The sequence below is a fragment of the Phaseolus vulgaris genome, chromosome 10 (genome assembly GCF_051622355.1).
Source record: "Phaseolus vulgaris cultivar YP4 chromosome 10, ASM5162235v1, whole genome shotgun sequence".
NCBI classification, from domain to species: Eukaryota; Viridiplantae; Streptophyta; class Magnoliopsida; order Fabales; family Fabaceae; genus Phaseolus; species Phaseolus vulgaris.
Window position 1 is genome coordinate 31,262,117 of NC_143507.1, and position 72,089 is coordinate 31,334,205.

The 72,089-nt window shown below is 32.4% G+C and overlaps 1 protein-coding gene and 1 long non-coding RNA gene across 2 annotated transcripts; one reads left to right on the forward strand and one right to left on the reverse strand.

Annotated features, from left to right (window-relative positions):
- Positions 1 to 24,700: 24,700 nt before the first annotated feature.
- GOS12 (golgi snare 12) lies at positions 24,701 to 39,923 on the reverse strand. Its single transcript, XM_068622180.2, has 6 exons — positions 39,403 to 39,923; positions 38,419 to 38,615; positions 26,207 to 26,296; positions 26,050 to 26,121; positions 25,114 to 25,243; positions 24,701 to 25,038 (listed from the first exon to the last, which is right to left on the reverse strand). The coding sequence occupies exons 1-6, from the start codon at positions 39,533 to 39,535 to the stop codon at positions 24,941 to 24,943; spliced, it is 720 nt and encodes a 239-aa protein (XP_068478281.1). The 5' UTR covers positions 39,536 to 39,923; the 3' UTR covers positions 24,701 to 24,940.
- Positions 39,924 to 55,377: 15,454 nt separating this feature from the next.
- Positions 55,378 to 58,032, forward strand: LOC137818751 (uncharacterized). Its single transcript, XR_011082136.2, has 4 exons — positions 55,378 to 56,057; positions 56,160 to 56,229; positions 56,477 to 56,715; positions 57,438 to 58,032. It is a non-coding gene; the product is annotated as an uncharacterized LOC137818751 (long non-coding RNA).
- The last annotated feature ends 14,057 nt before the right edge of the window (positions 58,033 to 72,089 follow it).

The window sequence follows — 72,089 nt, forward strand, 5'->3', positions numbered from 1 at the left end:
GGAGTTAGGATTTGAACCCAAAACCAGTTAGAAAGTATCACCTTAACCACTAGGACAAATGATCCTTTCTTGAAATATAGGGATTGTATCTTTATTTTATTTACTTACAAATGAGACAAGACCTACTATAACTAAATTTGTATTTATACACTTTTGGAATTCAGAATGAGAATGAATGTTTTGGAAATTTAATAGAGAGAATATATCTCTGCTAGGATTTTTTCATGCATCTTGTTATCTTATCAAGAATTCACCATTTCTTGTGAAGATGAACCTTAGGCTTATCAAACCTTGTTTGTGGCGCCTCCTTTTCTCCAGATTTTCATTGTTACTGTTTCTAATTATTCCATTTTGTAACCCTAAATTCCAAATTCTAATGTTCGTACTATTTGGAATCATATCATGAAATCACCTTCTGATCTCATTCATGCCATATGGAAAACCAATGGTCGTTCCTCACCGTTGATCATTAAGCAGGCTACCAGACCCAAAGAATTTGAATACAAAATAGAAATATGCATCTACAAACAATAAACTCGATAAATATCACAATGTCATCCAATCCCAACAAAAAAGATTTAGCTACTCATGATAAGATCTTACCATACAAAGCAGGATGAGAAGCTAAATTACAACAACCAAGGATCCTTTGATGTTGTGGCTAGCTTGGCTTATGGGCTCCCTCCTCCAGAGATTGATTTTCACTTTTTCTGAGACTTTGGCCTTCTTGACCTGATTGGATTTTTAATTTCATAATCTCTGAGCTTGAATAAACATAATCTCGCTATCTAAACCTCTCTAAGGATCTCACTTGATCCTTCTACCTAAACCTCACAATACCTCCCAAAATTTAGATTTTGATAGGTTGTAACCTTCACTTTATTTTTTCTTGGCATGGGTTTGATTTGGCCCCACATATTTTTGTTCTTTTTTCTCCTTTTTATGATATTGTACGTGACATGTAACATTCCTAAATTATAAAATAACTCTTTTATTTCAATGTTTAATGTTATTATTGGATGATTTTGATGATTTACTATATACACTTTGAATTTAAGCCAATAATATGTGAGATGAAAAGATTTCCTCTAAAATGTTGCATTTGATTTGCTAGCTAATGAACTGAAGGTGTCATTTGAAGCGTTTAGTCTAATAAATCATAAGTTTTAATACAAATCAAGTCAAAATATTCTTAAACCATTAATTATTGTTTATGACATGATGAATTTAATGTAAAGGATGAATTTGATTAGACTTTCTTCTACTCCATTAGAAACCTTTCAAATGTAAATTACTAAGTTACATATTAAGAATTACCTAGAGGATTTATCCTTTTAATATCTCTTACGAGTTTACCATTAAAATTTAATTCATTCAAAATTGTATTACAAAAATTAGAGTTCAAATTAAGAGGATTGCATTCATGAAAAATTGCAGTATAAATAAGGATGTTACAGAGTTTCACTCTTGAAAGACAATAAAAGCAAGCCCATAAAAAAAAAAGAAATGTTATAGTGACAAAAAACTCAAATCTTCAAATATTCATGGGAAGGAAACATCTATCATCTTACATATGCATATTATTCAAATTACAATTATCTTTGAAAGTAAGGTGTTCCTAACCTCATTATTTTGTTTTATTTCACGACCACTTGATGCAATTCTTCTTGAGTGTTGAGTGGAAATTGATACAAGGCAGCGAAAGACTTGTAAATTTGTGGAGGAAGCACCAAATGGTCATGGAGGTTCTTGCTTTAGGTATGAGTTTTACAAGGTGCAAGGGACAAGGAAGAGGTTAGGCCAACTTCCTTGAGTTTTCTAGAAATGCAATGGGCATCATAGAAAAGAGACTTGGATAAGTGTGTTGAGAATTTTAGAAACACAATTTCATAATCTAGTCTAGAAATTACAAGAGGAAAGTCTCTTATTTATAAGCTAGGGAAACTCTTAAGATGACTATTTAGTTCTAAAAAATACTCCCCATTCCGAACATGAAATCTAACAATCCTATGTATAAGAAACTCTTCATTCCTAGTATGCCACATGACAATCCTATGTACAAGGAACTCTTTCTCTCTCACACACATTTTCTTTCTTTTCTCTCCCTTTCCCTAATTTTTTTCCTCCCATATTGTTGATCAATAGTGATCAAGAGCTTTGAAGAATCCAAATCCAAGGTGTTTGATGGAAGGCTGGAGTTGCTGTTGTGTATTTGTGTAGGGTCTGGGGTAGAATCATCTGTAATCCACTCCTTGTTTGAATCCATAACTGATTTGATTTGAAAACCTTTTTAAAATGGAATGTTTTTCAACTAAGGGAAAAAGAACTTGTTGAATGATTTCCAACTGAATGCTCTCCTGTTTTAAATGTTTTTAAATATTCTTTGGAGTATAAAAAGTTTGTTACATGCTCCTGGAATAATAGAGAAATAATTTTGAGAAATCAGAGTGCAAATTGAATTTCAAGTTTTCAAGATTCACTTCAAACTTTGGATTTTCAAGTGTGTGGAATAGGATTGGGGTCTACTTCTGATCTTTAAGCTTTGTAATACCCAGGTGTATTCTATTCTCTTCTTTCTTTATTACTGTATTTTTGTAATTGAGTGTAAGTGCAGAATCAGAGGGTGTTCTGATTTATGTGGATTGTTGTGCCAAAAGGAGTGTGTTTCTTGAAGGGTTCAAGGTCACTCTTTTGGTGGTTTGTGTTGTAATCTAGTTTTGATATCTTAGTAGAAACCTAGATGTTTCTAGGGACTGGATGTAGCTCTTGGCTTAAGAGTGAACCAGTATAAACTGCTTGTGTGTTTTTCTCTTACTCTGGTCTCTTTTAAATTCTGTTTTTAAGTTGTTTTAAATTTTGCTGGTATAAACAACCGATTGAATCGAACAAACAATCGGTTGTTTTTCTGTGCTTCACTTTAAAACAGATTGTATTCTTGGCTAACTTGGTTCCTTTTCTGGATTTCTTCACTGAGTTTCATTAAACCTTCAAAAGTTTTCGAAAATCTCTTTAAACAATTCACCCCCCTTTCTTGTTTAAAGGCCATATATTCTAACAATATCTCATCTCTTTCAAAATATTATGCATCTTGCAGTAGTTAAGAAGTCAGAGATCATTTCTACCCAATCATATTTTCAAACAAATTGTTACTTTAAAGATTTCTTCTTCTCTCATTTTTCTTAAAATTTTGTCATCAATCTTGATGAGGTTGGTGAGAAAAATGTTCCTTTCAACTTGGTTAAGCTCATATTAAAATTTAGTAATGTTTGGATAACTTGATCTTGGTCCTTAGATTTGGAGTGACTCCCCTGCTTGAACTGAAATTTCCTTGGAATAAGAAATTACAGGTAAGGGAAACTATTTATATTTTTGATAAAATCTTTGGATAGTTGGTATAATAAAAAGTCAATCTAGTAACTGGATTATGCATGTTAAAGTATAAAGTTAGTTAAACTGAGCTTTGATTATGGTTTGATGGATATATGAGTTTGAATGATTTAGATTGTATTAAAATGATTAAAGGATAATGTTTGAACAAATCATAGTTTGGATTGATCATTTGGGAGTGTTAAGATATTGTCTTTTTAGAATATTTTTTAAAAGATCATTGAAATCGCATTTGATTTTGTTGTTGAGGTTGATTTTCTAATATTTTCGCTCAAGCAAGCCTAGTCTTACTCAAGCAAAAATAACCTTGTACTTAAACTTTTTTTTGCATTGTTTTCGCGCAAGTGAAGAAATTCTTGCTGAAGCAAAGAAATTCTCACTTAAGTGAAAACAACAGTAAAAAAATAACCCTTGCCCCAAATTCTTGCTCGGGCTAAAACATTTTCGCTCAAGCGAGCCCATTCTCGCTTAAGCTAAAACACTTCTTTTTTTTCTTTTCTTCTTGTTTTTACAATGAATTGGATTATGTATTAAAGCTTTTATAAATGTAAAGTGAATATTAGTTTGTATATTCATTTGGTTTGTGAAATTTTTGAATGATACATATTGTATGAGAATGATAAAGTTTGAATGAAATTGAGTTCATACATTTGGGATAATGTATGAACCATTATTTGATTTTTGTATTAAGCATTGAGTAACAAAGATCCTTTAGTTTCACTGATGATCTATGTCACATAGACTAAGATATCAGGTGGTGAGAAGTTGATGAGGGAGTTCGATACACAACGTCCCCACTTGTAGACACGGTATTGGATGTCTTAAACTTACCCAGGTCCTTTCTCTTATGTTTGCTTGTAAATCTAAGTCTTGGTTAATGGGTCAGATGCTAGTCTCTAGTATGGACTACTTAATACAAGTCTTTCAGAATCAGTTGATATTACGTGTGTTGAATATTATTGATGTTACATATTTATGTGTGATCTATATGATTGTTGAATTTTTTTTATGTATAAATCCATATGTGGTCCATATAATTGTTGTATATCAATATTGTAATTAAATTTGATTATTGTGGTTGGTACATGAATTTTGCATGTCTATATTTGATTAAAAAACCCTAAACCCTAAACCCTAAACCCTAAACCAAAAAAATATGTTTGATTAAAAAGAAATTGAATCATTTATGAATTATTAATCTAATAGTTTCTTTTTATTTATATTTTCTTTATTTATATTTTCGTATGTATGTTAGAAATTTATTTTAATAATTTATTCTTATATGTTTGTTTGTATATTGAACATTATATTATATTATGTATATGAATAAATATTTTTTTAAGTGTGAGAGTGACATCAAATAAGAAAAAAATATTTTTATTTTTATTATCCTCCTATTATAATATTCGTAATTATACTTATATGATATGTATTTTTAAGTTTATATTTTGAATTACTTAAAAACTGTGCGTATAAACTCTTTAACGAGTTTATAGTATAACGGGTAGTATTTTGGAGTAATAAATATGATTTATAATAATCAAACCACCTACTCTTTATACATTTATAATCAAACGACTCCCATAAACCATAAAGAATTTAATTATCCATGATCAACCGTGTTATTAGTCACTATTGTTGTTTCCTCGTTCAAAATTAACAATTTAATCATGAAAAATATTATAATATATATTAAAAATATAAAAACTAAATTAATTCAATTAAACATGAATTTAATGTATTATAGATGTTTAAAAAAATATAATTTAAAGATAGATTAAAAAGTAATGAAATATTTTATATTAATAAATACATTTTTTCGGTTAATTATAAATCATTATATACATTAATATTATTTACCTTTATAGTGATTATCTTAAAAGTTATACTAAGGATAATTTATGATTAAATAATAGCATAAAGTTGTACCTATCCATTCAATTTATATTTGTTTTTCATTTCACTTCATTTAAATTATTGTATATTTTTTCTTTAGTTCAATATAATTATGATATTCATATTGAGTAAAGTAATAGTTTTTTTATTTGAAGAAATACAAATACGGACCAATGACACTGAATCACTCTTGAATTCATATGCTACAAAATTTAAAACTTAATAATACATTATATTTTATTTAAAATGTATTCTAAATATGAATAATTATGTGCATTATCTTTATATAATATATATTATATATAAATATAATTATATTAAATAAATCGTTTACCTGTCAGGCTTAACGGACTTCTAAAAAAATCAAAACCTTAGCCTTTTAGTATCACTATAAAAAAAATTTAACGAAGATTTTTAAGTAAAAGTTAATATAATCTTAGAAATTGATTTAATTAACAGATGGTTGTTTTAACCTTCGTTAAGTTTCAAAGGTTGTTTTAAAACCTCAGCAAAATAATGAAGATTTTTTAACCTTTGTTAAATTTTAAAGTTTTATTTTAAAATCTCAGCAAAATAACATAGGTTTTTTTAATCTTTGTTAAATTTCAAAAGTTTATTCTAAAACCTTAGCAAAATAATGAAGATTTTTTTTTGGAGGAAGTTTCAAAGGTTTATTCTACAATCTCAATAAATTAACTGGAATCTTTTTAACTTTTGTTAAGTTTCAAGGATTTATTGTAAAATCTAAATAAAACACTCTAGATTTTTCAAACTTCAATAAATAAATATAATTAAATATATTTATAAATAAATAATTAAAAACTATATAGTTTTAATATATTTTATAACTAAATTCTCTAAAATTTTGAAAGTGTAACTTTATATTACAAATAAGTTTTCTAAAGTTTCAAAACTTTATTTTAAAAAACTCACCAAAATAACCTTGGATAATAAGAATTTCAACAACTAATCTTGGATAATAAGTATTTCAACATATTTCTTATGATTGATGGTAGTTGATTTATATAATTCCTAATTTTTTTGGCGCGAGTTCATACTTAAAAAAAACCTAACTTATTTTGTTTTAACATTTTATGTACGTATATCTTATGTGCAATTTTGGTTTTAGTTATAATTGTTAATATTTAAGTCCTTTATTTTAAAATACATCCAATAATTAATTCACTGTGAAAGTAGAAGTGATAAAGTTAATTTCTCCTTGCACTATGTTCTTGAAATCTTTGAAGCCATTGTAGCCAAAAACACACATGACTTTGAAGTCCATATCTGACAGATAATGCAATTATTTAGGATATATAAAGCAGTGATAACACTAATTGTTGTCGAACTAAGTAACGGTGGCTTGTGACCAAGTTGGGGCAGTAAGATGATGGAAGAAGCAATGAAAGTGCCTTATTTAGTGTTTCTTCTCCTTAGATATAATAGACATAAGTGTGGTTGAATTGTGATTCCTTGTTAGGACTGTCGGCGATGACCATTGAGCCTGTGCCAGAGAGCAGTGTGTTTAAGGTGGAAGAGAAAAGTCAGGAGGATCGTTAGAGATGGTGGAAAATAGGATTGAAGGTTATTTCAAACGACAAGTTGTTTTATGGAAATTTTGAAACTCGTGGTATTTTACGGAGGTTTTTAAATTCATGTTATTTAATTGAGGTTTTGAAATCCATGGTATTTTACGGAGGTTTTTAATCCCATGGTATTTAACAGGGGTTCTGAAAGACTTTTCTTGAGGTTTAAAAAAACCTCGGGAAACATGTTCTCCAAGAATGGTTTAGCGGGAGAAACTACAACTCTGGGTAAATGACTTAATAAAAGTTTTAACCCTGTATAATGTAAAAATAAACCTCCGTTAAAAATATTTTTTCTTGTAGTGTATCTTTTTATTCTTTATATTAACCTAAAAAATCAATTCCATCTTATTTTAAAAAGTTTAATGTGTTTCAATTTTCGTTTTAAAATTTAATTTGATTTTAGTTTTTAAAAAGTTTATTGTGATTCTAACTTTTTTAAATAATTAGATATCGTAATTCCAATTTTTTTATAATTAGTAACAACACATAATTTAATGTGCATTGATAAAATCCTTAGATAAACATGTTTTAAGAAAGAGAATTTAATTCCAATTTTTTTATAATTAGTAACAACACATAATTTAATGTGCATTGATAAAATTGTTAGATAAACCTGTTTTAAGAAAGAGAATTTAATGAACAAAAGAAATCACATTGAATATTTTAAAATTATTTAAAACTATATTGAATTTGTAAAAATTTTAAGACTAAATTTCTTTTCCCTCTTAATATAGGAATTAAAGGTAATTAAGTCTTGATATTTTTATAAAAAAACTAACAATAAGAAACAAAGCATAAGAAATATTGAACAAGGATTTGCACATTAAAACGGTAACACTAAAATCAAAACAATCACAAGGAAACAATGCTAGTTTCTATCTATATTTGTACCGACCAGTACTCGGACATCGACATTAGGAATCGACATCGGACCTCGCCAACAAAGAGAGAGATCGGACGTCCGTGGTTTGAACAACTATATTGGGCCACGTAAGGTGGGTCCCAGAATTATGGCAGTTACAACATCAGATATGAGAGAAAACCCTAAGACACGAGGGATCCATGCAGGTGGTGTGTATAGCGCATTCAGGCATAACACGAGTAAATAGTCCTTGGAGGCGCTAAGGCCCGTTAGGGTTAGGGTTTTAAAGGAAGTTGCATGCATGACACGTGAATACTTAGGGCACCCACAGAACATATGGCCCCAGAGATTCGGTGCATGAGTGTACCCAGGCGGCCATTTTGTTAGTCGTTGCACTTCAGTAAAGGGAAGTCCTATGTGCTAGATTACACTAAGATTGTGTGATAGCGACGCAGGGACATTCTCCCAGGAACTCTAGATATGGGTTCTTAACAGAAGTAACCCTAGTTTCAACCTATATAAGGGGCACTAAGAACCCTAGCAAGGTACATCGTTTCTAAGACTGGAACTACTTTATATACCTATTGTTTCTTTGCCCCAATACTGACTTGAGCGTCGGAGTGCAAACGACTGTCAAGGCCCCCTTTGTCTTTGCAGGTGAGAGATTTTTCAACTAAGGAAGTTCGATTCTCAGGCGGAGACAAACGGACCAAAAATTGTCGTTCGAGTCAACCGGCGAGCGAGTGAACCGGCGAGAACAATATTATTATTATACCTTCCTCTTTTGTTTCACATTGTATTTTATCTATAATCCTTTTCGGTAAAATATATTTTTTACGTTATCAAATTTTTATACAATAAGAAAAAACTGACAAGCAATAACTATAATTTCATTTTAGTTTTGGTTATATTTGTCAATTTTTTCGTTAAACGCAGATGCGAATATTACTACCTAAAAAAATATTAACGATATCTTAATTTATTATAATTTTTTCATATAATAAGTTTTCTACATTATTTCTAATTAATGTAATTTCTTTAAATAAAAAACTATTATTACATTTAACTAATTGTTTAATACCCCTTATTTTAGAATTTAATTGACCAAAATTTTGCTATCCAAAACCTCATGAACTTGACATTTCAGACCATTTGAGAAAGTAGATATTATTTAAAAAATTACAAATCCATTCACTTGTTCTCTTATTCAACGGCAATTGAAATATGGGTTAATAAAAGAAGCCTCAAATCGTTTTAAATTCTAAAAGAAATAGTTTTTAAAAAATATAATTGAATACTAATAATATTTTTTTTTATATTTAAAGGAGTTATTAGTAATAAAAAAATCATATAATTACATCAACTAATATGTCACTTACTTTCTTTTGCACGGGCATGTTTAGCTCAACATTTCACTCACATATGTGAATATAACTTTAAAAATAAGTATACCTTTTATACGAAGATCAAACAAGTTATTAATGTGAATATTGACTTAATAAAATCTTATTTAAAGATTTTTAAATTGTTTGGTGGATGATATGTAGTATTTTGTATATGTGGTAAATAGTCTAAATAGATAATCTAGTCCTTTAGTCTTTTTTTTTATCGACAATGAATAAATAAATTAAAAGGGATACTTTAGGGGTATCCCAACCCTTATACATGACCCGACACCACCAATGTAACCCTTCAAGATATACAGACAACACAAGGGATTACTTTGGCTCAAGCTAAAAGAAACTTTGGGTCTAACTTTGTTAAGCCAATAGGATCCATCTTTATCAGCTTCTTCCATCCCAGTATGGACAGCAGCAAACTTACCCACGATTCCTATCTTGTACCCCAATAATTCAAAGAGCACCACTGGGATGCATCGCACATTGCTCCACATATTCCTAAATCAAATAAAATGATGCTTACAAGAGACAGACGCTGTCACACAATTATAAACTTATCTAATAAGTACTGCAATAACTACCATCAAGCACCAGAACGAATCCAAACCGCACACCAATGATTTCTTAATCTTCCTTCTTATTCCAAGCATCAAGGCCTTCTGTGTAGCTCTTTAAAACACATTTAGCAATTGAGCATCATCACTCCCCTCAGCTCTAAAGGATTTTAACAGGGTCAAACTGTAACAACACTAGAACACTATCCTACCACCAATCCTTCCTTGAAAACCAAAGGGGAGTATAGGAGGTAGCTAAAAGAGAGAAAACAACCACAAGAGAGGCACCAAACTCACCGATCCTGCAGAGAAAAACCAGGACTATATATATATATATATATATATATATATATATATATATATATATATATTAGCTTAACCACACTGACCACCGAGACAAACCCACCATAGTCTTTATTAACACTTGAAAAATTGTCACGACAAATGTTGTTATATATCTTTCCTGTTAGTCTAGGCATGTTTCCCAAAAGTTAGTTATAATTGTTTTGTTGTATAAATAGGAACATTGATGAATTTTTTTATGTTAATTGAAAGTAGTAAAGATGTTAAGTTGAGAGAGATACCTTGAATTGTAATCTATGTGAACTACTGTCGTGAACATATGTTGAAGTTCATTATACTTCAATTGAAGCATGTTATTTACGTCTGTGCTTCTTTCTAATTTTTCCTCCTATAGTTATTGTTTGTTCAATTCTCTATTTTCGTTATTGCTTATGTGCTAGATGCTTCTGAGTGAATTTGTTCTTGTGTTATTCCACAACAAACTAGTGCGGTGGGAGTGGAATTCAATCATCATTACCTTCACAAAGTATGAGGTTGAAAAATTCACTAGTTTGAATGATTTCGAATTGTGGCATTTGAAAATTTGTTTTCTTATTCAATAAGGCCTCCTTGAAGCTTTGGAAGGTAAGTTCAAGCTTGATGTAGCCATGGAGGAGAAGGACAAGAAAATGATGTTGGAGAAGGCTCATAGCGTAATTGTTTTTAGCCCTGATGACAAGGTGTTGAGGTAATTTTTGAAGAAGAAGATTGCAACGAGACAATAAACTGAGCTTGAGAGATTGTACATGAAAAAGTCTAAAGTGAACGTGAATCGTCTATATCTAAAGCAAGCATTGTATTAATTTAAGATGAGTAGTGAGAAGGCAATTAACGAATAGTTGGATGAATTTAACGAGCTAACTCTTTATCTAGAGAATATTAACGTTTAAATTGGTTATGAGGATCAATTGTTGTTGTTATTGTGTTCTTTGCCTGAAATAAGTGATCATTTCAAGGAAATATTATTGTGTAAAAGAGAGACTCTCTTTCTTAGAGAGGTTCACGTTGTTTTGAGCTTGAAGGAACTAAACGAGAAGTTTAAAGTTAAAATGTATGATGTTGGAAGTCTTGTGGCAAAGTAAAGAACGTCTACCAATGATAATAGAAGAGGTGAAATGAAGTCAAAGTTGATGACGGGAAATAGTGTAATTGCAATGTCTATTAGATCTTACCACTAAAAGAAGGATGGTCACACCAAAGGATTTCGTTTAGAAAGGCATAAGAATGCTACTAAACTTGATGGATTGTCTAATTCTGAGACAATCTAATGTTGATAGACCATCTACATTTAGTTAATCAACTATGGTGAAAAACGATTATGAATAACCAGAGGTCCTCATGGTGTTGAGTAGTATTGATGATTATGAGTGAATAATGGACTCAGGATGTTCCTTTCATATGACACCTAACCATTTATGGTTTCAGAAGTTTACAAAACTTGAATGAGGCTCACATCTCCTTGGAGATAACAAGTCCTATAAGATAAATGAAGTTGGAACTATCAAGTTTCGTCTTCACTTTGGAATTGAATAAGTGCTTAAAGAAGTTAACTTTGTACCTAACTTGAAGTGCAACCTGATATCCCTTGATGAGCCATGGTAATGACGAAGGGTGTGAGTAAGAATGACCTGTATGACTTTGAAGGTGTTGTAGTGTCTGGCTCAATGTCTACTGTTGAGATGACCATCTTGTCTAAGATTGATATATGGTATAAAATATTGGCCCATGTAAGCAAGAAATGCTCAGTTGAGTTGAAGAAGCAATGCTTTTTTGGATTTTTTTGAAAATTGTTTCGGAGGAAAAGTTTGTATAATCTAGTTTAGTGTAGGACAATAGAGAACAAAAGGAATCCTTAGTGGGAATGACATTAGAAGGCATGGACATTAGTAGGAACTTCTCTACAGATTGACTTAGCAAAGAGATTCAATATGACCATTCAGGAAAGGGTGAGATGTATGTTATTGAGTGTTGAAGTTCAAACGTATTTTAGGTTGAAGTTGTCACTACTGCTTCCTACTTAATAAATATATGTCTCTAAAAACCGCTTGATATGAAGACTTCTAAAATCTGGTTAGGGCAATCTCCCAACCTTGAGAATTTGAGAATCTTTGATAGTGCTACCCATGCTTAAATGAGACAAGGAAAACTAAATGCATCTAATTTTAAATGAATGTGTTTGGGGTATCTATAATATATGAAAGGATATTGTCTATTGTGTCTTGAGTCAAGATTCAAGAATTGTATTATCAGTGAGGATGACATCTTTAATGAAATTAATTGGTTCATAAGCTTAGAGTTCTAGGATGTGAGCATGGAAGTAGTCATGATGGTCAAAAGGCTAACATAGAGGTGTTCTCTAACAGAGAAGAAGTGTTTGGTTTCCTACAGAATGATGTGTTAGACGATGTGGTAAATGTCATAAAATAAGCTTTTGATGATGATAGACGGGTTGATGATTATATGTTTGTCAAAGATAGTGCAAGGATAATTATAAGAGCTCTAAAAAGGTATGAATATGTGATAACTCTAATTTTTTTGTATTTCTTTAGACTAATTAAATTTCCTTGGGATTTCTTTTGATCTTATTTACTGTTTTTAGATTAGATTTGTACTTCCTGTGAAATAAAATAGTTTCTACAAAAATGACATAAAAATGACTTCTTATAACTTATTTTTTTCCTAATTCATCTAACGTAATGTTTTGAACTTTTTAAAAGCTGACTTGGAGCTAAAATTCACCCAGTAATCATTGGAAATTGAGAGCTAAAATGATGAGAAATTACATAGACGGGCTTTAGAAGGTTAACCTTTGTTGGAAACAAGCAATAGGTCAACGGTAGTATTGACGGGCTCTAGACGGTAAGAAAAAGTTTGAGAAGTTAGTTAAGAATGTAATTGGAAATCAAGGATTGTTAATTGATAAAACTGAATCCCATTCCAAAGTAGAAACTCAATAAATAGAACAAATTAGAGATAGATAAGGAGTTAGAGATACTAAGTAGATTAGTTTAGCTTTTCTGTTGTTCGTTAATTTCTTCGTTTTATTTTACATTTTATCTCCATTGTTTCTTCTTCTCTTTACGTTCTAAGTTTTGTTATGCTTGTTCGAAGTTGAATTTGGTTTTGGAAATGGGTAACAGTGAAACAAAAATTATGTTAGAAGATACATTTTGTTAGTGTTTTCTTCTTCCAAATATTTTCAAGAACTCTATTTTTTATCGATAGTAGTTTTTCTAAGAATATACAAATCGATTGGTTGTGTTTTCAGTAACAAGGATTTCAGATTTCAGTCTCTTGTGAATTGAAGATGAAAATTACTAACCATAGGTTTTGTTACATGTTTTTCATTCCAATTCTGAATTTCGCTTTTCTCATTTTTAATTTGTTTTAACTCTTGTTTGTTTACATTTTTGCACTTCACAATTCTAGTTTATAAGTTTTTTTTTTCCATTTCAATCATATTTTAATTCAATATCATTTACATTTTCCATGATGCCCTGTTTATGTTTTCAACAATTTACTTTTTCTGCACTTTATATTTTAAGCCATTTACGTTTCCTGCAATTTAATTTTCCACAATTTACTTTCTGAGTCATTTATTTTTTGCAATTTACATTTCTTGCGTTCATAATTTCTGTGATTTACTTTTCCCACAATTTAAGATTTTACCATTTACATTCTTCGCATTTACATTTTCGTTTCTTTTTCCCTTTTCTGCTATTTTTGCATATACCCATTAGACAATCTAGTAAGTGATTGCTTACTAGAAGGTTTAATTGTTGTGTGAAGAATTATTTTCATCTTCTGCAAACAAACCATCAAACAGACTAGCAAGTGATTTCAAGCTACATGATATGATAATTGTGTTTGACTAATTTTGTTCATTTCTTTGGTTTTTCATTTACATTGCATTTTTATTTTCATGTCGATTATGTTTATGTCTTTACATTTGTTAGTAATACTAGACAGTCCATTAGACGATTGTCTATAATTTAGTATTGAGTTTGCTTATAGTTTTGCTTAAATCTCATTTTCCCCCTTGCTAATTTGTAACTGAAAGATTATAGTCAATGAGTTTTATACATGTTATGTTGTACTTTTATTCGACCTAGGCATTCCATACAATACATTAAAGGGAACTTAGTTTTATTTTGAGATTGGATGCGACTAAGAATTATATCAATATTGCAGAGTTCATTGCATATTCCTTAGTAGCTATTATTGAGGTGTTAGAAGAAGAATCTTCTAGTGTGTCCTATGCACTAGAAAGTAAAGAGAAAACTCAATGGTTACATGCCATGAATGAGGATAGGAGGTCACTTCATCTGAATAATACCTAGACTTGTATTTGTAGACTTATGGGTTCTAGGTTAGTTAATTGTAGATAGATTTTCAAAAGAAAAGATAATAATTCAGGAACTAATAAACAAATATTCAAGGCAAGATTTGTGGCTAGCGACTCTAGTCAAACATAAGGAGCTTATTATATATGTATTCTCCCTGTAACAAAGCATAGATCCATTTGGATATTGTTAGCCATGGTTGTTAAGCTTAACCTTGAACAAATGGAGGTTAAGACTGTGTTCCTATATGGAAACTTAAAAAAGACATATACATGAAGCAACCAAAAGGATTATGCTTGTAAATTAAACAATCCTTACATTGTCTAAAGAATTCTCTAAGGCAATGGAATAAGCATTTTGGTGAGTTGAGTTCATTGCAAGGATTGACTTTGAACATAACAAGTATGATACTTGTGTTTACTTCAAGTTTATAATAGAAGGTCATTTCATCATATTATTGTTGTATGTAGATGATATTCTAATAGCTAGCAATAGTATGTTTGAGGTTGAAAATGTTAAGGTTAAGCTAAAAAAAGATTTTGATATGAAGGATCTTCAAGTTACTAGGAAGATTTTAGGAATTGAGATCTGGACACATGATTTGATCCGACATAACGTGTCTCGAGAGACTTATATCAGAAAAATCCTCGATAAGCTTAGTGATGAACAATCATCCAAGGTAGTGGAGGAATATAACTATATAAATGTTATTTCATATGCTAATATAGTTGGTTATATGATGTATGTGATGTTTTGCACATGCGTTGACATAGCCTATGTTGTGAGTGCTTTTAGTAGGTTTATGTCTAATCTTGGACAAGCTCATTGGCAATCTTTTAAGTGGATTCTTCGTTATTTGAAAGGATCTTGGAAGAATTTTAGTTTATGGTGGAGTTAGAAAGTTTATCAGAGATGTTGTAGAAGGTTTTGTTGACTCAAACTTTGTTGGGTGTTTGGACACTAGAAAATCCCTCATGGGTTTTGTGTTCACAACATGTGGTATGGCTTCAAGTTGGAAAACCAATCTATAGAAAGTAGTGATTTTGTTAACCACTAATGTAGTCAAGACAGAAGCCGTGAAGGAAGCCTTTTGGTTGAGAGGTCAAGCTAGAGAGCTGAAGGCGTAATACCATATTGTCATAGTCTACTCTGACAATAGCATCATACAAGTGCCCAAGAACTAAGTTTATCATGAAAGAACAAACCAAATTAATATTGAGTTGCATTTCATAAGAGGGGAGATTTCTCAAGGATTTGTGAAGGCGATGAAGGTCTCAACAGATCATAATTCCTTTGATATGATTACGAAGTTTCTGTCAAACAACAAGTTCTTCCACTTCTTAGATTTGATCTAGTTGATTGGTGATTAAGCCTGTAATAAGCAAAGTGGCAGGTAGTGACTCTCGCTCAAAATATTTATGTAGAACCAAGGTGGAGATTTGTGAAGATTAGTTCAGTAAAATCTTGTCTAATGGTTCATAGAACGTCTAACGTTACCAGACTGTCCATTGGATGATATGCAACATCTTGCATATGTGGTAATGAGAAGCATTGTTCACATGTCTTTCCCATTAGTCTAGAGATGTTGATGGAGGACCATCTAACCATATCTAGTCACCACAACTTAGGCTAAGAGCAGAGATGAAGATAAAGCAAAATTAAAGAATATTATGTATCTTAGCCTTGTAAAATTGCTTTTGGTCTAAGTAGAATAGGACTTTGGGCCTCGGGTCTTGAGCCTTGAGCCTTGTACAAAAGCTGCATTGGATGTCCACTTGAGAAGCTTGCAAAACTCCAAGAAGATGCCAGATAAGGCATCACATAGCTCCAAGTAAGCGCCCTTTCTCCTTGACTCTCCAAGTCCCTGGGTGCCACTTGTCCTTTTCTCATTGGAGAGTATCTTGAAGGTTGGATTACCACATGTCATTGTGTGAATGAAGAGGTACATCATGATCATGTGAATCATACATATAATAGAATTATTATGACTCAAATAAGAAGGTTTCGTATACAGTAAATTAAGAAGAAACAAGTATAAACCGGTAAATTAATCCAACAAAAGCCAATCAAAACCATTAATTTTACAAAAATAATAATAATATAATTTGAGAAAAAAAAAACAAGAAAAATCTGCAGAGAAAACTCAATAAATTAATTCAGTTCAAACCAATGAATTAATTTGACAAAACAGTGTTTTGATTCAACAAAATAAGTAAAAATTTACCATATAAAGCATTAAAATCTATAATGGAAACAATAGGAAAAATCAACCAAGATTTAAAATAAAAATAGTAAAATTAATAAAATATTTAAAAAGGGGGTGAGGCTTAGAGGTACCTCACTGAAAAAAATTTACGAATTGGACTTTAAGCCTAACTCAACCCCATAAAATCGGCTCATAGGGTTGAGGTTTGCACCCACTTATATACAATGAAATGTACTCATTTCTAGTCGATGTGGGATCTCCAACACACATCCCTCATGCCGAGAGTGACAGCTCGTGCGTGGGATAACATATTATGGGTGGTCTGATAACGACCCGATAACGGGTGGCACAATAGGCCCAACAAACACTCTCTAGGATAGGCTTTAAATGACTCTAATACCATATTACGAAGTCGAATTTAAGTCTAACTCAACCCCATAAAACCGGCTCATAGGGTTAAGGTTTGCACCCACTTACATACAATGAAATGCACTCATCTCTAGTCGATGTAGGATCTCCAAAATATTTATATATATATATATATATGTATATGTATATATATGTATATGTATATATATGTATATGTATATATATGTATATGTATATATATGTATATATATATATATATATCATTTCCCTTACCTTTGAAGATGATCGATAATTAATTGCTTCTTCTCTCTCTTTTTAACTATTTTCAACTTTATTTCCCCTTTCTTTCATTGTTTTACTTATGTTGAGATCGTGACCCTACCCTTTATTTATTTATAGTGTAATTTATAATTATTTTCTCTAGTTTCATTTCAATTTTTTAGTTGGATTCTAAATATGTTATAATTTTTAAAAGATGAGGTGGAATGGTAACAGATAAAAAGATTTGGTAAAAGATGAGAAGTACTTATTGTGTAGACTTAAGTCTTTTAATAAATACAAAAATAAAAACAATAACATTGCAACAGGTCTTTCATGTTACCAAAGACTATTTGATGGAACTAAGAAATGAAGAGTATTGACTTGCATACATTGGTCAAATATTATGTCCAAGTCCCGACATGAAAAAAACCTCAAAGGGAAGGCCTAAGTCAAGTCGAATAAGGATTGATATGGACATAAGAGAACAACATGATCGAACAAAAAAATATTCATATTGTCAAACACCAGGGAACACAAAAAGAACATGTCCCAACATTACTGGATTGTGCACTTCTCATCATTAATTATGTTTCATTTCACACAAACTATTTAATGTACCATTGAAGAAAATATTAAATGAATGATCGTCTTTCATTTATTTTCCTTTTTATGATCAACATATACTTATTTAGTATCACCTTATATCTCTTATTTTATCTTGTTTGGATTTTTTTTTATATCTTTTATCTTTATCTTATTTTGTTTTGTCTTTATTTTATATCTTTTATATTTTTTGTTATTACTTTTTTCCTGTCATTCTTTATTTATTTCTGTTTTTTGTTTTTATTTTATTGTTGTTATTTTTATTTTCTATACTTATTTTTTTTTATTTTCTTCTCATTTTTAAGCATTAAGTGTAGCATTTGCATTAATATTTTTAGGATTTTGCATTTAGGGTAGACACTTCAATATTATTTGTGTGTCCACTATTAATTAATACTAATTGACTTTGATTTTTTTATAATTATGTCCTTTATTTTTTACTTGAAATTAACATGATTACATCATCAATAATAATAAAAATATATACTAATTAATGTTTATAGATTCAACTTTTATGTTTTTGTAGGGTTTAATTTTTTATTTTTTTCATTTAAACAAATAATTTTAATTTAGTAGTTTTTTATTTTTATTTTGTAAAAACTCATTTCTTTATTCATTAATAATATTTATAATTATTTTAAACACTAAAAATATTTATTTTTTAATGCATTCAAAATTAAAATTATAAAAAAAAAAAATATTATTTATTTATTTTTGAAATGGTGATAGATAGGAAAATAAAAAATAAAAGGGTGCTAGATAGGAAAATAAAAACAAAAGGGTGTTAGATAGAGAAATAAAAACAAAAAAATGCTAGATGGAGAAATAAAAGTGTAAATGGTACTAGATAGAGAATTCAATCATTTCTTAGTCCATTTTTTTCTTATCTGCAACATTTATAGTAAGTAAATTTTTAGGAGATAAACCCTCACTAGAACTATTATTATATATGTATATGTGTATATATTTTATTATTTCGTTGAGATTCTAGAAATTCTAAGACCTACTAGACAGTCAAAGGTTTAATATGTTCTTCCCGTAATTTGAATCTATATCAGGTTTCACATAAGTGATTAAACAGGAAAATATTATCCGTGAATGCTTTCTAGAAGGAAAAGATTTTGAGTATATTTTTCATTAAAAAATTGTTTTAAATCAATTTTAATTTACTGAGACATATTATAAATATTTTTGAAATAATCAAATTAACAAAAAACTATAGTTCGAACACTCTACTTGCCCCCCCTGTTTTTTTTATGTAATTATGAAATCTGTTTTTCTTTAGCAAATTTGTTCAAATTAGGTTTTGTAAATGCCTTTCTAAAATGTTGTGAATATATATGATAGTTTTTAAACATATAAATTTGAAGAATTTGAATGTCTATACGCTGTTTTAAATCACATTTAGCAGGCAGAAGATGTAACATCTTTATAATTTTCTCACATCTAAAAAAAAATACATAATCTATATAAATTATTAAAATAATATATAAACACAATACAAATACAAATATGTTCAGAACTCTTTCTTAAAATGTTTCAAAACATATTTCTCTTCATAAGACTTTAAATATTTACAAAAAAACATTAAAACAAATGTTCAAAAAGAAATAAAATATTTTCATCATCCCGCTTCTCACTAATGAGCTCTATCATTTGTAACATTATTTGCTCTCGTGTAAATACACGATCATCTCAGATAAAGAAACAACACAAACAAATAACAGGGTAAACTAGCTATATAAAACAAAATTTTATAAAATTTCAATTTGAAATTAATAAACATAAATCATCAAAACTCATACAAATTCTCAAATCATCAAGTGTTTGTTAAAATTCAATATTCATCTTTCACATGCCAGACTTCCACGGACTCATATAACATAGACACTTGACTCTACTTCCGGAAGACTCGTGCATTGACTTAAACTCATAAATCGGCACCTGTCATACTAAATCACTGAGAAATTCACACAGCTATGCGCATAAATAATCTCAATATCATCACTGTCAGGACTCTAATGGTGGACTCTAATCGTCGAACTGATGAGCGAGGAAGTCAAAATCTCAGAGAGAAGGGAGAGGAAAGGAAAAAGAACTTTCTAGAGAGATGGTGGTTCTTTTTAAAATGAAACCTGAATAACAGAATTTCTATTTATATGCTCTTTTAAATTTAATAATAAAATATTCAAGTGTCATTTTAATTTTACCACTTCTACTCTAAGACTATTTTTCTTAGTCCTTACAGAAGAGACTATAGGCATCTAGTACTAAGAAGATGATGTTTAAAAAAATATTATAGAAAACAAAAATTAGTAGTTTCGAGAAGTATAGAATAGATTCAACACTTATTTAAAGAATTTGATGGAGTAGAACAGCGTAAAAGAAGTCAAACAAATACGAAATCATTTTATATATATATATATACATATATATATATATATATATATATTCAATAAGAATTTAATCATTATACCAAGTGAGTTTTCTCAATATGCTCTCTATGATAATGTTATTTCTTTGTTTTTTAAGAGTTTTCGGTATCAAGGGATTTCATTTGACGATCTCTTGATCTAAAAACTATATGAGATTATGTTTTAAAGACAAAAAAATCAAATAAAATATTTGTATATTCTAATAGTGGTTTGTACAATTGTAAAATCTATTAAATGATTTAAGCATCTAAGAGACTATTAGACAATTTAAACATCTAATAGATTTTTCCTCCTTAAACGATCTTATAAAGACCTTATTGTTAGACAGTTCATTATTGTACATGAAAATATTACAAATTTTTAAATGTTTTAAATTTGAGTTCCTATTAAATTTTGTTAGTCTATTGAGTACTCAAAAATTCTATACTTTCAATGAATTCCCTATAATGTTCCTGTTAATTGGATGATGTGGTTGTTATTCCTTGCCACCTTACTTAGTTGTTTCCAAATGTTATTTTGTGTTAATATTAAATGTTTTGCGATTAACATAACAAATTTATTTTATTGTTGGGTGAGGGTAAACAAAAATGAAAATGAAAGCAAAACGAAAACCTAAATATGATTTTGGGAAAATGTAGAATAAGTATGGGGTTGAATAGTAAAACAAGCGTGAAGTTGAAGTTACGCAAGAGGGTAGTGAAGGACATCCAATAAAAAGGTCTATTTGTGGGCCATCTAATAATAGGTGACTTTTATTGTTTTTACCTTCAAAACGACAAGAAATAACTTGCGTGGATGAGATTGAAAAGAAAGTGAAAACAAAAACGTGTTGGATAAGGGTAAACGAAAATAAAGAGAAAAGCTAAATATGGGTTTGGAGACTACGAACCAAGGATGGGGTTTGAGTTGTGAATGAAGGTCGAGGAAGATAAAAAAACTTACAACTCGATTGCTTGAATGTGACTTTATTTTGTTATTATTGTTTTGTTGTTCAACCCCACACTAGCTATGTAGTTCCCCAACACCTAATTTAGATTTTCATTTTTCTTTTCTTTACATTTTTATTTATCCTCATCCAACAATAAAAGACACATATTATTTTAACAAAAAAATTACGTGAATTAATATTAACACAAAATAACGTGTGATGACAACTAAGATAATAGTGTCATTTATGTCACTTAGTTAACAAACAAATTAAATGATAGAAACTTAGTTAAATAAAAATTTTGAGTAAAAAAAAATTTTTTAGTAAAGACTCAATTGAAAATATCCAAATTTATTATAGGAATTTGAAATTTTAATTAAGTTAATTTAAAAATATGTTTTTGAAAGTAATTTATTTTAATTTCCCAATTTAAAAAAAAATTAAAGTAACCATAACCTATCTATTTAATAAATGGAATTATTTTTATGTTTTATTTAAAACTATTAACTTTATATAGCATATGTAATTTTTTATATTCAATTATTCTACTTTGTAAATACAAGACGAAAAATGTATTTCTATTGTTATTCTCTCAATCATCTAATCACTCAATCATCACAAACTTTTTTTATATATTTTCAGGCAAACTGTCATCACTTAGCAAAGGTAGTTTCTTGTCGTAAAAAGGGATTTGAGGATTTTTATTTTTTCATTAAACATAAAATATTTCATACATAAAACTATTTTCATTCTCTTTCACTTTTGTAAAAAATTATTATTCAAATTTGTGTACATAAAAATAATTTAATATAATTACAAAAACAATATTATATATAAATATACAAAACATTTATTTGATGTTTTTTATTTAAATAACAAAAAAATTGTATGATTTACTTAATAATATATATATATATAACATTTATTTGTCCTTTTAATATTTTCTCCAATTTTGGTTTTAATATACAAAAATATCTTAATTCGTGTCTTTGTCATGGTTATATATACAACTAGCAGTGATAGAAAAACACATATAATATTTCCTAATGTACAGGGAATAAAATAAAATAATAATAATAACATGAGAGACCTATGTTAAATTTTTTATAATTTTATAGAAACTAAAAGTGTAATACTAAAACTAAAATAAAATAAAATACTTATGGATGGTAAAAAAGATAAAAATTAAGAAAATTGAATTAAAAAGAATCACAAAAAATCATTTTCTCCCTCTAATGTCTGTCTATCTTTTATCATTAAGTTAAATTGTAAATAAAATAATAATTAATTCAATTCCTAAAATTGTATCGATTAGTTCTTATTTTTAAGTACAAAAATAAGCTAGAATTTTTTTAAAAAATCCAAAAATTAATTCAATTTTCATTAATAATAATATTCAAAAATATATTTAGTTTTTATTTTATTTTATTTTGAAATGACTAATATAATAATAAAGTGAACCTGGAGAAATAAAATTGTTAATTTAGTGTTGTAGAGAGGATTGTCTTAAAAGAGTGAAGAAGAAAAGAAAAAATATCCTAACACGTCTCTCGTGTAATACATGCATAGACAGAGAGCGAGACTCTCTTTCTTTGTTTCTGGCTTTCTCACACCTATGTGGGTAGAAATCCAATAAAGATAACATTTATGGAGCAATCACTGTTTTGACATTTATGTTCGCCTGGAGCTTTGTACAGCCCTACAGTAAAACAACAACGTACATGCGTAGTTGGTCCTCAGCTACCATTACCATACAAAACTACCTAAGAAACCCTACTGCTCTAACCTACAATACTACAACCATAGATTAGAGAAAGAGAGAGAGAGAGAGAGAGATACCTAACCTTCTTCCTCAAGCTTTGTGGCTTCCCTTGCTGCTTAGGCATGTCTTACTCGACATGAAATGAAACCTAGCGTCCTTCTCCTCTTTCCTGCTTCAAAATACTGCAGGACCACGTGTCCTGATTCTCTAAAAATAGCATCAAGTCAGCTTCTTCATGTGGATTTTAGTTCTATATTTTCCAGAAACACTGCAACTCATCAAAGCTCACTCCCAATGGAACACCCTTGCTGACTACACATTTCCTATTATGACTTCCAACATTAACATCAAATACTTCATATTTATTTACTTTTTTGGTTAATTTTATAAAATATAATAATAATCCAATAAAATAAGATTACCGACCGTAACAACTTTTTTTTCAATATTTAATAGATAGTATTAAGTTATAACAAATTTGCGTGAATTAATCTACTCGTTCAGGGTACACCTGTACATAAATTTGATTTTGGTTTTTAAAAGTAATATTTGTCAAGGATATACAATTAGTTGAGTATTGTAGACAAATAACAGCATGTGTGCAAAACACTTGAAATTAAATATTTGAGGCACATTATGATTTCAATGAATGCTCTGAGCAGTGATATATAATTCAAGTGATACGTCTTCAATCGAACATTAAAGTGCTCATAATCCAGGAGGCCGACATGATAATAGCGTACTGATTAAATATATGTTTCAGATTTTTTTAAGGAGACAAGATGAGATAGCACATGCTGGGGGAGATCTAAAAGCTATTAGAAGACACATTACTTTGTTAAGCTGATAGGAATGTTGAAGAAGGACCACAACAGCATCAAGACATGAAGGGACCACGCACCAGCAGGGAAAGAAAAATTGCCAGCAAGTGCATGCACGGCAAGCTGGTCTAATGGACAAATAGAGACAAGAAGCAAGTAGTAGTGGTGATTTCACATGTCCAATCAAATCATGAGCTGTATAAAATCCAAAAGAAAAACGCTTGCTACTACAAATTGTGAAGAAATTTTTTTGGAGGGTGCAGTTCCTAGACCCACTCTACAGTTATGTCAACTTTCATTCACTCATGCTTAAGTCAGCTTTCCTAACTTACTCCAACCTTACTTGTTTCATCGTTGTTGTGGACAAATGACTTTTTCCCATCACAGATCTCAACTTAGTTTCTTATTTTGCACTCGAACCCCCTTCCCCCTAGTAATTTGGTAAATATAACCCAATGGCCCAGCCCCATGCTATCATAGGAGAAAAACTATTATTACACAACTGGATATCCTGATATCTCAAACTCAAGTATTAATGAGATATATATAAAATTTACCAACTACTAATTTTGAGCTTAGTATGATATATTGAAAATCAACATGAACATCTTAAATTTTCGTATATTATATACTTTTAACATGTTATAAACTAGGTTATCAAACATAAAATTTTCGTAAATTGAAGAGTGCCCGCTTTTCAAACACAACTAACTTTATTGAGTAGGCAACGCTGAGAAAAGTAAGTTGAATGCGTATTGTTTGTTGAAGGTAAATCAGCCTAACGCAAAACAGGTTTTCTCAATTCCTAACTATGAACTTCAGTTTGTTATCAGGAACAAAATTTACTAAATACCACTGGCCACTCTGTATCTAAAGCTACTTGGTACCCGCGGGTTTCCTAAAAGAAAAGTATTCAGAAAACTAGAATCTGCACTTGACATAAGACCAGAAACAATGTAGAATTTACTATTTGATACTGATTTATATAAAAAAAAATCAAATAAATCTTTTTAATGTCAACAACTGACATACAAATATGAGGCTCCTAGACAGTGGATTGAAAAAAAAAATCCTACTCTCCCCCTCCCCTAAAAACAAAAAGATAAAAAAAAAACAGACAGAAGCGGAAAAATTCAATGGATAGAAGTACCATAATTCATAATGTGTTACAAAATATTTTGGTCACTTTGAAAGCCAATAAATGATGAGAAACAACGTACAAGCAGCAATTACTGCTGACAGAATAAGAGTATCCCTTGAACGCCGCCTTCTTATCGAACCTGCAAAAGCACATATTGATCAACAAAAATAAGTGAATCTGAATGGAAAATTAGAAGATTAAGACTGCAACATACCAAGAAGGCTTCGAATCATGGGGAACTTGTCACCAAGACCTTTCACTTTTCCTTGAACATCAGTAAACAAGGTTCTCTGAGAACCCAACACAGCTCTTGTTGCTTGAGCTTGACTAATCACATCATCTATCTGAAAAAATGCAGATAAAGTGAATAATTAACACTTCCTTAAAATCCAGATAACAGAGTCACGTTTAAAAGAGCAGAAAAGAAAAGAGTTTCTACAAGACCCATTATTATGACAATGTGTCAGCACTAAGTGGAGAAATCTCAAAAAGAACACTGCCATTCACATTTAAAGCAAATGGGTTTCCAAGATTTTTTTTGTTATAGAGAAGAAAAATTATTATAAGATATTCCTCCTGAATGGATAAATTAAGTACTGCAAATTTTGAGAATTTATAATTGTAAGTCAACAATATGCTTTAAGATTTAACAATATCAGACTACATCAATGTCACACCATGTAGGAACCAAGGACTGCACAGATGCAATAGTTTGTGCTACAGTTTGGCCAGCCATTATTGATGGAACCTTAAGAATAATTTGATATACGGAGAAGAATATGATTATTGAAAAGGAAAAAATTCTATTTGAGAACATCACTGGGATATTGATTACTGAATGTTATATAAATCTCCAGTTAAATTTAAACATTGGATATGATTTAAAAGACACCATATGATATGCAGATATGATATGCAGCTAAAAAATTGTGCAATAAAAAAAAGAAGACACCGTATGACAAATCTGAGCAACAGCTGACTGTATGACATTATTCAAATTTTGGGAGCAAGCCTGGTTTGTCCCGAATAGTGTAACTTTCAAGGGATCAATACATATTTAGCTGTCACCACAGGCCAATAAAGAAATCTTCACCAAATGAGAATTTAATTAGAATACAAATTTATTATAGTTCATAGAAGAAATACTTACATGAGATATATTTCCATGGATGGCAGCCCTCTCCCGTAGCAACTGCATTCTTGGAGACATACTGCCGGATGTCTGCCAGAAGAAGGTAAGTATAGTACAGCTATTATGAGGAAATTTCTGTCTTATTTATTTAATTCAAATCATACTCATGATTCACCTTAAAGTCAGTAATATCATCCCTGACAGAACTCAAAAGCTCTGCATGTTCCCTCATTGAGTTAATGTTCCCCTTGATACGCCTAAATTCCTGAGAATTAACAAATAATAAGGTAAACAACTTTAGTCAACTTATTGGAGTAATAGAATTTTTTAAAGTATGAATGTCTAATTCATTACTGTATCATTCTAATTTATAAAATCTTTCTAGTTCCTATAAGTGCTTTATCAAGTCTTGACTGAAAATTAGCATTACAGTAGGTAAGTTGGCCACAATATATCATGTTAAAGTGACAAGATATAAATCATGGTAGTATGGTTGGTCAGCATGATGCGTGAATACACTTGGAAGGAATTTCTTAAAGCATATACAGTAAGATCACTATCCTAATCAAGTTCTTTAGGGCTATTATGTCACTGTTATCACACTCTTGTAGACCACCCACAAATATCTATTTTCCACGCTCGAGATGTTTATTCCTTGATATGAAGGGGGGTGTTGGAAATCCCACGTCAACTAAGAATTATGCCTAGTCAATATGCAATCTCCAATACACAGGGATGCATTAGTGAGAAGAACAGATCATACAGTTTTAACCCTATTAAGAGGAAGAATGGGAGACCAAAAAGCATATTGGAAGATGTTGTCAAAAGGAATTTCATGGTAAATAACATACTTAAAACTTTGGTCTTTAACCAAGCTGAATGGCATCATGTGATCCGTGTAATGGACCTCGTTTGGAATTAGGTTTGTCATTATTATGGGAGGATATATCTTGCGATTTAATCTCATACTTAATTCTTCAATTGGAGACATTCACAAGATAATATGCAGTTTACTTTATCCTTGTTCATCATTATTAAACTCAAAAACAGGAATAGATAAAAACATTCTTAATAGTACAAATATAATTTAGATATTCCAGATTATATAGGATTAACTCCTTATTCCTATAATTATGACACTCTCCCTTGAGCTAGAACTTTATCCTTGTTCACCATTATTAAACTCAAAAGCAGGAATAAATAAAAAATATTCTTAATAGTACAAATATAATTTAGATATTCCAGATTATATAGGATTAACTCCTTATTTCTATAATTATAACACTCTCCCTTGAGCTAGAGCATATAGGTCATATGTGCCTAGTTTGAGCAAATATAATCAATCTTCATCCTGTTAGAGACTTGGTAACTGTTTATTAGAATTGACCAATCTAGTTGTGATGTCTCTAAACTTAAGTCTTTTTCTTATGAATAGTAATCTACCTTAATACGTTTGGTCCTCGTGAAAGACAGTATTGGAAACAATGTGTAATGCAGCCTAGTTGTCATATACAAGGTGCATTTGGGAACTTTCTTCAAATTTAAGAGCTCACAAGTGACTAAGGTTGTCTTGTATTTTGTTTCTTCACTTGACCTTGCCACAACATTTTGTTTCTTACTTTTTCATAATATTAAATTATCTCCAACAAGGATACAGTATCCAGAAGTGGAGCATCTATCAATTGGTGACCCAACCCAATTAGCATCATAATACTCAACAATTTGAGCATTTCCTTTATCTTCATAAATGAGATTTCATATTAACTAGAGATACGGCCAACTATTAGTATATAAGTAAAGTGTAAACCTCACCTTACTAAGCAAGATTTATAAGAATGAATTAGGCTTAAAGTAGACTTTTTAAGATGGTATCAAAACAGTCTATCCTATAGAGGCTTGTTGAGCCACTCGCTATTGGGGGCCCCTCTATTCCCATGCTCAAGATATCCAGTCTTCGATATGAGTGAGTGTGTTGGAGGTCTCACATTAACTAGAGATATGGTCGAATTGTACTATAAAAGTGTGGTGTAAACCTCACTTTACCAAGCTAGTTTGTGAGATTGAATTAAACTTAAAGTTTACTTTCTAAGAATCGTCATTAGCTTAAAAATCCTACACTAAGGACGAGAGAATGATCACAGTCAAAGCACATTCTTATTCTTCATTATTGTTAGTCAGACCATTCTAAATAAATGAAATTGAAATAGTAAATTTAATCTAATCATTTCTATCTTCTCAAAAGACAAAGACTTCAAAAGTTCTTTCTATTTTCAAGTGTTTCATTTTGCTAAGAATAGCATAAAGTATATGTAGTGACAGGTTTTAAGAATCACCACCTGTGATTCACTAGTTTACCCAAAGTTACACCCTTGATACAACATAATATGTGATAACTAAGGTACTAAACACATGGTATTGTTGAAATTAAGACTCATGGCAACGTCATAACAAGAATCATTTTATTGAGAGAAAATATGGGTCACACCCCAACCGATCAAGTGTGAATAGGAAAATTGGCAATACAACATTAGTTACTTAACATCCTTTCTTTTTCATTTTGCATAATGGCCAAAATCCACAAATATTTTATTTAAAGGAAAAAAAACCTATAGTACGGTGATCCACTTCAATTTTTGTTAGGTAAGAAATAGGTTGTTGTTTTTAGTCCCTTCTTTTGCTTAGATCTTGTCCCTTGGTTTTCCCTTTGTTTTTTTTATCAAAATGTATCCTAGATCCACTAAAAATATTCTCCAACCATTTTATCCACGTATTGAGCTCAATTGTACTAAGCATAAAGAGGTGTATTGGGAAAAACTCAATTTGTATAGTTGTCGTCAAACGTCTCATCGTCCATCAGCTGACTCTCTTCTGATGCCAACACCTCATCCCCCTCTAGCTCCGACAATTGAACCTCCGACAGTTGAACCTGATCTTCCTATTGCTATCCGTAAAGGTATACGTTCTACCCGTAATCCCTCTCCACATTATACTACTGCTTTGAGTTACCATAGACTATCTCAACCCTTTTATACCTGCCTTCCGTCTATTTCTTCTTTATCCATTCCAAAATCTGTAGGTGATGCCTTAGCTCATCCTGGTTGGCGTCAGGCCATGCTTGATGAAATGAATGCGCTTCAGAATAATGGAACTTGGGAACTTGTTCCTTTACCATCTAGGAAATTGGTTGTTGGTTGCAGGTGGATTTTTGCTATCAAAGTTGGTCCTGATGGTACTATTGATCGTCTCAAAGCTCGTCTTGTGGCTAAGAGTTATACCCAAAAGATTTGGTTTAGACTACGGTGTTCAGTGGGAAAAGATGGCTTCTATTCGCTTATTCGTAGCTATGGCTGCTCTTCAAGAATGGTCTCTTTATCAACTGGATGTCAAAAATGCTTTTCTTAATGGGGATTTGCAGGAATAAATTTATATGGAGCAACCTCCCGGTTTTGTTGCTCAGGGGAGTCTTCTGGATTGGTATGTCGTCTTCGCAAATCCTTGTATGGCCTCAAGCAGTCTCTTAGGGCTTGGTTTGGAAAATTTAGCAATGTTGTTCAATAGTTTGGTATGACTTGCAGTGAAGCAGATCATTCAGTTTTTTATCGTCACTCAAGTGTTGGGTGTATCTATCTTGTAGTATATGTTGATGATGACATGACATTGCTCTTACAGGCAGTGATCACCATGGCATCTCACAAGTAAAACAACACCTTTGTCAACACTTTCAGACCAAAGCTCTTGGCAAACTCAGATATTTCTTGGGGATTGAGGTAGCACAATCCAATACTGGTATTGTTATCTCTCAAAGAAAATACGCATTGGATATTTTGGAGGAAATTGGGTTGATGAATTCGAAATTTGTTGATACTCCCATGGATCCCAATGTCAAGCTTCTACCCAATCAGGGGGAGCCTCTTTCAGATCCTGAGAAGTACAGGAGATTAGTTGGAAAATTCAACTATCTCACTGTTACTCCTCCTGATATTTCCTTTGCAGCCAGTATGGTGAGTCAATTTCTTTATTGTCCATGTGAAGATCATTGGAATGCAATCATTCGTATAGTGAAGTACATTAAAGGCTCTCCTGGAAAAGGTTTGTTATATGGTCATAATAACCATACTAAAGTTGTTTGTTATTCAGATGCTGATTGGGCTGATAGAAGATCAACTTTCGGTTATTATGTCTCCATTGGTGATAACTTGATCTCTTGGAAGAGCAAGAATCAAAGTGTTATGGCGAGATCTAGTGCAAAAGCAGAATATAAAGCTATGGCCTCGACTACTTGTGAGCTTTTTTTGGCTTAAACAGTTACATAAAGAATTGCAATTTGGAGAGGTCACTCAAATGACACTTATATGTGATAATCAGGTTGCTCTTCATATTAGCTCAAATCCCATTTTTCATGAAAGGACAAAACATATTGAGATTGATTGTCATTTCATTTGAGAAAAGATTATATAAAGAGATATCAAGACTGAGTTTGTTAATTCAAATAATCAATTAACAGATATTTTTACTAAACCCTTACGAGGGTCTAGGATTGATTACATTTGTAACAAGCTGGGTACATATGATCTATATGCACCAGCTTGAGGGGGAGTGTTAGATACTATTAGATATAATTAGATATTATTAGATATTATAGATATCATATTTATGTAATGGGCTTAGCCCATATGTTTCTTTTCCTATATAAACATAACCCTATGTGTTCAATATACACAAGGGATTTACCTTATTCTTTCTTTTCCTTTAATACTACAGAATGATCTCATGATCTCACATGCAAGTTGGGAATGACAAATATCCATTCACTAGGTTGAGGGAGAGTGTTGTTAGTAGGATATTAAGTGTACTACTAGAAGCTATTTGAAGATTCTAGAGATCTCTTTGTAATTATTGCTTCAGGGTTAGGGTTCTCTAAATATAGAGGTTGATGTACTATTTCAAATCAATCAATTGAATAAAAAATCTTCTTTCATTCAAATCTATATATAATATATATCATAAATACAGAAGAAGAAAAAAACAATTATCGTGATTACATAAGTATATATATCATCAACACAATTACCCTATTTACACTATTTCCAACACCCCACACCATTTCCATCAAGTTGGAGCATATTACCATATACACCTAACTTGTTACACATGCAACTAATCTATGAACCTCTCGGTCAGTGAAGACATTTACAAGTTGATCATTAGAAGTGACAAAGTGAGTAACAATGTGTTGTATATACGGAATTATTAGAATAAAAATATCCTAATATCCCTATAGTAATTAAAATAAAATTTCCTTGGAATCTTCATATTCATTCTAGTAGATTTTATTTCCTTTTCTAAGAGAATGTAATCGTTACAAAATAGAGTAGTTGAGAATGTAATTAGCATGATTGAAATTAATAATATATTTCTTTATTGCCTCTCATTATTATTCAAGTCAATGTCTCCCGCAATGATCTTCTCCCCCTAATGAAATGACAATCTATCTCAATTTAGTTGGTCCTCATAACATTGAATTTGAGGCAAATGCAAAGTAGCCTTATTTGGTCATCTACTAACCTCCAAAAACCTTAACTCTCTAACAAATTGCTTGAGCCAAATATATTCACTGGTGGTAGAAGCCATGGCTAATATTTCACCAACATAGCTACAAAGCTCAGTTTCTTGCTTTTACAAGAGATCAAATTATTACCATTTTTTACAAGGCCAAATTATTGTCAATTAAAAAGCAATGCTCAAAAGAAAATCTCCTATATGTTGAAAAGCCTACCTAATAAGCATTTAAATATCAATAACTCTTGTGTGACCTTTATGTTCTTACAAAAGATCATTTCAGCACAAAAGCTGGCTCCGCATACAATCTAATCCAATCTACAATTAAAGAATTAAATTGTTTTAGAAGTTAATACCCTTGAAGGTATAAAATTCAAGCTTGATGATTAATACATGGTGTTGGTTTTGACAGGAATACATCCATATTTTGATAGTATCCATGACCAAGTCTTAAAAGGTCAAGTGGTTCCTTCAATTAATAACATAGTTATTTGACTATTTTGAGCCCATCCACCAAAATCTGACAGCAATTCTAATGATCCAAAGGAGACTTATGCCATGATATCCATTCATGGAGGATGAGGCAGGAGGAGACCTGGTTGTCCTCAATGCAGATATTGCAAATAATGGACACACCCAAGAAAATTGTTATTCTCTTTATGGAATCCCTGGAAAATAATCCCTACAAAACTAAAATGCAACTCTCCAAATTAACCAATAAAAAGCATAAGCAGTCAATAGTCTCAGGGATCAACTTATACTGCTGCTTATGACTCCACAACTTGCATCTCTCAATCTGGTAATAATTAAATTCCGTTGGCAACTGATTTAGGTGTCTCTTACCACATTATTGAAAATGGTTCCTTATTCTCTTCTATTGTTGTACTGAAATTTCTTCATTTCATCAGTCTAGATTCTAGTTAATGATTCTAAGGTTGCAGCCAAGGGATTTGGCTACAGATGCTACATCAGATGTCTCAGCAATCCCCCATCCCAGCTATCTCAAAGGACAACTTCACAGAATCTCTAAGAGCTTTGAGAATTCAATATATTTTCTCCAAGCTTAGAGCATTTTACTTATATGCGCTCGTGGAGAAAAACTATTGGAATTAGTAATTAAATGCAGAAATGAATTTTCTAGCAATTAATTTTCAGATTCATCTGCATAGCTATTCTTGTACCTAGAACATACCATACATGTAATTACAAACTAGAGTCATCATTAATCTAGTAAACACAATTGTAATCACCTAGAAAGTGTTTATAAATAGTAGATCAGCTGAGCAACACAACCTATTCAGAAAATCCAGTCTCATAAGCCCTATATCTCAGATGATCTTTGAAGATATAATTTTGATTTGTTTGCTTATTTAATTTGAATACTTAAAGTACAAATTGCAAGGTAAATAAAATGAATTTTTCTCTCTCTAAACCAGACTTAAAAGAAACTTGTATGAGTGGTTTTAAACCAATGAACACCTCTATTGACGCTAATCAAAAGCTTGGAATGACAATGGGGATTTGGACACTTCTAAATGTCTAAGATTAGTAGGAAGTGATTTACTTGTCAAATATTGTATTTACAACAAGTTTAGCAAGTTAGTTCATGCATTCACCCTATCAAGAACACCTGAAGTGGTATATCAGATCCATACATACTTGAAGAGGGCATTAGGTTAATGGCTTTTCTTCAATACAGACACAAACAACAATCAAGGCCTACACAAATGTTGACTGGGTAGGGTCTACCACTGATAGAAGGTCTATAGCAGGCTATTACACATTTGGGGTAGCTTGGTTACCAAAGCAAAAAACAGAGATTGTGGTAGCAAGAGCAGAGCCAAAACTAAACAAAGAGCCAGAAAAGCAACCCACTAACGGTTGGAAGTTGAGAGACACTTCAAAAAAGAAAAGGTAGATATGGGCCTGTTTGTATGGCATTTGTATCAAACTATGCAACAAGTTGAAAATATCCTCACCAAAGAATTCTTCTAGCCTAAATTTGAACTTCTTGTAAGCATGTTGGCCACAATAGATATCCATGCATCAATTTGAAGGGGCAGTTGAAGTTCGTTAGGAATAAATTCTTAGGATGTTTAGTAAAAATTGTAGGAGAAAAACTAATATCAATTCAATTGTTGTTAGGTATGCTATCTTTTAACCCTTGCTTTCTTTGTTCGTTCTTTATACCTAATTCTCCTAAGCAGGAGTAAATAAAGTATATGCAATGCATTTTCAGTAAGAGACAAGAGGAATATGACTTGGAAGTAAAAATGGGAGAAGATGTCACATTACAAGTTTCTGTGTTTAAATATCTGAGATCAATACTTCAAAATGAAAAGGAAATTATCAAGGATGTCAAATAAAGGATAGAGAAGAGAATGTCACATGAAAAGCTGACATAAATTGGCATACCTTGTTAATAGAGTAACTTAGCCTAGGTCTAGTGATAATAGATCTATAAAATGTAGGATCTTAAAGAATATCTCAACCAGATTTGTCAGCTTGCACCCAGAAATCATAGGAGGAGTAGATATAAGTTTTGAATCAATCATATTTGTCTTAGCAAGTAAATCTTTGATATATTTGGTTTGAGTGAGCAAAAGAGAACCATTAGATTGTTGTCAGACCTCTAATCCTAGAAAGTAATCAAGTGAACCAAGCCGTTAAGGGAGAAAAATGCATTCCATTGAGTGACTAATTTGTGAGTAGAAGTAGAACTTTCTGTGACAATATGACATAATCAACATATACACAGTTTCTCTGTTATTACAGTAGATGAATAAAGAAGGATCACATTTACTGTCAGTGAATCCAAACTGCAGTAGAGTAATTTTGAGCCTCTCAAACAATGATCGTGGTGCTTGCTTAAGCCCAAGATAAATTTATTTAAGTTGCAGACTAAAAGACTTGTCAGTTGATTCAAAACCTTGAGGTGAGTCATGTAGAATTCCTCTTGTACCAAAGAATTTAGGAAAGCATTAATAACATATAACTGTTACAGAGACGATTTGTGTATTAAAGCTTTAGTCAGAATGATATGAAATGGTAAATGGCTTTATAACAGGAGAAAATGTCTCAGAAAACCAAATTCAAGTTGTTGAGTGAAGCCTTTAACAACAAGCCATGTCTTGTACTTCTAAACAGATCTATCAGAATTTTCTTTCACTCTGAACATCTATATACAACCAAAAAGAACCCTGTAGGAGGAAGAGGGCCAGTGACCAAGTATTATTTCTCTAGAGAGCTGAAAATTCTTCATTCATAGAAGTAACCCATTTTGGAAAAAATTTCATTCATAGAAGTAAGTAACTCATTTTGGATCTTGAATAGTAGTTTTGGCACTCTTAGGTCCCACAAGTGTTAGGAGATGGATCAGGTGTACTTTAGGTTTAAAAGCACCTGGTTTAGAATGAGTTTGCATATGGTGAGTATTTAAGGGTTGTGAACTAACATGGACAGTAATGGAATTCATAGGCTGAGACACAGAGGTCAAGATAATGTGTCAGTAGGTGTAGATAACAGAATAGGATTATCAATAAGACTAGAGATTGTTGAAGATTTCATATCGACTAAAGATATGCTCAAATTATAGTATAGAAGTGGATACAAACATTACCTTATAAGTCAATTTTATGAGGTTGAATTAAGCTTAAAGTTCATTCTCTAAGATTCAGAGTCTATCAAGAAAGGTTATTGGGTCTATCATGTCACCTGCAATCAAGTACTTTAATCCCACACTCAAGATATCCAGTCCTCGGTGTGAGGGGGTGTATTAGAAATATCATATCGAATAGAAATATGGTTAAATTATAGTATAAAAGTGAATGCAAATATTACCTTACATGACGGTTTTGTGAAGTTAAGCTATGCTTAAAAGTACACTTTCTAATAGAGATATTATTGGTGTGACTGGCTAATTGTGAGGGAATAGATTTGTGTTAAGTAATATGAAGGGATTCATTTTTGTGCAAGGGATTCACTTTGAGCAGAGACACTAGGGTAAGAGGACAATTGTTTGACACTATTAGATGAGGATGAAAAAGGCTTTGAAAAAAAAAATCAGTATAAGGAAATTTTTTTTCATTGAAAATAACATCCTAGGATATGTAAAGAGGACTAGAAGGGGAGAGACATTTATAGCCTTTATGAGAAGTAGAATACCAAAGAAATAAGCATTCTTGAGATATGAATTGAATTTTCTGATTATGATAAGGTCTATGAAGAGGAAAACAAAAACAACCAAAAGTTTTTAAGAAAGTGTTGTCATGAGGAGAGGCTTTGTTTATTAGACAAACAGCTGTGGAGAAAGCATGATCCTAGAAGGAGAGAGGTAAGAAAGCTTGGTAAGAACAGTAACCTAAATCAACAACGTGATGATGCTTTTTCTAAATGACACCCTTTTGGTAATGCATATGAGGACATATGAATAATGCCAAACTGATTTAGGTAATTAGTAAAGGACCTAAATTCACCACCATTGCAGTTGGTTTGGATAGATATGATAAAGGTGTTAAACTAAAGTTCTGCCATGGTTTTAAATTGCTTGAAATAGAGACAACTTCAAAACTTGCTTTTCAATAAGTATAACCAAGTAAACCAAGAATAAGCATTAGCAAAATAATAATAATAAAAACTATAATTTGAAGAAACCGAAGTTCCCCACAAATCATTGAGCACCAATTCTAAAAGAGAAATATGTTAAGTTGTAGACAAATGTGAAGGTAATTTGCGTGCTATTCCCATACAACAATCTAATCTGAACAAAAGGGAATAGCAGCTTTAGTAGGAATGGAAATATTGCACTTTTGAAGAACAAGTTTCATTACATAAAAATTTGGTGTCCTAGTCTACAATACCAATCAAGAACGTTATTTGAGATATTGGAATCACACAAAATAGTATGGTTTACAAAAGGGAATTTTTTTTTTATGAATCTGTTGAGTCTTGAGAGATGAACTGCAGTTTTGGAAACTGATAGAGGCTGTCAGCTCCAACAAAGCCATGAAGTAAGATCTTATTAGCTTTCCTGAGATTTAACTAGACAAAACACATTATTATCATGTGCAAACCTACTAACACTAATGAGACTTATGGTGATAGAAGGAACGTGTAATAAGTTATAAAGAACACCATTAGTGTTGGGATCAAGGGGAAAAGAAAAATACATGGCACCACGAGTTAATGCCAAGACCTTGACCATTTCCTTTGAAGATTCTATCAGGACCACAAAAAAGAGTGATTTCTTGAATGATCTGAAAGTTTTTAGTAAGATCAAATGATGCTCATGAATCTAGAAACCAGTTTGATGGAGATGGAACGTCAATGTTGACAACTAAAGCTTGTGGTGGACAAGGTCTTGTACCTTGTAGAGGATTAATCCAGTCATTTGACTGAGGTTCCTGAATCTAATTGGTTTGGTACCACTAAGAGTTTGAATAGGGATTCTAATATGAATTCTCAGGTTGTGACCACGAAAGTGGATATTAGTCATTGACTATTGAAGCTGGAAATTCTGATTAAACCACTGATAAAAAAAGAAAGCTGAATCTTTGAACCTCAAGCAAATCTGAAATTGAAAGTCACTTCTACCACTGCAACCTTCACCTTGGTTGACGTGTCTACCACAACATCTAACAGATTGATTCACAAAAGTTAGAGTAATTAGGGCTTGTAGAAATAGGATTTCAATCATAATTATTGGAGGAATTCGGATAAATATCAGGTTTCTAAGTTTGTGAAGAGGTATGTGAGAGATTGAACAAAGGCAAGAATGTAGTATCAATTGAATGATTCTTTCGGTATTTCTTGAAACACAGTTCTTGAGCAAGAATCAAACTTTCCGCTACTTCAATAATAATTTCTCCAACACAACTTTCTACTAAGGAGATGACCAAATCCAATTCTTGCGGAAGACCTTCAAGAATAGCATCCATATTTTCTCTCAATGTTATTGATTCTCCATCTACGTGAAGACAATCAACAAGCGCTTTGATTCTAGTAACATACTCATTTACAGGATAATTATCGAGAGTAGTATTGCAAAGTTCAAATCCGAAACTGCCTCGTGTTGGTTCGTGTCTGATGATGAAAGTATGAACAAATTTATCCCACACTTCATATGCATGTACGCAAATGCAATCGTGTGAGACATACAAAAGTAAAATATAGTACAGCTATATAACTAACTAAGTGATGGCTGTCAACAACTATAGTACAGCTTATGACACATAACAGCATCAAAAGTAAAATACAATGAGAGAAAATAAAACCCTAAACGAATTATACATCACAAAATGGATGTGGGGCCACACAAGAAAAGACAAAATACAAAATGATTGTACACTAGGAAATGTTTCTTTAGCACCAATCACGAAAAAGATGACAAATAATTGTTTAAGGTGGTTTAGACACATACAAAGAATGCCAAGAGTAGATTGCAAAGGGATTTTAGTCTTGTGAAGAGGACCGTTTGGAGGAAATTCCCATGAGAGATCTCAGGGTAAATAACTTCTTTAACAATTTCTAACCATAAATTCAACTATGTATGGGCAAATAATTAAAAAGAAAATATACTTTTTTTCTCTCTCTAAACCTGCATCAAGCATTGAAATTTGCACCAATTCTTAGAACCTACAAGTTTAGCATGTCAATTCGAATGCAATGTCCATCCATCTACCAAACAAAGAATATGACACATTAGCCATGTATATGAACTACACATACTTCTGTAACAATTTATATTGCTGGATATTCATTCTTTTTTAAATGATACAAAGTTGAAGCTTTAAACTAGATTATGCAAAATAGAAATGAATATCAACACACCTGGGTAAAGTCATGAAGAATGTCTCTGTGCCTAGCCAACTTTTGAGTTACAGATGTAGCTGGTCCGGCAGATGCAGCACATCTACTCATTGAATCATTTATGTCCAACAGTTTCTCAAGCAAAGATTGGATTTCCATTTCCATGGACTTCCAAGACCTACTGGACCCAAGAGGTGGTGAACCACTATCCACATGACCTAATAACAAGAGGTATATTCTCATAACTCACAAACATAGAGAACTTACACTGCCAGAAAATGCATTCAATTTAATTCAATTCAATTATAAAGTGCATCAAGACTATTAGTCAGCAAACCACGATAACTTCTCCATCATCTCCAATTTAGAAACTCTGGCTTTCTGTCAATCATAAGCATTTTATGGCAATAAATGACTCCAGCACAAGAAGAAAAACAAATATCATAATCAAGCCTTTAAATTGTTTTTATTTTATTTTAGGCATACACGAAGTGCGGTTGCAGAGACCTTCAAAACCGTCATACAGAGACACAAATGCAGCTGACCGCAATTCGCATCCATGAAATTCATGCTAGAAGAAAATTTTAACACCAGTTATTACTCTTGAATATCAACGAGTAAAATATCGGTAAAAACATTTATCATTCGGCTAATATTTTATTCTTAAAAACAGTTGATGATCAATTAACTGTACTTAAAAAAGGTTGATGTACGAGAACTTCACATGCACGAGAAACATTTCCAGTTCAACCGCGCAATGCCTACATAAAAAAACTAAACAAAGGCCAGAAACACACATACAATCACTTGCAATTACCAAATCAGAAGTCAAAAGGATTGACACCAGAATTTTTCGATCCAATTACATCATGTGTGAGACTATCCAGCTTTTGTATTTACGATAATTCAAATTCAGAAAACGCAGAAACAGCCAATGAGAATCTGGAATATGTGTTGATTCAGTTTAAGATAGCAATGAAAGATTGAAAGGTGAATGGAATGAACCTGTTTGCGTGAAGCGACCGCCCAGTTTGGCGTAGGAAGAGAGCTTGACGTCAAGATCGCCCTCGATCTTGCGCGCTTCCTTACGCAGTTCCTCCCAACCCAATTCCTGCAACTCCAGATTCGGATCCCTCATTCGGATCTTTCTCGGGGAGCGGATTTCGGTTATTTCAGTTCAGAGATTCGGTAATTGGAGTTCGCGAGCGTAAGAAAAGAAGAACAGAGAGAAAGTGGAGAGAAGAGAAGAACGAAGAAGAGAGAGCAGGAGGGGAGGATCCTCTGCAGGTAGTGCACCGTAGGAACAACTGCAACCTAATCTAACATCATTTTTAATTTGAAAGATATAATTAATTACTTAATTTTAGATTTGTGCTTTCCATGTTTGTTAATTCATTTTTATTTCCTTAATTTTAACTTATTTTAGGTTTTTCAATATTTTATTAAATATTTCATGTCAAATAACTATATAAACTAAAATTATACAATTAAAGTAATAAAACATTGAAATTCACGAAAATAAAAATGAGAGGAACGGAGCCACGAAAATATAGAGAAATTTTCACTGAAAAATTATTGTTTCCTTTTTTTTACAATATCATCCAAAATAAAATTTTGAAGTGATTTTTTTAATTTTAAAATAATATAAAGGGGAAAATATGAAAAAATTAATAAACTAATGAATTTGTACTAAACAGAGTGCTCAGTGCTTAGTAATGGAGCTCGGTGCACGGTGTGGACAAATCAGCTCTCTCATTTGTTGGACCTATAAAGTGGGTCATGTGTCTAGCCCAGCTATATTAGTAAGTCCGTTGGAATATAATTAAAATAATCTTATATAATAATATAAGGTTATTGGTAAAGAGTTTTTTTAGCCTAGGAGCACGTGTAGCGCATGTGGTGGTTAAATCACGTAAGTATATTGTAACCTAAGGGTGTTTAGGGTACGTAGTGGTTAAGTTGCATGCATAGTGAAAGATAACGTTGCCACATAAGCGGAATATTTTCTTGCAGTTAGCACTTGAAAATAAGTGGTGCCCCGTAAAAGGTGATTTTTCTGTTATTATTTATGTACTCATTAGAGATAAGATTCTTTCCTGTTGTAGCACCTTGAGTGAAGGGGTCCATAAACAGAATGTTTCTGTTACGTATGCTTTCGGTTGAGATTAGATTCTCATCAGAAAAAGTTGTTATAAGATGTAAGTTATAAAAGGGGCTTGAGACTCTAGGTAAAGGTACGTTGTTTCTGATATTGAAATGGAATACTTCTTAAATTTTAGTAAGCACTTACTAACTTGATCGTCAGAGTGTGATCAATAGGTAAGGTCCCCTCTGTTTCAACAAAGTCACGTTGATACAGAGCCACGTTCTAGTAGAACAGATACAGACCAGAGGTAGAACTTGTCACTAGAGTCAACCACGCGAGAAAGTCAACCGGCGAGAACATAATTGAAAAGAAATATTTGGAGGGAAAATGTAATTTATTTTTTAAAAATTAATATATATATATATATATATATATTTAGTAAGTGTATATGATTTAATTATTTATACAAATAAAAAAATTAGATAAATAAATATCTAAAAATAGATATATTTTAAAGAAGTATAAATAAGCAAAAAAATTTACACAACAATTTTTTTTTTTAAAAAAAAGATATGAAATAAAACATTGTAAGAAAGGAATGGAATGTATGTTATACAATTGAATTGATTGTATTGTAAAAATATATTATTTTTAAAAAGTATTTTATATAATATATTCTTTTAGAGGAAAAAATATTTAAAGAAATAACTGTTTTAAAATACAACTAGCTTAAGGAAAGAAAAAATTTAAAATACAACTAGCTTAAGGAAAGAAAAAATTTAAAAATAAAAATATGAAGGAGGTGAAAGAAAGAATTATAAAAAACATAGTAATGGTTTGAAATGAAATAATTTAAGGGAAAATTTTAAAAGTGTACAAATATAAAATATAGTTTTGAAAAATAGTTTTGAGAATTGTATCAAATTTTATGTAGTATTTTTTTATCAAAATAAACTTTAAGTTTTAATAAATTATTTAATGTAAAAAAAGTTGTGATATAAATTTTTTAAAGAATTAAGAACAATAGTTATTATGGTGGGCATGTTTAATTAAAAATAATAATAATTTTCCTTAACAACTTGAATAGTTTGTATTTAAGTAAGAAATTCAATTTGAGTATAAGTTACTAAATAATTTTGTAATTAGATTAATGAGACATACATAAACAAATTACTTATTTTTTCATTCATGGTAATGACATATTAGAAAATTACAACATAATTAATTAATTATTGGAAGTTGATCCTCTAAGGTTATTCAGACCAAGGTTTCTTCTGTGCTTAGAGTGTAACAATAGAAGTATGCTTTGGTCAACTTTGTTCGTGGATATACATTTTAGTCCTAATTCTTGATGACTTTGGATGATTTCTTTGAAACTTTTTGTTGTTGTTGGATTGGGGGAGAGTTGAGGGTCTTCGTGTGTTAGCCAATAATCTCGTGTCTAAACTCTCCAAACAAATTGTTTTATACTTTGTTCACTTCATCCAACTTGTAGACAAGATTGATGTACATATCAGAATCAATCTCGACATATTTGCACATTACAACAACATGAGAATACAGGAAATGAAGTTTCTGGAACTTCCCACAATCACATCATCATTCATCAAGTATAACGCAAATTTTTCTAGCTGGTCGAACTTCTCTTGGGTTGACCATCTCCTCTATCGAGAATCTTGTGTTACTTTTATCAAATTCAAACACCCTATGAGTGTTTGATTTTGAATGAGCATCTTCATATGCCTTTGATGCAACTTCTAAATAGACATGGCTAACATTAATCATTACAGTAATTTCTCTCCTTTTTTCAGTGAAAATTTTGTTGCACTTTGTATATGTGGCTATGATCATGGAGGAAATTAGGAGATTCTTGTTTTCTTGAGGGTTGAATTTATGGATTCAACTAAGTTAGTTACAAGTGCCCTCATGTTTTGCCTTCATCCTATATTTCTCGTGTGACTATGAATTTTGTTAATCTACTTTGTCGCTTTTGGATTGACTTCCCTTATTATGTTGTAGTGGTAATTTGTTTGAGGCTTAATCATTGTGTATGCTTTATATTAAAGTAAAGAAGTTAAGATAGAATGGACATGGAAAAAAAGTTGTTGTTTTCAAAGTGGAAATGCTTACATGTAAAGGCCATTTTTTATAGTGGTATTCTTGAACCGCCTCATGAAGTTTTATGCAATGTGTTGAATGCAGTACACATGCATACAATTACCTTCAGTCCATCCACTCCAAGGTTTTCCATTCGCAACATCAGTGGAGTTATGGCAATCTAAGATTAAGCACAATGGCATCTTGATGTGAGTTAATTTTAAATGTTTTCATTTATGGTGACACTTTTACTTAAGGTTGGGATTTTAACAATTAATGGTGAGGAACTAAGGAAGATTCCCATTGAACACGAACTTAACCAAGTGGTTAAGTAAGTGTGAAGGTTCACTTCACAAAGGCAAAAATGAAAAACAAGATATGGTGAGGATGAGATGCATTGTGGAATTGAAAATGGGCACAAGGTTAACATCAATGGAGGTCATGGCCTCCCAAATGATGCACCATACTCATGATTATGAGAGAAACCTAAGAGCAACAAAGAAGAGAAACAAAGAGACAAACACATAAAATGGAATGAGAAAACTTATGATGGTGGGTGAGAAATGTCACGCCACTTGGAGGGTGATGTGCTCCAAGATGAGTGTGTTGGCCGCCACTTGAGAGCTTCCCAATCACTCAAGATAAGACCTCAAACCTAAGAAGACATAAGCCTCACTAAGAGCTCACACAATTTGTGCAGAGTTTCTTTACTTAATTCAAATTCAACTTGTAAAATACAATGAGGGAGACCTCCTATTTATAGGTGAAAGAGCCTTGGAGAACAAGAAGCAAGGGTAGGATGGAAAACACTAAAAAAGGGGCAGCCTTAGGGTTTGATTAAGTCAAAACCGCACCCTAGGTTTGTCCTTCTAAAAACTAGGTCAAATTTCCTTCCTAAAGGGCTAGGAATAAGTTAAAATGATAACTACAACTCATATTATGCTAAAGGCACCTTATTTTAGCATATCTTTTTTATTTGGACTCCTAAAGAGAGCCCAAATTATTTACAACATATTTGTATCTTATAAGAAGACCAAAAGGAAGAATAGTTGGTGTGCTGGTTTATGCTCAGCTCCTTTGGTGAGGTCCATGTGATCCTTGGTGGGGTTATGAATTGGTCGCTGAGATGATTGTTCACCATGTGCTTTGTCTCTTGCTTCCTTGGTCATCTTCGTAGCTACTTGGGTTGTATCACATCCTGAGGTGTCACCATACTAAACGAGACCTGACAGGAATTCATGACCCCTTCTGGCTTTTGCAGAGTGACAAATACACATGCATTGATGACCCCTTATGCCTTTGGTAGAGTGACACAACATATTGATTAGTGTGCCCCGCATAATGGATGATCTAGATTATTTAAATTTATTTAACGTATAGAATTCAACTTATGACAAACGACCTCCTACTTCCAAATTATTTTATATATTGGCCCAATGTCATGTTACACCCTTCGTACCTAATAAATGACACTTTGAAGTGAATCTAAATTTTCCAATTTCAACTTCATTCTTTGCAACTTCCTTCAATCATCCTAAAATGTTGTTGTGGAAGCAACAAGAACACAAATCTACCTACATCGCTTCCATGGTAAGTTAATTTAAGTGTGATTGGGTTAGTTGTTTAAAACTTTGATATTTGAAGTTAGGCTAATTTTGTTTTGCACAATTAGGACCCAGAAGAAGCATTGTGTTGACATACTATCATTCAATTCCTGAGTCACACCATTTATTAGTTCCCACATTATAACAATAAAAGTTTGGTGAAATCGCAAAGCTCAAGCATTTCAAGGTTGATCATGGTTTGGTGAAAGCTTTGGTGGAGAGGTGGAGATCAGAGACACATATATTTCATCTCCCAACTGGAGAATGCACAATAACCCTACAAAATGAAGGACTTCAATAGAGGTTGAGAGTGGATGGAGCCCCAATGATTGGACCAACAATGTTTTACTAGGAAGATGTGCTACATTTTTTGGCATAACCCCAACAAATGGGGAGTCACTAGTTGGGTCCATGGTGAAGTTAAAGTGTTTAAGAGAGAACATGTTGTCACTCTAAGAACAACCATCTGAAGAAGAACTTTATGAGCATGCTAGGGCATATATATTAGGATTAATTGGTATGGTGTTAGTGCCTAACAAAATAGGTTACAAAGTACAGTTAGGGAACTGATTGGTTAGTTTTTTTATATAGGGTAATGCGAAAGGTCACTGATATGCATGCAAAGACCATGGGTGGTTATGCATCCTTGTTACAATCATGGGCATGGCATTGCATGCCTTTTATCGCACAATTTGAAGACGTCAACCAACTTACCCATTTATTTGCTGATGGAGCAGTGGTAGAGTGCTCAACTTTCAAAATGTGTCACACAATGATTTAGTGGGGTATAGAGCAAGGATAGATCATATCCAGATTGATAAAGTTAAATTAACAACACTATCAATATTATATATTATTGCTTGTGTTTTTAGAACATTTTTATTTCTTTATACAATTATGAACTTCAACTGATGTAGTTTATATGCGCTCCATATGATGGGTTGGAGGCATCAACAACAACTAAAGCCTTTAAGGATCAACAATTGTGGACATCATTCACGTGAGTTTATTGTGCAATTGTGCAACGACACTATTCTGACAAGGTGAAGTTACAATTCACCTGGCACAAGAAGTTCCAAAACCTCCCAACAACCTAACCAACCTTACAAGTCTCAAATGGATTCAAGTCTCAAATAATAGACATGAACTTACATTGATTGATATGGCCATCCTCAACCCCTTCTACCATACACGGGAGTACATGGGATGATACATAAAGCTAAGAATTCTCAATGTCACTACAAAAGCATGCTAACTTGGAATGTATTTGATGAGATGTTACCCTACCATGCATTGGGTGGTTGGAAGACTCAGGACAAGTGTCATCACATACACATGCACATTGCCATGTGTTATGCTTGTCAACATCATTAGAAACATGTGATAAGAAGAAGTGATCTTAGATGCCATGGTACATTCGCATGCATTAGGTGGTTGGGGTGGCATGCATATTATCATGCTTTATGGTTTGTCAACATCACTAGAAACTGTTGAACAAGATGCTTTGATGCCTCCAAATCTGTGTGGAAAGCTTGAAGATCTTGTTGCTATGTGTGTGTGTTGTTTAATAGTTTTTGACTTGTCAATTCACTCCTTGTATTGATCCAAGCTCGCTTAACTTTTTATCCCTTTTAAAAGAAATATTTTCTTAAAAGCAAAGAAATTTTAGTCAGTTGTTTTTCAAATCATCCAGTTGAAAAAGATGTTACTCAAAGGGACTGAGGCTAAAACAAGTTTTTCAACTTGTTGAATTGTCGAAACAACTGGTTGTTTGTCACTTAATGATTTTCAAAATGTTTTCGAAAAGCTTTGCTTTATTTTGTCTTTTCTGTCAAACTGAAACAACTGGTTATTTCAATAAAACAATTGGTTGTTTTTATGAATATCTTAATAGAAAATTTATTTCAATCTGTTGTTTTGGAAAACAATCTATTGTTTTTATGACAAAATTATGTTAAGTGTTTGAAACTGTTTTTAAATGATTCCAACTGTTTTTTATTTATGATCTAACATTTTTAACCACTTGCTTAAGTCTATATAAAGGTTGTTTGATGATGTTTTCAATAACCTAAGAAATAGAGCTTATCAAAAATGTTTTCAATAAAATCAAAAGCTTTGGATCATCACTTGTGTGTGGAATAGGACTCAGTCTTTGTACCCTTTTGTTCTTCTACTTTGAATAGCTCAGGTGTATTCTATTTCTTTCACTTTGAACACTGTAATTTTGTGTAAGGCAGTTTCAGAAAGGGTTTCTAAAAATTGTGGTGTTGCCAAGGAGTGGTGTGTATTCTTGAGGGGTTCAAGATCATCACTCTTGGTGTGTATTTGTAATCTAAGTTTGATTACATAGTGAATTCTCAATGGTTACTTGAGGACTGGATGTAGCTCTTGGTTAAGAGTGAACCAGTATAAACCTCTTTGGGTGAATCTCTCTATCTTTCTCTTTTACATTGTTTTAATCATTGTTCTTTCTCTGCTAGTATAAACAATTTGTTGTTTAAAGAAAACGATTGAATTTCTGTAAAGAACATTAAAATTGAACTTTTATCCAGTTGAACAGAAAATCAATTGGTTGATTTTTCAGAACTTTTCACTCTACTTCCAAACTTTGCGAAAATCTTGTGAAAACAATTTACCCCCTCTTGTCTAGGCCACCAATTCTAATATAAACACGTGCTAAGAAGAAATGACCATGGGTGCCATGGTACCCTGGCATGCATTATTTGGTTGGGGTGGCTTACAGTACATGTAATGACATACACATGCACAATGTCATGTGTTTATAACCTGTCAATGTTACTGGGAACGTGTGTTAACCTAGAGTGTATTAGATGAGATGTTACTCTAGTAGTCACTGGGTGGTTAGGGTGGCTTAGGACACATGTCATCATAAACACATGTACATTACCACACATTTATGACTTTGCAACATCAATGGAAACATGTGCTAAGAAGAAGTGACCTTTGATGAGGTTTCCATTATATAAATGAAATCACATATCAACTTAAAGCCATAAAGCCACCACAATTCCTCCCTAGTAAACCAAATCAAACCCATTCTCTCTCTATCATCATCTTTCTTATTCACTCATCTTCAAATGGAGAACTTTGTCATCATAAAAACTGAAAATTATTTCAATTTTTCTCGTCGCTCTATTTGCAAATGGCCAAATTATTGAATGCCACGAAGGTGTCAAGTTCCAATGTCATTTATCTATTACTACAATCATTGAATTGTATGTTAAGCTTACAATATTTGAAAAACAAATTATGACACTCTTAAACCAATTGAGTCTAACATCTTCCACAAACCTCAATCCCAACACTTTCAAGCAAGCAATACTTTACTTTGTTGGACTTACTCAAAGAGCCACCATAATGGAAAGTACAAATGGTTACGATCTTACTTACAAATGTAACAACCCAAGACCAATGACAATCCAACACAACTGGTCTTTTCATCAATTGTTATAAAACATAACTCAAGTACTACAATATTGAGACCACAAAGAAGTCAATACAAATCAAATCTTACACTGATGTTACACATATGATCAATCATTGAAAAAAAAACTCAATCACTACATCCAAGTCTGTAGTGTAACCAATCATGAAGCAACATTAAACTCTTTATCCAAACCAAACATTTACGCAAAGCAACCTCGAACGAATTAGTTTGTGACTTAGATTGTACATATTGTTGGGTTCAATAGTGTCAAAGTTCAAGAGGGAGGATGAATTGACCTTTTAAAAGTTTCGCGCAGAATCAGATTTTATCACAATACACAGAAAATAAATTGATTTATTTGGCAATGAATAGATTTATTTTGACATTGTTTATGTTTAAAAACGTTTATATCAACCAAGTAATTCTTGGGTTATGCATATTAATTTTCAAGCCACACACTGATTTTAGAGAGAAAACTGTGAACAGCTAAAACAGTGACCTTCAATTTTTAAGCAAGTGATAAAGGTTCAATTATTAGCTTGTCAATCAATTGAGTAACCTATCACAATCAAACTGTTTCAGTTGTATTTAACAGATCATATACCTTCTTCACATAACCAAACTGATTTTCCAGAAAACAAGAACTGTATGAACAAGCCTAGAAAGAACGGATTTATTTTTAATTGAACAGATTCAATTTCTGGAAGATTAACAGATAAGCAAGAATTCGAGAGCAGTGATGAAGAGAAATGAACACACAACAGTTATACTGGTTCACTCAAATGAGCTACATCCAGTCTCACCTAATCCAAGGTGAATTCCACTAAAAAAAAACGTACCAAACACACTTACACAACCACTGTTCTTGAACCCTACAAGAAAATTGGCACACTTGCTGAAAAACACTATTTTAGCACAGACACTCTTCAAGAAACCCTATCAAGAAGAGTTTACAAACACACTTTTACAAGAATTTGAAATATGAAACGAATACACCTAATAGAGGATGCAGAAATCTGCCTTATACCAGTAGAACAGATTGCTCACACAGTAGCAACACCTCTAACCAAGCCTTAGAGCCAACCAAGAACAAGCACACTTTTGATTTGTAAAAACTTTCAAGAACACATGCTAGTTCTCTATAAATCCTCAATTCTCTGTTGTAAAACTTGTTTTCTCAATTGTATGATTCACGTTTAAACGAGAAACAAGTTTTCTTTTTATAGAAAAACAACTTATAACAGATTTTCAAAAAACAGTTAAAGCTGTTATAAAAAGAACAGATTGAAAATAAAATGAACAAATTTATTTTCAAAAGCAGTTAGAGAATCTGTTATGTGAAGGAGACTCAGTCAACCACTCTGATGCAACGACAAAACGAAAAAACCTTTTAAAGATAAATATGGCCCCGGACTAAAAAAGAATCTATTCATTTACAGATGAGCAGATTTATTTTTCAAAACGATAACAGAAAAGACTTAACTATTGAAACACAGTCGTTTTGAAAGAGTGAAGACTTAGTCAAAATACTTGATGCACAAAACCTGATTTTCGAAAGACTTAGTCAATGCATCAATTTAAAAAAGAATCAATTCATTTAGAAAAGAACAGATTTATTTTTATGCAGTAAGGGTGTTTTTGCAAAACATGTGAAAAACAGTTTCAGAAAATTTGTGTTTGCTCTTATCACATGGTCAGGGGTTAAGAGGTGAGTTACCTAGCAAAAAACTTACTCTTAAACAACCTCTAAGCTATACCTAAGACATTCTTAAAGCAAAAGTATATACACATGAAATTTATACAAAAAGTTTCATCAAACACATGTCTTGAAGGTGTAGCAACCATCTTCAACACATATATTCACCACCACAACATCAAAAGATCTATATTTGACTAAATATTTATTTGTTTAATTTCATTTATATTTTTCATCCAATGACAACTATTTATGTTAAATTTAAATTCTTCCTTAACTAAACATTCAAATATTTTCTTATTCATTGTAATATTATATACTTTCTACTTTATTTCTTTCCAAATTCTCAACTTATATACAAAATTTCATATTTATTTCCATTCATAAACCTCACTCTTATAAGCATAAATTATATGAATAAAATAAAATAATATAATGTTACTTTAATAAAAGTTTTCTATACGTTTTTTATTTCCTTTCTATAATTATTTCTAAAACAATTTTTTATTTATCATATTTATTATACACAACTCAATAATTTCAATTATATCTATTATTGTTTTTACAACTCTTAATTATTCATTTCTTATTATTTACATAGTTTTTAATTTATATTTACTTAAAAAATGTGTATTTTTAAATAATTACTTCTTCAAATATTAACTTCTTAAAATTAATATATTACATACATTTATTTTTAAAATTCTTATATATTTTACAACTAAATAAATTCTTTATTTTCTTTTCTCTTCATACAATTTCTATATTTTACATGTGTTGTTAATTTAAAAGTCTTTAAAATATACCTATTGATAAAAACTATTGAGGTAATTTTTTACTTGTTTAAATAATTATATCCTACTCATACACTAGTATAAAATTATGATTATAGGATGACTTATTACAACGGTTATAATTCACCTACCATTTATTATGAGATGGTGGCAAAATTGTAAATACAAAATTATTTGCTATGCTTATCTTTTTAACCAAATGAGATAATGACAAAATTGTAAATACAAAATTCTTTACTATGTTAGTTATTTTTTACCTATCATAATAAATGATATGTTGACAAAATTGTAACTAGAAAATTATTTACTATGTCACTTATTTTTATACCCCTCATAATAAATGATAATGTGATAAAATTGTAAATACAAAATTAATTACCAAATGAATTATTTTTTCAATCTTAATTACTATTTTTTATCAATATATAATTAAATTGTATATAAATAAATTATCTACCACAACAAGTTCACCACCTTCATCTTCCACATCTCTAACTTGCCAGTGAAATCGCTTCTTCCCTCTCCAATCTCCTCCAACTCTGCAAACCCAGCCTTCACTCCAACAATCTCAACTCCTCTAGCCTTCCTTCCCTCTCCCAATACCTTTTCCTACGTGTTGTTTACCTTTACAACAACCGCTTCTCTGACCACCTTCCTTCGCCGCTTCTCAACCTCGCCCGCAATTTCTTTACCGGAAAAATCCCCGACCACCTTTCTGCCTCCCTACGTTTACTAGACCTCTTTGACAACACATTCTCTGGTGACATTCCGACCAACTTCTCGTTCAAATCTCAGCTTCATCTCATCAACCTCTCCTACAAAAGGTTCAATAGTGTTGGAGATCCCACATCGACTAGAGATTAAAGTCTTTCATTGTATATAAGTGGGTGCAAACCTCAACCCTATGAGCCAGTTTTATGGGGTTGAGGCCGCTATCGGACCATCCATAATATATAGTCCCACGCACGAGTTGATAGTATCGGCGTGAGGGGGGCGTGTTGGAGATCCCACATTTAAGCCTAACTCAACCCCATAAAACTGGCTCATAAGGTTGAGGTTTGCACCCACTTATATACAATGAAAGACTCTAATCTCTAGTCGATGTGGAATCTCCAACAACTAGAGAGGAATACCAAGCTCCATGGGAACACAACAAAATCTTCAGTATCTCTCTAGTTCCGCATTCACAGAACCCTACCTTCGGCTATTGCAAATTGTTCCTCTCTAATGCACCTCACCATAGCGGATAACGCTTTCACCGAACTTGTTCCCACCATCATGAGAACTATGTCGAAGCTTCAAGTTCTTTCCCTTTTGCGGAACCAACTTTTCAGTTCATCCTGACCTCTCTGTTCTGCAACGCGCACCTGCGAAATGTGAAGCTCGGGTTCAATTCCTTCACCAAGTTTTCCGCACCATTAAGTGGGGAATGTGACAGCGTTTTGGAGGTTTTGGATATCAAATTCACCTGCGATTTCCTTCGTGGTTCACCCACACGACAACGTTGTTGACTTGTGCAACGTCGTCGTTGAATGCTCTTGACCTCTCTAAAAACTTCTTTATGTTTAACAAGATGGCTTTGATAATTTCCAAATCTGACATGAAGAATCTGTGTTGTATGTGTATAAATAGGTAGTTTTTGAGTTGTTAATTTGCAAATAATTATGATCTAAGTTTGTATGATTTGAAATCTCTTTTGAAAGTTTTCTTTTTTAAAGTTGTGTTAATTTTAGTTAGTTGATTCGTGTTTAAATCAATTGAAATAACTTCTGTTTAAATCTGGTGACTAAATCAAGGTTTTCAACAAATTAATTTATCACGTCAACCTATTGAAAAACACTTAAGTTTTTTTTAAGAGGATTTAAAAATGATTTGTTTTCTTTTATCTTTACTGGAAAGCAAATTCAATAATTTATTTCGATAAATGAATTGATTTTTTATGTTGAGATTTAACAGAAAATGAAAATAGTCAGTTTGTTTTAAAAATCAATCAAAAATCAATCAATTTTAATAGAATGTTGTTATGATTTTCAAACTGTTTAAAATGCTTTTAACCGATTTCATTTAATAATCAAACTATTTTAACCATATTTTAAAGCTTTATATAAAGAATGTTTTCTGATTATTTTAATAAGAAGAAAAGTTATTAAAAACGTTTTTCATGATAGAAGATCAAAGAGCTTCTAGAATCATCACTACAAAAACTGTTGTATACGGTGGCGATGATTTTCGTATAAACTGATGTTTATAAACACCACAATATACGCGAGTGGTGGTTTCTCAAACCACCACTGAACTGACCGCCACAAAGTTTAATGTGGTCGTTTTACGCTACCCGCCGCAACACTCGTAACTTTAACACTTTGTTTAAAGTGACAATTTTTATATGTAAGTAGTGTCAATCATAGCTATCACAATTTAATTCATTGAAAATGATTTCAACATCGGGTATAATGTGACGTTTTTAACTGTCAGTATTAAAATAAAATTGTAAAAATAATACGTCAATTTCAACTGACTAATTTTAAGTCTAAATAAATGGAATTTAGCCACCACTTTTTTATAATTTGGTTTACATAGTTAAACTAAACATAATATATTTTCATAATAAAAAATTAAAATACTAATAAAATGAAATAATATATAAAGTTATAAGCATCAATTCATTGCATTGAAAATTAAAACACAAATAATTGTTCAAAAGTTGATACATAATTTAAAATTAAAACCCACCTTGTTTATTCCTTATCAGTTTTGCTTCCAGCATTTCTAATTACTTAATTAGGTGATGGAGCACCCCTTCCAATATGTGATACTTGAAATAAATAATCAAAAAAAGATATAATTATAATATATTATGACAACAGTTGGAAAAAATTGTTATGAATTAACTCCGTCAATCATAAAAGATATTCACCCTCAACCTTATCAAACCAGCAATTCAACAATTTCATATCATCAATTAAACTGTAATATCATACTAGCAATTAACATCCAATTTTAGACCTAATTCAAATGTGTTCTGAAAACTAATTAAAATGTTTTATAGTTGGTGTATGAATGGCAGTGAAACCGTTAAAAATGGTCTCGTTAATTTTTGGGTTGCCATTTTCACTCTGGTGGAAATCCTGTTGCAGATATTTTATGATCTATCATCACTCGTTGACGCTCAGAGACAACGACATAGCATACTTACTTTTCACACTAAATAGTTCGCATATGGTTTCATTACTATGTGTTGGGTAGTTGCTACCATGCGTTTTTCTGTTGATGTCCATTGGGTGAGAGATATAATTACATTTTAAAGTTGTTTTAAAAACATGTAAAGTGAACAATATATGAAATCATAGGACAATTGGACAGGACAGAATGCAAGGCAAACTAAAAATAGTTAACACAGATTGCATGCAATTTTAAATAAACTGTGTCCAGATTCCAATATTGGATTCATATGCATGTCAAATTCAACAATTTCAATCAATTTCTCGTGAGTCCCACCCACTGTTTCTTTAATTGCAAAACAATAGAACAATTTATTTTCGGAAGAAAAGCAAATCACACTTTACTCACATCAATTCTTGTTGTTACGTGCCACTGTTTCAATTCATCAAAGGGCATTATTCAAAAAGCCATGGACCCCATTGTAATGCTTGTTTCAATTTCACCAATGAAATACTCAATAGAAGTTTGATTCATTCCAGTCAAAGCACCATTCTAAATTGCTAATCTTCAATTGCTGAATTTTTTTTTCACCTCAATCACGCTGCAGTACTGTAACATAATGTATTAAACTTGAATGAATCAAATTTCAATTTACGAAAGTTCTAGCAATCACCAAATCTGCATCAAGACTTGCACCAGTAAAATTATGGCTTCATCAAAATTGAACCAATTTAGTTGCCGCACCGAGACCAGAAAATTCTGCATCAAAATAAGTACTACGTTGCACTTCATAAAACCAGTTTTAGATTTTCACTGCTGGAATATAAAAATTATGCACCAAACTCCTCAAGCCAACTACTACAATTCTAAAAATAACTACAAGTTGCCCAATTACAATGCAAATTTAACCAAATTAAGAATCATATGTTTGCACAGCAACTGTTTGAAGAAATGTTTAAACCAATTTCTAGTTACAGAAGAAGCACAGGAAAGATTCAATTACTTCCACCAACAAACTCAGTACCAATTTTATTTTCCACCAGAGATTAATAATTTCTAAAACAAACTTGCAGTACTTTCTGTCTCACCGTAGAAGCCAAACTCACCGAACTAGCGATTTAATTCCAATCTCCACTGCAGCAAATGAATTCAACCTTCACGTTATGAAATAATTCTACCTTGTACCTCCGTAAAATTCGCTTCTATCACGATTTACTTTGATCAAATGAATCAGTTCTTGACTGGATCAATTTTCCCCAAATTTACTTCACCGAAACTCAGCATCACTTGTTGCTTCTTCACCTAAACTATTTGTCACTTTTTCTCGTATATTCTCCAAATCACCAACTCAATTATCCGTTGGTTCGAACCAACTCTCATGAATCAGTGATAATGGAACTAGCAATTAAACAGACAACGACGCAATTAAAATAGATTTTTTAAATAATAGGTAATGTTGATGCTCATTTAAATAATAGGTAATAGATTTTTTAAATATTTCTCATCTCACACTTGAATTTTTTAAAATAAGTAATTGAGATTAAAATAGTTGAATGATCCTTGACAAATGAATTTACCTCTATTACTATAGAAACCTAAGCATTAGATTTTTGGTAAGTGAAAGATCAACGGTTAATACAAGGAAAATTAATAACCAACGTAGGACAAAGACAATCAATCGTTAACCCAGTCCACATAGTCATACACAATAAATTTCACAAATTAAGAACAATAGATTTTATAAATTAAAAACAATAGATTTCACAAATTAAGAACCACAATAAATTTCACAAATTAAGAAAATTCCAGTAGTAGATTTCAAATTTGAAGAAATGATGGTGGAGAGAAGTTTGAAATCCTTCCCAGGAGACGGTGATGACCACTACAAAAAAATTACATTTAGTTGCAATAAAAAGTGACGGCAACACTATGGACACTAAATAGTGTCAGCTAAACCTTCACAATTAAAAAAATTTAAAGTTTTTGAAGGTGAAGCCCACGTTATACCTACTTAAAATTTTGAAGGGTAAGCCGACGCTACACTTCCTTAAAGTTTTGAAGGTTAAACTCACGCTAAGCTAGCTTACGCAAATAATTAATTGTTTTATTTAAAAATTGTACGGTTTTGAAGAAGATTGAAAACTTTTCGAGTGGGAGCGCTTGATCAGCTACACAGTGAAGTAAAAAAAGCAAACGAAACGAAAAAAAAAAAACACCAATCACCAATCCTCCACTCGAGTGAAATCGAATTCCTAAAATCACGAACACCAAAAATAAAAGGCACGCAGCAGGCATTGAGGGAAAGACATTCGTAAAATGTGACCTAAAAGTGAAAACAGCGAAAAGGAGAAGTGATCGGAGTGAAGCAATGCGCGTGGGAGAGAATAGGACTGACCAAAACGTAGTCGTCGACGTCGCGCGACCGATTCAGCAGCGCAATTCCTCTCGTCTTCTTCGTGGTCATTACTTCTCAACCCATTTCTTTCTGCCTTTATCTGCTTTTGCCTCCATTTCTTCGTTTCTGTGGTGAGTTTGGTGAGTGTGGTGAGTGAAGGATTGCTTGGAAAGTATCATTGGTGAGTAAGGTGATGAACCCTAATCGGTGACCAATCCTAATCGGTGACCAATCCTAATCGGTGACGAACCCTGATCGGTGAGAAATCGTAATCGGTTCCAATCTTCAAAATTGAGAGTGAGCTAGTGAGATGTTCTGGGTAAAAGGCAAAATAGATTGTGGCTACGATGTTGTGAACATTTATCATTGATTTAAAAGGTGAGTTGATTCATGTTCAATTTTGGTTCCTGTACGTTGTAAGATTGGGTATTTAATTTTTGTGTTTCTGCGTATGATCTAACTTTTGTCACACCCTTGCAGCGTTAACACTACTTCCTTTCACTACTTCCTTTCACTACTTCGTTCCTTATGCTGTTATAACTTTGACAAGGTTTGGTCCAAATTTGTTCCTTTTCTGGTTGCCTCACCCTACTATTTGTTACGTTCTATTATTAAAAGCTAAAGTTCACAAGTAAGACTCCTTAGAAAAGTTAACATCTGCAAAATGTTGTGATTTTCAATAAATTGTAGCAAATTAAAAAGAGTATGTTGATAGGAATATGGTGTTAATTAGTAGTGTATTATTCTTGTGCTAATGCATAATCACCCCACAAATTAATGTGGTTTTTGTTTTGTAGCACTCGGGTTTCAAATGAACAGGGGGCAGGGAATCCAAAGACAACTTAAGGCATTGTTCTTGTGGTTGTGATTCTTAGAGTTGCATATGGAATTATTGTGAGCACAATCTTCATCAGTTGCTGACATATATTAGGATACACGTATAACAATGATATGGAAGTAGTTGATTATGCTGGAAGCATGGCTCCTCTCCTTTGTGTGTCTGTTAGTGCCGACAGTGTAATTGGATCACTTTCTGGTGAGTTCAAAATTTTGTGAATGTTTGTGCTTTGACCCTCCAATAAATTGCTTTTGCTTTAATCAAGTCTCCACTTCACTACAACACCTTAAGCCCACTTCACTACAAAAGCTTACTCGTGACATTGACTCTGTGCATGTGAGAGAGCTAGCACATCATGATCATGTTAGTATGCTGAATTTCAGTCTGAAGTATGAACTTATTATGACTTTAAAGTGGTAACACTATTTAAGCTGTGTCTTCTGTGATGAGTTGATTTTTTGCTTTAATCAAGTCTCCACTTCACTACAACACCTTAAGCCCACTTCACTACAAAAGCTTACTCGTGACATTGACTCTGTGCATGTGAGAGAGCTAGCACATCATGATCATGTTAGTATGCTGAATTTCAGTCTGAAGTATGAACTTATTATGACTTTAAAGTGGTAACACTATTTAAGCTGTGTCTTCTGTGATGAGTTGATTTTTTTATAAATAAAATAATTTAAAGATAGCAAAAGGAAGATCACAGAGATCAATGATAGAAAAGGATTTGTTTATTCAAATAGAAAAGCTAAGATTGCTTGATAACTTTTTGTCTACAGATTTGTGTGTGTAAGGTACATGTTGTAGATATCTTTTAAAACAGTGTTTTTTTTGTTTAGTTATTTTCTATTTGGTTTTTATTCTAAATGGAATGTGTAGCCAAGTTATTTAGTCTTGAAACTTTGTGATTTATGCAGGAACTCGAGTTAAAAGGGGGATTCACATTGCTTGAGAGTTTGTAAATAAGTATAATACTCACATACTGTGAAAATATATAAAAATTCAGCTTCAGGATTAAGAGTACGACTCATGGAGTAGCTGTCGATAGAGTGCAAAAGAGATGGTCAATTTGGCTAACTAATGATAAAGAAAATCATGTTGTTTCTGTGTAATTGATTGCATACTTACACTTTTATCTTAATTAGGTGATCATAATTTTAGTTTTTTTTTTCAAGCACACTCGAAGGTACATACTATTAGTAACTTAGCAATGTCATTACCAGTGGTCATCAATGCAGACTTGATCAAGGTAGGAGACCAATTGGAGTGAAATGACTTGACATATGCAGCTGCTGTAGCATGAGAGCATGCCATTGAAGTGCCTGAGATTATATTATATTGTACTTTTCTTTTATCACCTTTAACACTTTCAATGCATATTGTTTATATCTAAAGTTAACAATCATGTTAGTGATGTGATTAGACTTTGTGTTATCTTGAAAGAGAGAAAGATTGAAGGTAGGAAAAATACGTGTAAATCCATATCTTATGTGTTATACACATTCTTTTATAGTTTTTTGGCAATTTTTTAGTTTTGCAGTTAATGATTTTTGTTCATTATTTAATATAGTGCAATCTTGATTTCAAGGGTAAGAGTAGAATGTAGTATTGTCCCTATGTATATATTAGAAGACAATTTTTGTTTTTTTATTAATACTGGGGTTGAAATAGAAATTGGAAGATTTAAATGAATGTGAAAAAATTGAGAAAACAGAAACTGAAAAATTAATACTAGTATTTTACAGTTATGAAAAATATTCGACAATAACTTCTCGTTGATTAATACATTTAATCACTGTATATGTACCCAATCTCTCTTGAAACAATTAAAGATTTAGATTAGAAGGTGGAATTAATTAATGATAGTTATTAGTAATTAAAATATATAAGACAATTTTATTATTAGAAACTGAAAAAACATTCAAAATTTTGTTCTTATTTTTTTTTTTTTTTTTTTTTTATTGTGGGTGTAACCCACACTAACATTTTAAATTATTTTTATGTAGTGTCGGTTAAGCCCATTAATTTATTTTAATTAGCATCCAAGAAGTGTAGGCTACACTCACTCAAAATGTGTCTACATTGCTATACCACTCAAAATGCATCCATATTGTGGGGGTTCAGCCCATTCAAATTGTGTCCATTTTGCGTAGGTTTAGCCTACTTAAATTGTGTCAGCTTTTGAGTCCCACGCTAGAGTGTTAGCATCCAAGGTATTAGCTTCCACATTTTTTGGATGCTAAGCCTACACAAAAAGTGATTTTGCGCTGGCTTTTGAGTATTTGTGTCCATATATGACTCACGCTATTTGCATTGTTTCTTGTAGTGGACGGACAATAAAAACGATGACAATCGCGGACAGTGAAGGGCGCGAGTGAGGGTTAGGTTTCGGGCGCACGAGAGTGAGAAGATGCATGAAGGCGAGAGTAAAGGACTAACTTAGGTTATAGTTTGTGTTTCATGAGGGCGAGAATGAAGAACCTAGCGCGAGAGTGAAGAGAGGTTTCGTGAGTGTTTAGTGAAGAGAGGTTTCATGAAGAGTTTTTTTGCAGAAAGAGAGAGGGAAGAGAGGTAGGGTTTCGTGAGTGTTTAGTGAAGATTGTTTAGCATAGAGAGAGAAGAGAGGTTTCGTGAAGATTGTTTAGCAGAGAGAGAGAAAAGAGGTTTCGTGATTGTTTACGAAAGGTGTGAAGAGTTAAGAGTGAATTCGGCTTCCAAAAGTCAAAGTAGGTTTTAAAAAAATTGGGAATAATGAGGAATGGTGTATGGAAGGAAGGAAAACACAGGGTTTTTATTTCGGAGAAGAATTGCGGCAGTTCAAAATGACACGTTCCAAAGGATAATTGTGGCGGTTACTAAGATGTCGTATTACACGGAAACTTGTGGTGGTTATTAATAATCGTCATATTAAAATCGCCACTTCATACATGACTTTTTGTAGTGCATGTTGATATCTTGGATCATTGCTTCTGTGTGAAATAGGATTTTGGGTTATTTCTTCTTCTGTTCTTCAATTGTGTAAAGCCCAGGTGTATTCTAATTCAATCTTATTTTATATTGTGGTGTAAACAATTTCAGATAGTGTTTTTGAAATTTATGTTTTTGTTGAGAGTGTTGTGTGTTCTTGAATGGTTCAAGATGAACATTCTTAGTTTTTTTGTAATCTGGTTTTGATTACTTAGTGAATTCTCAGTGGTGTGCTAAGGACTGGATGTAACTTTTGGTTAAGAGTGAACCAATATAAATTTCTTTGTGTGATTCTCTCTTCCTTACTCTGATAAACTGTTTTATATTTTGTATTGTGTGTTCTGCATAAAAGAATCTGTTGATTTGTAAAAACAAGAGGTTTATATTTGTCACAAAACTGTAAATTTGTTAAATAACTAGTTGAACAGATAAATCAATTGATTGATTTAATTGATCTTTTCAATCAAACATCAGTATTTTCGAAAATCCTGCGAAAACAATTCACCCCCTCTTATTTCAACCATATATTCCAACACTTTACTAGTTCTTTGTCAGTTGATATTGGGAACTTTTTAGCATTGAAGGAGTTTAAAGTCGAGAATAATTTGTTATCCAATGGAGTTCCGCCTAACATTGTGAAATGTAGGTTGTTAAAGGTTTTTTTTTATCTTGAGGGGAACCGCTTCTATGGGTTAATTCCTTAGTTTCTCGGGGAAACAAGGAACCTGAAGGGTTTTTCTCTTGCTGGTAACTTTCTTGCTAGTTTGGTTCCTTCTAGTTTTGGAACGCTTTTTGTGCTCGAAACGCTTAAATTGAGTGATAATTAGTTGAATGTTGTGGTAGGAGATCATGAAACTGGGGAACGTCAGTGAATTGAATCTCAATAATAGGTCAAGTTTGGTCTAATATTGGAGACATGATTGATTTGCAATATCTTAATTGCAAGTTCTAATATTAGGGACAAACTCCATCATAAAGAAGCTTCACAATGTTGAATCAAGTGTGATCAAAAGCTTTGAAGAATCAAAATCCTAGCGTTTGATGGAAGGCTGAAGTTGCTACTGTGTTTTAGAGTAGGATCTGGGTAGTTTATCATTGTAATCCACTCTTTGTTGAATCTAAAGCTTAAGTGTTTTCAAATCTTTTAAGTTTAAAGTGTTTGTCAAACTAAGTAAAAAACAACCTGTTGTTTTGTCGAAACAATTGATTGTTTTACACTTAGGTGTTTTTGAAAAGGTTGAAAACTGTTTTGGTTGGTTGACTTGCTGTCAAACTAAAACAATCAATTGATTCGCTCTTTCAATCGATTGTTTGTTTGAAAATCCTAACTGAAACTGTTTTGTTAGTTAAGTGAGCTTTAAATGATTTTATAACTGAATACGCTCCTACTTTAAATGATTTGACCATTCTTTGAAAGCTATAAATAGTTTGGTTAAGTTTTATAACAAAAATTTAAGATAGAAAAACAGATTTGAGTTTTTCAGAGATTGCTTTGAAGATTTAAGTTTTCACCTTTGAGCTTTGGTTTATCAAGAGAGAGTGGAATAGGATTACATTTGTATTGATTTCAGTTCATTCTGTAACAAGTGTAATTCGTTGTGAATACTTTGTACATTCTGGTGTTGTAAAGCCAAGAAGGGTTGTGTGCTCTTGAGGTTGTCAAGATCAACATTCTTGGTGTGTGTGCTGAGCCAAAGGAAGTGTGTTTCTTGAGGGGATCAAGGTCACTTCTTTGGTGGTGTGTGTATGTAATCTGGTTTTGATTACTTGGTGGATTCCCAGTGGTTTCTGAGAAACTGGATGTAGCTCTTGGTTTAAGGGTGAACCAGTATAAACTGTTTGTGCATCTCTCTCTTCCTTAAACTCTTTAAATTCAGTTGTTGTTGTTGTTTTTACTGGTATAAACAACCATTGTTTTTCTAGTGCTTTGCTGTTTTGAGCTGTGTTTCTTGGCTAACTGAATTCCTAATCTGGTTTCTTGCAAAGAATTTCATTCTAGCTTAAAAAGTTTGTGAAAACCCCCTTTAAACAATTCACCCCCCTCTCGTTTAAGGCCATACATTCTAACAATTGGCATCAAGAGCTTGGTACTTGAAAAATACTCAAGTTTGATCCTAAAACCTTTTTTCAATGGCTGAAAAACTACCTTTTGGAGAGGGTGCTTCAATCAACAGACCACCTCTATTCAGTGGTTTGAATTATCAATTCTTGAAATTTAGAATGAAAATCTTTGTTGAATCTCTTGACAAGAGAATTTGGGATGCAATTGAAAATGCCCCTTTTATTCCAAAATTTGAAAAAGATGGATCTTCCTTTGAAAAACCTTGGTCTTAATGGACTGATTCTGAAAATAAGAAGGCCAAATTTAATTGTATTGCTAAGAATATCATAACATCTGCCTTGAATTCGGATGAATTTTTTAGGATTTCTCAATGCTCATCGGCCAAGGAGATGTGGGACACTTTGGAGGTGACTCATGAAGGAACCAATGATGTGAAGAGAGCTAGAAAGCATACTCTTATTCAGGAATATGAAATGTTTAGATTGCTTAAGAGTGAGTCAATCGTTGAAGTACAAAAGAGGTTCACCCACATCATCAACCACCTTATGAGCCTTGGGAAAACCTTTGATAAAGAAGAACTAAACATCAAGATCCTCAAGTGTCTTGATAGATCATGGCAACCTAAGGTGACATCAATTTCTGAATCAAAATATTTGACATTCTTGACAACGACTTCATTGTTTGGTAAGCTTAGAGAACATGAGTTAGAAATGAATAGACTCAATGTTCAAGAAAGTGAAGACAAGCATGTGAGAAGCATTGCCTTGAAAGCTGCCAAGCACAAAAGCAAGCAAGAGTTAAGTGATGAAAGTGAAGAAGAAAACCTTAGTTTGCTGTCCAAGAAGTTTAGTAGATTCTTGAAGAGAAATCGCAATAAAGAAGCCAACAAAGAAAGGTATGGCAACAAGAAAACTAGTGATTTCAATTCTAACAATTATACTTGCTTTGGTTGTGGTGAACAAGGGCACATAAAGCTGATTGCCCAAACAAAGAAAGCAATGAAAAGAAATCAAGCTACAAGGAGAAAAAGGGAAAATCAAGAAGAGCATATATTGCTTGGGATGAAAATGAAGTCTCCTCATCAAGCTCCTCATTAAGTGAAGATGAAAAAGCAAACATATGCTTGATTGCAGAAGGAGATGATGAGTCATGTAGCTCAAGCAATGTAAGTTCATGTGCTTCCCTAAGTGCTGAAAATTATAGTAAATTGCTTCAAGCTTTTCAAGAAACTCATGAAGAAGCTAACCGATTGGTTCTCTCAAACAACCGATTGAAAGGGCTTAACAACTGGCTTAAAAAGAGGGTTAAGACACTTGAAGAAGAGTTGGAAAAATAAAAAATTGAGTTTGAAAAGCTTGAAAAACATTGCAAAAACTCTTCTCATGTGTGTGACTCTCTTGTTTGTGAAAATTGTGAAAATCTTGAAAAGAAAGTTCATTATCTTATTAGAACTATGGATAAGCTTTCAAAGGGAAAATCCAACTTTGAGAATGTCCTGGCATCTCAAAATTGTGTTTTTTGAAGAGCTGGATTAGGTTTTAATCCACAGAACAAGCAAGATAATTTTTCAAAGAAATTTTCAAAACTGCCAGTAAAACAATCGATTGTTAAGTCGAAACAACCGGCTGTTAAATGTTTTTATTGCATGGAAAGAGGCCATTTTGTCAGATTCTGCAAAATAAGGAAATATTTTGTTCCCAGAGGTTTTATGAAATGGATTCTCAAAGGTTGTGAGGTTTTATGAAATGGATTTTGCAAATACTTTGTACATTCTGGTGTTGTAAAGCCAAGAAGGGTTGTGTGCTCTTGAGGTTATCAAGATCAACATTCTTGGTGTGTGTGTTGAGCCAAAGGAAGTGTGTTTCTTGAGGGGATCAAGGTCACTTCTTTGGTGGTGTGTGTATGTAATCTGGTTTTGATTACTTAGTGGATTCCCAGTGGTTTCTGGGAAACTGAATGTAGCTCTTGGTTTAAGAGTGAACCAGTATAAACTGTTTGTGCATCTCTCTCTTCCTTAAACTCTTTAAATTCAGTTGCTGTTGTTTTTACTGGTATAAACAACCCGATTGTTTTTCTGGTGCTTTACTGTTTTGAGCTGTGTTTCTTGGCTAATTGAATTCCTAATCTGGTTTCTTGCAAAGAATTTCATTCTAGCTTAAAAAGTTTGCGAAAACCCCCTTTAAACAATTCACCCCCTCTCGTTTAAGGCCATACATTCTAACACACAACACCATCACCATCACCTTTATACCAATGTATGTGCCCTGTTGTGCCAATTCTTATGCGTATGGAATTTTGGCTAAAGTTATTGTGAATGTTTTGGAGGCCTCGAGCAGTTGTTATGTGGAATCGAAAATGTTTTCTTGACCACCAAAGAATGAGTTGTGCTAATATACAATCCTGACATGGCAGGGGATGATGACATGGCCAAGGGTCTTTTCGAAATTACAAGAATAAAATTAAAATTTGAAAGGTTATAAATTGTAAATGGTGTTTTTGTTATTGTAGGAAAAGAGTGAAAAGGTGAAAGCAGGAGGGTATGGGTTTATAGTGACCGAACACTTTCTTGAATCTACTGCACAAAGAGTGAACGAAAGGCGAAAGCGAAGTGCGAACAGAAGATGAAGGCGAGGAGCGAATGAAACCACAAAGTGCGAACATTGATAAGATTTATTAGTATTTTTCAAGGTTATTTTTTTGGGTTTTTCGGGGTTGTTATTTTATTTTGGGATTTGGTGATAGTTTTTGTTGGTGGTCATGGTGGTTGCGTTATTGTTGTTTGTGTTGGCGTTTTTTTTTGTCGTGTTTCATTTTGGACGTGGTACATTGTTTGTGGTTTGTAGTGTATTTTGTTGGAACAAAGGTAAGTCCTTTATGCCCTATTTGTTTATTTTTGGAAGTTATATTTTTTGTATGGTTGAGCTCGTGTACCTCAATGACGATGGGGTACTGTTTAGTTGGAAGGGAAGCATGGGCGAGCATAATGGATATACATAGGACATGGCTTCTTTCTGCTTTCTCCTTCTTTTGCAAATCATTTATTTTTTCTTGAAAAAACATAACTCTTGTCCCAAACTATTTTTTAAAATAATAAAAGGTAATTATTTATACTTATATCTTTTTTCTATTTTATTTACTTTATTTAATTTATCAAGTAATGATTAAATTTCATTATGAACATTGAAACCTTACATGGAATTCATTCAATATCTTATGTGACATGTTTTACTTAGGTTTTCTTTGAAAAATGACATATTTCCTTGAGGCACTTATTGTTTGTTCATCTGTCTTAAATGGATGAAATTTGGTTGTTGATGTTAGTTGATTTTAGATTTATCCCTTTTAGGGGTGACACTTTACTTATGATTTTGATTTTAGCAAACATATGGCGAGACCTAGGGAAGATCCCCACTAGACATGAACTTAACCAAGTGGTTATGTAAGTGTGAAGGTTCACTTCCAAAGATAAAAGAAAAAACACATTATAAGGTGTGAATAGTGCATGTTGCGGAATTGGAATGATATGAAAAGGAAACAAATGGAATAAATGGAACCGATTTGATAAATGAAGCAAGACAAGTATAGAAAATACAAATGAAAAGTGGCATACAAAAAATGGTAGAAGAGATGAAGGAAAGAAAGCTTATGGTGATGGAAGATATTGAACACGCCACTTGGAGTGTGGATTCTCCAAGATGAGTGTGGAGGGTCGTCACTTGAAGAGCTCTCAACTCTCACAAGATAAGACCTAAGCTAGAGCATACAAACCTCACACAATTTGTGCAAAGTTTTCCTTCTATATCAAATTTCAACATGAAAATACATGAAGGCACCCTACTTATAGGAATGGGTGCCTTGGAAAACAAGATGAGCAAGGGTAGGATGGTAAATGTTTGAGGGGCTGCCTTTAGGGTTTGACTAAGTCAAAACCGCACCCTAGGCTTGTTCTTCTAGAAGCTAGGTCAACTTTCATTCCTAAAGGGTTAGGCACAAGCTAAAATGATAACTACACCCCCTCTATTATGCTAAAGGCACTTATTCTAGCATATCTTGCTATTTGGACCCCTAAAGTGAGCCCAAATTATTTACAACATGTTTTATTTTTAAGAAACCGGAAGAAAGAACATTTGGTGTTCTGGTCTATGCCCACTTCTTCTTCTAGTGAGGTCCGCTAAATCTTTGGTGGGGTATTGACTTGATTGTTGAGATGATTGCTCATAGTGTGAATTGTCTCTTGAGGCCTTGGTCATCTCCTTGTTTACTTGGATTATATCAGTTGCCATATAAATGTATCCTAGTATGTATGATATGCTTAAGATCTTTCAAACTTTTGGTAGCTTTTTCTCATTCCATGTGGTAATTTGTACTTCTTCACGATAGAACTTGATATGGACCAAATTAATGCATAAATTTGGGCCTTGCTACAAATTTTAGTTTTTTGAAACCATGTGAGCAGCTCTATTTAAAAATGGGAGAAAAATGTACTGCAAATTTGATTAGTGACATAAATTTTGGCTTTAGAGCATGTATTATTACCGAACACCTTAGACTACGTATTCAAGAAAAAGACGGAAGCATTGTTAGTTTCAAAGGTGAAGTTTGTATTCCATTACACAATTAGTACTATTTGTATTGCATTTTGAACAGTAATGCATATAGTTTGTTTAGAGATAAATAACAGGTAATCGTTTTGTGATTTGTTATACCAAAAATATGGTAACCTTGATCTTTAAAGTGCTTTTTTGTGTAAACTATGTACTTTATTCTTTTGTTTTGAAATTTAAAAGGACAACATTAACTATGGTGGCTGATTGGTTTTTTTCATTATGCAGGGTGCATGGTATGATGTCCATGGTGCAACTTTATTTTAGTTCTTTATACTTGTATAATAAAATTAATATAGATGTAGTTATTTTTAGACTAAGAGGAAAGGAATATTTGACCAGTGTAAATTGAAAAAAGGAATAGAAGACTATCATCATATTGTTATTAGAAAATTTAGGAAGGGTTTTATTCATACTTAATCACTTTTTGTTGTTTATGTGTGTGGTGGTGCAGTGCATGAGGTGTGGAGGAAACGAAGGTCAAGTTCTCTAATCTCACTGTTAATGTAGTTAGTTAGTCACATTCACATTAAGTGGTGAACTGTGTATGAATAAGTGATGATTAGCTAGGAAGTTTTTGCACAATTAAGTAACTTATGAAATTTTAGGCTTTTTCTTGTTCTTCTGTGGGGTGGTGCATGAGGTGTGTGTAAAGTGATCTTAGTCGAGGACCCCAAGGTACAATTATGTAATCTCAGTGTCAATATAGTTAGTCAGAGTAAGTGGTGACCTATGTAGGAATAAATGGTGACCTGCTACCAACATTTTGCATAGTAAAGTAGTACTTTTAGAAATTTTAAGCTTTGTCTTGTTCTTGGGTGGGGTGGTGCAGTGCATGAGGTGTGTTTAAAGTCATCCCTGTGGAGGACACGATGGTTAAGTTCTCTAATGTCACTATTAATGTAGTTAGTCACAGTCACATTAAGTGGTGACATGTGTAGTAATAAGTGGTGACCTACTACCAAATTTTTACATAGTGAAATAATTTTAGAAATTCTGAGTTTTTTTTGTTCTTGGGTAGTGCATGAGGTGTGTGTAAAGTGACCTCAGTGGAGGACACCAAGGTAAAGATTCTCAACATCAAAGTAGTAAGTCACAGTAAGTGGTGACCTGTGTAGGAATAAGGGATGACCTGCTACCATTTTTCTGCACAGTGATGTAATTATAGAAATTTTGAGTTTTGTCTTGTTCTTAGGTGGGGGTGGTGCATGGGGGTGTGTAAAGTGACTTCAGTGGAGGTCATCAAGGTCAAGTTCTCTAATCTCAATGTGAATATTGATAGTCACAATAAGTGGTGACTTGTATAGGAATAAGTGATGACCTACTATCAAGTTTTTGCACTCTGGTCAATTTTTTGTAAATTTGAGCTTATTGTGGTTCTTGGGTTGGTTGGTGCATATGGTGTGTGCAAAGTGACCTCAATGGAGGACACCAAGGTCAAGTTTTGTAATCTCATTGTCAGTGTAGTTAGTAACAGGCATAGTAAGTGGTGACCTAAGTAGGAATAAGTGATGAGTTGATACCAAGTTTATGCACAAGTAAAGTAATTTTAGAAATTTTGAGCTTTGTGTTGTTCTTGGGTGGAATGGTGCCTGAGGTGTGTGTAAAGTAACCTCAGTGGAGGACACTGAGAAAAAATTCTCTAATCTTAGTGTCAATGTAGTTAAACACAGTAAGTGGTGACCTATGTATGAATAAGTAGTGATAGACTATCAACTTTGTGCAAACTGAACAAATAACTGACGTTTTGAGTTTAGACATTTCTCGAATGTCACTGTTATCGAGGTGTATATTATTTATAATTTATGTTTAGGTTGGATAGTCAGCGGGTTTGTATTACCAATGTTATATTGTTCAAAATATTTAAAGTGATGAATTTCATTTTTCATGTGATAAACAAATTTCTTGTGTGATAAACAAATCCAGTTCATCTCATTCATCATTCTCCCTGGTCACTGTGCAAAATCTTACAGCAGGTCACCACATCCTAAACCATTTTTGTGAATGACAAACACATTAACATCAACCATACTCGAGTCCAAATGGACAATACTATCTTGTTTAATCACTTAAATATGAACAAAGATCGTAACTTTATGTGGAGGAAATATTTTATACAACATAAATATTGATCAAATAAATTTAATTGAATCCAGAAGTCACATATTCCATATATTTCAATGGTGTTCAAATTACATAATCAAAAACATTATCTTCAAGAATGTATAAAGCCATCAAATTTAAAACTATAGTTCACATCATCTCATGTCTAAAATTGTTTCCGTTGTGCATAAAATATATAACTTCATTCTTCTACAATATTGTCATTATTGTCTTCATTGTCCTCAAGCTAAAAAAAAATACAAAATATAGTGTTAAATTTTGTAAACATGTTATAAATTTTGATAAAAGATACGTATACTCAAGGATGAAACATTGAGGTATAGACCTATTGATAATTTGAAAATACCTAAAGTAGAATTTATCTTACGAAAACCATATTATAATGCAACTAATTAATTCATCTACTTATTGGTCCTTCAAACAAAGTTTAAAATTTAAATCAAAAGCAATAACAAATTCAAAGATGAGAAATAAGCAATTAATTAATCACAAAACATAAGCAATGACCAATTAATCAAAATAAGCAAGAGCAACACAGAACATAGCAGACAAGGTTTCCAACCCTCTTGAGATTTTTTTGGGAACCATTATAGGACCATCAACATTTTTCTAAGTTAAATTTCCAGATTCATGGTCAATTATTGTAACCTTTTTTCTTTTGCCACAACTTCCTTGATTGGTTTATCTTCTACAACACTATAACTTTCGTACAATCATTCAATCCTAAAATATTAATAAAGATAGATTCAACTTAACAATTTGATATAATAAAACTACCAAAAGCACACTCACAAGACTTGAAGGATGGTAGACAGGCTCTCTAGGGCAGGTTATTGGGTGACGAACTAAGGTTCTTCTCATCTTCGTGCTTCTCCTTCGGCTCTCGGTCTTGAGTGAACACCGAATGGGGGGGGGGGGGTGACACCCAAGTCAGTAAAGCGGGTGATAGATACTCAGGTAGGTGTACAGTAATAAATGGCGTACCTTTCTCCTTAGGATGTGTGCTATTTATATTATTTTAATGGACTTATCTTATTGGGCCTGATTAGTGGAGTGGATCTCACTTATGGGTGTATTACCTAATCCTTAATGACGGATTACCTTCACTGACCTTGGTTTGAGCGTTAATGGATGTATGGGTCGGCCGACCAGGCCGACCGTGGCAATTCCCCTCGTCTCGGCCAAGTTTCCGTGGTCTCGGTCAAGTCTCTCGGGTCTCGGCCATGCTTCCTTGGTCTCGATCTTCTCGGCCAAGTCTCTCAGGTCTCGGGTAGGTTTCCCTGGTCCCGGCCAGGTGGACAAGGTCTTGTGCAACTGGGTGGGTCTCGGTCAGGGAGATTGAGTGTCGGTCTCGCCCATACCAGTACATATAGGATTGCACATTTTAATTGATTGCTCTTGTTTACGATTTTTTATTTATCAATTTAAGGTGAAAACCCTAAGAAGATTCCCACAGAACACAAACTTAACCAAGTGGTTATGTAAGTGTGAAGGTTCACTTCAGAAGGGAAAAGAGAAAAAGACAATAATATGGTGTGAATGATGCAAGGGTGGAAGTTAAGAGCATAAAATGAAGCAAGGAATGAAAAAGATAACCGAATGGAAAAAGACATAAACAAGAACATAATGAAGAAAATAAATGGAGAAATGGAAAGGAATGGAAAAGATGAGAACAAGGAAGCTTATGGAGATTGGTAATAATGAACATGCCACTTGGAGGGTGGGAACTCCAAGATAAGTGAGGAAGAGTCACCTCTTAAAATGCTCACACACTCAAGATAAGACTCAAAATCATTTAGGAGACAAGCTCATTAATCACTTAAGCAAAGTTTATTTACTATTCAAAATCTATGTGTAAATACATGAGGCAAGACACCCTATTTATAGGAAGGGGTGCCTTGGTGGGCAAGATGGGTGAAAGGTAGAAATGGCAAGGGAGAGGGACTGCCTAGGGTGTTGACCATGGTCAAAATCGCACTTTTAGGCATAACATCTAGAAGGTAGATTAAAAACCTTAATTCTATGTTCCTTGTCTTGAAAAGGTGGGCTTGATACAAGTCCATTTCACTAAGTACACTCCCTTTTATGTTATGTGAACCTACTCTAGCCTATTTTTCTATTTGGACCCCAAAAGTGAGCCTAAATTATTTACAAACATGTTTTTATCTTTTAAGAAGACCAGAAGAAAGAACAATTGATGTTCTGGTCTATGCCAAGTTCTTCTTCTAGTGAGGTCCGTTTGATATTTGGTGGGGCCTTGACTTGATTGCTGAGATGACTGCTCACGATGTGAATTGTCTCTTGAGTCCTTGGTCATCTTCTTGGCTACTTGGATTGTATCATGCCCCCCAAGTTCGAGAGAATTCGACCTCAAATTTAGAACTCCTGCAAATAACATAGTCAGTTTGTTCACATATAAAATATTGCGAGGTGGGGTATGTGAAGTAAACTTATGTTCATGAAGCTTTGGGAGTTCATATGGGTAACTAGATACAAGCCATTTTTGGAAAGAATGTTTGGGGATGAAATGACTTTTTGAAGATAATCCTTTTAGAAGGTGAGAACCTTTAGGAGGTGGTTGAATTGCATCCCAAAACTTCTTTGTCTAAGATGTCAAGTATTTAGATTTATTAGGTAATGAAAAAGAAAAGGAAGAAGAACACCTTAGAGGTGCAGTTTGCGTTCCGGCACGAGTCAACATGATTGTTTTTGCAGTGTAAGGTGAGGCATATTGTGACCTCAACATATTGTGACCCAGTTTATCTTTTCTTTCTTTATCTTTTTCATTTTCTCTTGTTTTTCACTTTTATTTGGTCTTCATTTACCTCCTTTGGAGAGAGAGATTTTAGTATGATCTTATGCCCTTGGAAGGTAAAACAAATTTTATTAGTAAGGCCATCGTGTAAAGAGTATTGGAAGTACAAAATATGCATAATCTATTTAGAGTTTTTATTTTGGAAAATTATTAGATTAATGAAAAACAAGAAGAGAGATACATATATCAGAAATAATTTAAATGAAACAATATTTATTTCTGAAGTATAAGATTATATTAGTTTGTTGAAATTTAACATTAGCTCAAGAATTAGGAAATTCTATTTATGGATAGCAGTCAGCCTGCGACTTATTTTTGGAAGGCATTGCTCATTGTTATTATTTGTAATGCATTAAAATAATGCAATTTCTCACTACATATAAATTGAAGGAAAGTTTAGCTAGGTGTCTTTGGTTTGTTGGCACTAAAATAAGATCTTTGGTCCTATCATTGCAGAGCCATGACATGACTTTAACCTATACATAATTAACACAATTTTACGTATGCGATTTAGTCAAAGAAATTAATTGTCTATCAAATGGATATATGCAAATTTGTCGTCAAGTTAACAAGTATAAGGTAATTTCACTAAGTAAAGATTGTATTTTTGGGTATTAAATATGTTTAGAATTTTAATTTCAAACTCATTCACGGGTAGTACAACATTTTAAGGCACCAATGTATTAAATTCAGCAAAAGAACTAGAAAAAAGATATTTTGACTTACCGAACAATACTGGAAGCACTTTTACCCACATGACAAATAACAGGAACAAACTTTACATTATTCGCATCCAAAAAATATTAAACAACATCAATCTTTCGAAAACGAATAAAGAGAAAATGCATTACCTTTGTTGAAACGAAATACACCACTTTAAAGATTTCCCGCTTAAAGCATTCTGGAGACTACCACCAATGTAACACCACAAACCCCAACTCAAAACATGTCACCACCTAAAAACCGCGCCACCCAATACCGTCAAAACAAACACAAC

Bases quoted from the DNA above. Each gene is read 5' to 3' on its own strand.
- GOS12 (XM_068622180.2), bottom strand. From the start codon at position 39,535: ATGAGGGATCCGAATCTGGAGTTGCAGGAATTGGGTTGGGAGGAACTG. The intron at 26,122-26,206 runs GTGAATCATGAG...TTCTTCTGGCAG, and splicing joins ATGATATTACTGACTTTAAG to ACATCCGGCAGTATGTCTCC. The intron at 25,039-25,113 runs GTATGTTGCAGT...GTGCTTTTGCAG, and splicing joins CATGATTCGAAGCCTTCTTG to GTTCGATAAGAAGGCGGCGT.